We start from the raw sequence: 60948 nt of genomic DNA, 5'->3' as shown, positions 1-60948 counted from the left end.
ATCATCTCACCTTTCCCTAATACCAGGAAATAAAAGATAGGACTAGGTTAATTATGAGTCACATATGCTAGAAAATAAAAAAAATGTTGAATTAAAGTTGAAAGAGAAGAGACTAAAAACCTTCCTAGGTTGAATCTCTCCTACGAGGCCTGTCGAGTCCTCTGCACCCTCTAGGAGCCCCAAAAGATTTGAAATCATAGCCTCCTTCAATACATTGGAGTTCTAGTCTCTCAAAAGTGTTATTGCAAAGACATAGAGCTCCTACATTAAGACTTCTGATGATCTCTAATGGTTTCTAGTCCTCGGGGCATGAGGCACTGCCCAAATGGGCCGGTGAATCTATGAATCTAGTAGGAAATCCAGCCTAACTTTGCTAATTACCCAAACAAATCCTTAGGGAATGATAGGTGTTAGGTGCGGCCTGAGGATGCAGATTACCTCACTAGTTCTGGTTTTCACAAGAACAACAAGAACCAAAGCAAAAATGATACCTACCCTAGATCTTTAAAGAAGAAAAAAATAATTCTTTAGATCGTCTCCCTCAATTGGCTCTTCCTATTTCTCAACTGTTGGTGATAGGGCATTTAGGAGGAGTTTGGGGCATCAAGGAGCATGGAAAGGGAGGGGGAGCGAGAGAGCAATATGCTTGAGGCGGAAACTAGAGGAGGAGACCAGGAGCCAAAGAACACGAAGGTCTCTAGCGACAGGTGGTGGAGGTCGTTCTTCTGAGTAGTTTAATTTCATCTCTACACTCTAGCAATAGTAGAAGGACCAAGTGTTTGAAGAAGCATCTTCGCTCCCTGATTCTATGAGCATTGACCCGGTCTATCCAAAGCCTAGACTTCAACTTAGGTAGGGAGGAGTTGGTATAGGTCAAAATTCCCTTGAGCTAGGGAATAGCTACTTGGAAAAAAAAGAAGGCTAGACCACATCCAGACCAACAATTATAATTTGAAGGGCAATAAACCAAAAGAGGTGTAGACCGATACAATAAGGATGCAAGCCGATATACTAAAAGTGCGGGTTGATACAACAAAGGTGCAAACCGAGTAACTGCGGCATAAATTGAGGACTTTTATGAAGCAGAAGCCAAGTATTGCCTAACCAGAAAGTTAGTGCTATTCAAAATATGGGAGTAATGAAAGGGAGGTGATTGGCATGCATTATAGTCCATGTAATACACAAGAAGAGTAGTCGACCTAGCTATTATCTTGATTAGCTCATTAGATTGCCATCTCTCCAACTATCTCTCAGTTTTGTTGGCCCAAGCCCTTATTGGTTGAGGAGAAACTGATTCAAATCAAAGTCATTGATGTTTAAGTAGAATCCAGGGATGATCAATAACTTCATCGTTTATGACCATCGATGCGATGCATGCCATCCTATTTTTCGCTGAATGATGGAACTTTGCTTTTTTTTTTTTTCCTTTGAAGATTGACAAATCAAATGACATTCTTTTATAATTTTTTTGCAATTCTATATGGTAAATATCTTTCTTCCACAACTGCTTGGAGTAAGAAAGAAGGGAGCCACCTTACTTATTTCTAATGATACCACTAATGCTAGAAAGAAAGAGATTTTTTTCTCTATCCTGTCCTCTCACTAATGATACCATTAATGATACCAAGGGGAAGATTGTGTCCTTTTCCTTTAGTAGCTCTTTGCGTTTCCCAAAGATAGCGATATAAAACTTTTTTTTTTTTTTTGATGTTTCCGAATGTGTTCAAATATCGTTGCAGTGACTGCCAATAGTGATACAAACTAACATGAGCTCTGATTAAAATCAGGACACCAACCTTCAGGTCAAAAACAGATTGACTATGATGATCAAACTCATGTAGTTCTTATCAAGGGCATAAGGGATTTTGAGCTTGATCAAGCATGCATCTCATGAAGTTTGGCTTGAAATTATTTTTCAGCATTTGATATGAATTTTAGTTCATTTATTATTTATTTGAATCTAATTTGAGCTTAAGTCTGAACCAAGCAAAACTAATGCCCAATTATTTGAACCAGCCTATTTCAATCAGCTCGATAACCTTAAATTGAACTGAAACCAGCTCGAGCTCTTATCAAGTTTTGTTGAAGCTTGAACTAATGCCCAGTTGATTCAAGCAATTCCAAGGAACTTGATTTTATGAAAAAAATTATCAAACTGCCAAAATAGGTCCACTATATATATTTCTTGTACTATATAACAAACATAATTTCAACTGAGCCTGATCAAACTGGATTTATTTGTCGCCCTGCTTGAAATTAATTTCAAGCCTATAAATCGGGTTTAAGCATAAAAGCTCAATTCAATTACATTAGAACTCAGCCATCTTCAAGTTATTTTGAGCAGAGCTCAAGCTGCTCATATTGATCTACAACCAAGTCCTCATCCATTGTAGATTTGAACATAAAATTCTTAGCCCAAACTTGACCTTAATACAGATCATGCCATGTGTCGTTCCCAATAAATTTGAGCAGATGTCACTACATATCCCAAAGTGCCATCACGCAGTTGATCCTGATACTTTAAGACCAATATTTAACTTAGTTTGGCTTGAAAATATTTAATTTATTTATGAAACCAGGGCTAAAGTGAGAATGTTGAAATGGACATATGCTAGTACAAAAAAAGATAGAATAAAAAAAATAAAGTCACTCATGAAAAGGTAGAGACAGCATCAATTAAGGACCAATTGAAAGAAGGATGACTCCGACAGTTTGGGCATGTACAACATATAAAAAGAAATGCATCCCAAAGAAGTGATTTGATACATGTAGAAGAAAAAAAGGGATTAGAGTAGACTGAAAATCATGTAGAATAAAGTAGTAAGAAAGGACTAAATATTGGTCCATCTTTCAGAAAGTGTGGCTCTAAATAGAGCATAATGGAGGAAAACGATTCATGTAGCCGACCCCAAGTAGTTTGAGATCAAGACTTAGTTGAGTTGAATTGCATCTAGATCCCATGGCCAACCTGTTGATTCTAATTTTGTTCATGAGACTGAACTTGGAGTGGGTTGGGCTAGCATGAAAACCAAGTTTAAATGACTAATTTGCACTAGCAACAGTGCAGAATGAAACTCAGGAAAATACTACTTCAAGGACCTACCATGCAACATTAAGATATATTTAGTAGGAACTATTATGTTTAACTAAGATCAGGGTCACCTTTAAGTAGAAAAGACAATGATCACCTAATTATTGTGGACAAGTTGCCTAACCATGGTGTTGCCTTTGCTTTTTTGTACCCTTTTTTCCCCTCTGAAAAGCCCTTCCATGCTTATATAACAATCAACAAGGTTCGCCGTACCGGTACCGAACCCTGTACCGGTGCCGCATTAGTATAGGCGTACCGAGTGTCGGTACGGTACTGTACGCTCGGTACCGACCGTACCGACATTGGTGTACCGATACCGGTACCCATCGGTACGGGTACGGTACGCTCGGTACCGACCGGTACCGACCGGTACAGCGAACCTTGACAATCAACATGTTTCCCACCCAATAAATAACTTCCCAGGAAAAGCACCAGCCAAATCGATTCAAAAATTTAGTTTCCACACAAATGATGGAAACAAGAATGCCCAGAAGTTACTCGCTTTTGGCATCTTGTTTCCCTTTTCCGTCTAGCAAATATTCTTAAAAATCACTTCCTGTTTCCTGCTTTCATTTTGCTTGGTACAACTGAGTCTCTCAATCAAAACTCTTCCATGAAGGTCCTGCAAAACGAAGTTTAGGCTCCTGAACGCTTGCTGCACGAGCATCTTTCAGCAAGTCGCATGGGATGGTTGGATCTGTTTGACCCAGACTTAACCTAATATGTGTGCAACTAGGTGCGAGTGGATCCAATAATATTTTGGCCTTTTGGGTCTGCTTTACCAGGCTTAACCTAATAAGGATCTGGAAGTACTACTTGGATGCATGTTTGACCCAAATGGATACAACAATGCTAGAGAATTATATTTGATCTACATTGGGTCCACTCAAAGACTCTGCAGATTAAGGACTGCATAAACAATTACTAAATGAAATCCTATAGAAATATTAAAATTATCATTCGTTACAAATATTATACACCTAACATATCAAGTCCATGGACTCTAAGCAATAGCAGGGCTTCTCCTAGAGAGTGCTCTGAACAGAGTTCAATCTGTCTTTGTCCTTCCTCTTCCTTCATTCTTCAAAATCTTTGATTGGTCGCATCATTTTGTATCAAAGGCAACTACCTGAACTTTTGTTTATAAGATCACAACATTCTAAAGACCAGTCATAGCACAATAAAAGGATCATTGCAACTTCCGATCAGATGATGGAAATTAAAATCTATAACGGAAATTAAAATCTATACTATGCTTGGCGACCTGAAGAAAGACACTTGACCAGTCAGAGAACATCTGCTCAGAAAAATAACAGAAAATGTCAAGAAGATGATCATCCATAATTGAGTACAAGGATTGATGGTTTCTCAATTCATATTTCTCTTTAGGCCAACCACTTCCATCTCATACTGCTTGTCCATTTGGTAAGATGCTATAAGAAAGCAATGTTGAAAGGGCAAAGGCATTATTCCTTGTGCCTTCTACATAGCTTCTTCAAGGAAACCCATAGCAAAATATACAGAACAAGAGTCGGCCTACCCATGAGACGGATGGTAGAATAAAAATCTTAATTTTCAGTGCTTATTCTCACAACTCTGTGGTTGAATATCTTCTCTCTTCAACAGCAACAAAGATTATAACATGTATCCTTATGAGCAATCACCTATACGTTTCTAGCCATGCTCAATTGTCCTATAAATTACCTAAAACCTCCAACATGCCAAAGCTTGATTACAAGGGAAGGATCAAGAGAAAGCCCTTTTAGAATTCAATTTCTGTCAGGCTAATCAAAATATGCCTATTATGTATTCTCTATGTTCCACATGTCCGATATTGACTTGTATTGACATGATTCTGGTGCTCATTGCAAACATAATTTTGGCTCTAAGAATCTTCCAGTTGTTTCAATCACAGAACCAAAATCTAGAAATATAATGCATTGGACATCTTTACAAACACTGAATTTAGCTTCAAATTACCTTTTCTAACTGATCAAAGGCTAAAGAAATGTTAATGGAAGTTACAAAATCAACACAAAACATGATATTAAGATCATATCAATAATAAATCATGAATACCAAATTATAGCCATGCGAAGCAGAATAAATCAATGTAATTATACACAAAATCAAAAATTAGCAAGCATGCCTAATTGAAGGAATGAACCTCAAAAGAATGATTTTTAGAGACACATGATGAAAGCCTTGAAAAGGTCCATGGGGAACATGTATAGGTGAGAGGATGTCCCCAAATATTACCCACAATATTCAGAATATGTTGTTAAAATATCACATCTATTTCTCATACAGATAAAAACATATGACATCTTATAAAGTTTTCCCTAAGAAATTGGCAATGACTTCATTTAGACTGTGTCGTTCATCATTATCCAAATGGATCAGTCTCTGACTGAAACTTCAAACTTCAATATTTTTATTTCTCTTTCGTGTGAATAGACCACTCATCAAACTTCTGTATTAAAACTTTCAGTTGCAAATTATAACAATCTTGATCATTTTTTGCCTCATAACATTTCAAAAGTATATGAGTTGGAATTCAACTATCATTTAAAAGTTACAAGAGAACAAGGATAATGTTTTTCAAAATGCTGCAACATAAGACTTCAAAAGTGGGCACTATTTCAGTTAGCTCGTCCCTCTAGCCCTTTCAAAAGAATAGTTTCAAAAACCTTTTGGAGAACTTGCTTTTTCCTTTTGCCAGATATTAAATCAAGCGCCGAACATGAAATGTGGAGTGTTGACCATTGCTATATTTCTTTGAATGAGTTTTGGTAACATAATTCATGAATTCAGTCCCTTTCAAAATTTTCCTATGAGAGACCAATTTTTAATACTTTGATCAATTCACTTTGTATAAGATATAAGAGTGGATTCCTTGTCAAAAATGCTAATATTTCATGTAAGCGAGAAAACAAAAGTCCCCGTCAGCACAAAGTATGAGAACAGCAATGACAAAATGCAAATCTTTGCCACCCAAAATGGTAAAGAATGCATACCCTCCTACATCATTCTATGATGTGCTAAAGCCATATGTATGACAAGATATTTTTCAACAACAGCTTCTACTATGGGAAATTGGAGATCTTCATGTGAAGTTTGAGTGGCCACCTTAATGTTTCTGTTTTCATCTTTTTTCTCCTTTCTCTTTCTTGATTGCAGGACAAAGAATTGCACAAAATATGTTTTACTAAGGAAAAGAACTAGACTGAGTATCCATTGACTTATCAGCAAGTGCATATGATTTTCACTAAGCATTTCAAAGACAAAATAAAATAAGTGAAAGAGCACAGTGAACCTAAGTACCTGTGATGAAACCTTGAGTAATATGCTATGACTGCCAGGACAAGTTTACGTCCTTGGTTCTTGAGGCAAAAATGAAGATACGGTCCACACTCGACAGCCTCTCTATGTCCATATGTACCCAAATGGCTGTTATCGTCTCAACACTGTAGGAAAATCCAAGTCTATCTGATCTCATGCCCACCATGTCAGTGGGAATCTTAGCAAAATTTACTTTCCTTGAACATTCATAAATCCATCCATGACAAGATTTAGCCTCTACGAGAGTTTTCATCATCATCATCATCATCATCATAGCAAGAGAGTGAAAATAATCATCTCTGGTCAAAATTGCTGCTCTGAAAAGTGAAGATCAGATATGCTGCTCCTGGTTTACATCACCACCTAGAATTCTAATTCGCATCCATATCATCATCCAAATCCACACACTGTGCATTAAGACTGCAGACAATAGACTCAGGATAACGAACCTTGACTGCATCATGGCCAAAACGATTGCTTAAAAGGCCAATCTCTGTCTCCTCATTGTCACTGTCAATGCTGTTTGGAGTCATTCTGTTCTGGTAACTCCTACGTCCAAGAAGAAACACATTGAAATAATAGCTCACTAGATTTTTCCTCCCCTTAAATGGAAAACATCGATAAAGCTGGTCCCAAAAATTCTTTGCCAGACACAGTGGATTCAGGCGCACAATGTCTTTGAACTTCCTTTCCTCTTCCTCTGTCCATGAAAGTGAAACTTCCTCACCCATGCGATTGAATCTCCAAGCATAGAAAACTGGACCCAACTCACATTTCAATTGGAGTCTTTTCTCTGCCACGTGAAATCTGACGCACTCTACAGAACCTGGACGTTCACAAAGACAAGTATCTTTCCTTCCTTCTCCAATAGGATTTTGGCTGAATGACAACCTCCTCTCTTGATTTTCTGGAGGCCAGATCCGTGTCCCCAACCATTTCAAGGTCTCAGGATCACAAGAAGTTTCATAAGGCTTGCCAGTCCAATCTGGCACATTTGCTTGAAAGGACGGGTCTACAGGGACCCGCTGCTTCTGTAGTCGGTCTATGGATAGCAAGTCAGCTATTGCGTCAAGCATCAAGCTGGGATTTCGAAGTCTTCGTTTGATATCATTATTCTCCCCTCCTACAGCCACAAAACCCTTCTCATCCATGTCATCGTCAGGATTTGTGGATGTGTCAGAAGAAAAGCCTGGAGTATATTGCTTGTTTACAGCTTGAAGCCTCTGGCTGCAGTTTATTTTCTCTCTGCTCTGGGAATTGTCATCAATAGAATCCTCATAAAAGGAAGGATGTACCTTCTGCCCTTTCTGCAAGACCAAATTGGAATTTACATAAATGAGCATTAAGCATTTTTAGAAGAAACCCTGTAAGAGAATTATTAATAAAAAACTAAAAGCAAATTGCAATATCTTTAATGGAAGAATACTATGCTCAAATATGTAACTATTAGAATAATCTAAACAGAGCCAATTCCTCTCATATTTTGGCACTGTGTGTTTCTCCCCGTGTTTACATCAGTCTGCATCTACAGTACAGCAAGGATACTAGAGCACATATTTTTTATAAGCTTTAAGGCAGATATGCTTTCATGATTTGTTAACATAGATTAACTCTGCAATCAATCATTACAAAAGAAAGATTAACCTAAAAGAGGTTAATAAAAGCTTATAGAACCACCAGTAGTTGGGCACTCATAAAAAATTTAACCAAATAGCAGCTGCCAAGGTAGCTGACTTAAGTTACAAAAAAATTAGTAGGACAACATGTCCACCAACAGCAGAATTTGAAGTTTTAGTCAAGGTTTATGGTTTATAACTTTGGCATGTATCAGATAACATCAGACGGTACATAACATTTTCTGCCCTCATGTGTGGTTTGAGATCTTTTAGCATCTTGATTTGAACTGTATTAATATACATAAGCAGTAACTTTATGTTGTCTTACAAGATACTGTGATACTTGGTGGAACAGATACTGTGATACTTGGTATTACAGTTTAATTAAGTATGTTATGCCAAAGCTGTAAAGGCCACCCTAGAAGAATTATTCCAACCAAACTTTCCCTAAAACCCCTTGGTGCAAAACTCCGTGATGACCACAGTAGGATATTAGGAGTATCTCCAGATAATTGCCCAAAACCTTAAGAAGCTGCTACTTATTCTCAAGAGATACATTTCCAAATATGACCATCTATCAATGTAATTATAAAAGTAACAAATTTAGGCTGTATTCTATACTTTTACCCATTAATCCAAGAACAAGCTTTAGACATTAGAGTCACTAAGTTGGAAGCTTAGTTACTTGAATTCAAGTTAATATGTCTGTGTGCATTTTATAAAAATACTCATGAAGAAACATGGTAAACAATTCGAAAGGCTACAATATCTGAAGAATTACTCGAACGAGATGATGAATGTTACTAACTGTGACATCTCCTCATAGAGAAGGGTTGGGAGTGCAGGGTTTGTTTCTGTGGATGAAGTGCCCTTTTGCAGCAGACACCGTAGATTTTTTTTCTACTTTTTATGTTCACCACCCTCAATGTTCCATACATGGTTCCAAAGTCTGTATCATTGCCATATTGATTGTCGATTTTCTTAAACCAAGCAATTTCAATGGTCATGGCTTGTACAAGGTTGGTTTTCAATCTCGAGGCATTTACCTCTGTAGTCTATCTCCACCTTATGCGACTTCAATTTACTTTGAGAACAATATACCCCTTAACTTTAGGATCAAAATATAATAAATATTTAATATGGATCAAGTGGTAACACCAAGTCTAAGTGTTTAAACCAAGGTTCGCAATCTCAAATGCTAGACCCCATACTAGTACCATCTTGGTACAGTGTTAATACGCAGAGTATGGGAAAGGTTGGCAAACCAATACTCAGTATCTCCTGGCATGCCGTGTACCAATTTGGTACCGGTATGATACTCCTGGTACACAATGTTATGAACTAGTATGGCATACCATGGGTTAAACAATATTATAGTTTTCCTTGTTACATGTTTAATTTTTTTCAAGCATCATTAAATTTTTAACTAAATTATACAAAATGGATATTCCTAGACTAGAACAAATGCACTCCTACTATATGTAATGTTGTATGATACCTCACAAATAATATTAAACTTCGGCAATGAAACAACCATAAATGGTGTTAAGAGAGATTAAGATAAACTATCTATTTCGCTATCTCATGCTCACTGAAGGGTATATGTATAGCTTGGCCACAACTAACTTTTTGAAACTCCAGCTGACTTTCTAAAACTCCTAACTTAAAGCCAATAGAACTCTTCTATTGCAAGACAAACCCATAATGGCTTTGCAATCCTATACTAAATATCTATAAGACATAACCTTTTTCAATTAAAAGTTAAAAAACCCATGTAATTCCAATTGAACGACTGATAGCTTCCTACGACCATAACCATTATCATCAGGCCTTATCCCAACTATCATATATGTTCTTATGAATCCTCATTCCCAATCAATAGCTTTCTGCTCCCATGACTTAAACAAATTTTAACTGACCCCAACTTTCACCACCCACATTGGAGGATCATCAAGTACATTTGCTATGAAAAATTCTTTGATGATCTCATGATTGGTATACTACCAATACTGGAGCCAAAGTAATCATCATGAAGTTCAAACATGTTAGCTACATGGGCCTGTTGGCTGCATCAGAGCTCTTGATACATGACTTCATGATGGATATTCTTGTTTAGATCATTGTCAAGAGAGCTTCAGAGCTTACATACTTATCGGGTTAATCTTACCAAGTTTAGTCCAACCTATCAGCTCTAGAAGCCACAATATGTCCCTTGTGTTAGGTCATCTTTGTTAGTTTATGAGTCTGGTTGCTTCTCACCTGTATGAAGCAACTGGACACTATAAAAGACCACATTTAACGAAGTACCAAATGCTACCTTGAAAAGCATTGAACTTATATGCATCCTGATGCAAAATGTTACAGCATCAAATAGTCATTTACTTCAAGGAACAAAAGTTTTTACTTTAGCATGTAATGTACAATCCACAGGTATAACACACCCTTATGGTGTTGTCGGAGGTCCTTAAGGAGAAACATAAAATGCATGGACCAATGAGATCCTCTTCTCCAAGAAACAAGGCCCTCCCTCCAAGAGTTTCTCTAGACCCTACACTTAGATTTAGACCTTAAGATCACAGTTTCATGAACAAAACTTGTGTTAATTCCTAATTGTTGCCACCAACTATTTGGTTCATGAATGCAGTGTTCTTCACTCTACTCCCAGTTAACTATAACCACCAAGCATTGCCCTCAGAATTTTTAGTATTGAGTCACAGAACCTAGGACAACGTGTACCTTAGTGACCTGGTACAATACCAGTATGGTATGCGGGTTAGGTACAGAGCCGTATAGACACATGGTACAGCTTTTGTGCCAACTTCAGCAGTCTACCACATGTCTGAACAGGGGCATACCATACCAACCCTACCTGTACTAATAAATTATTGGTATGGGATTTGATATCAATACTAGAAACCTTGGTTAGCCTAACTATTTTGGGTCAACTTTTTGAATTTTGCTCACCAAAAACTTCTATTTAGCACTTCCTCTTGTATTATTTTAAAGCTTTACCATATCCTACCCTCGTAACTTTCATCCATGTTATGTCAGGTCTTCCTCCCCCTCTTCCAATATCCAACAAAGATTAAAGTAACACTTGTAATTAAGGCCTCATATTATGTGGCCATGTTATCCAAACTAATTCTCCGCCATCTGGTCGTTAATTATTGCGACTCCTATAGCTCCTCTACTATACATAATTCTCCGTGCACACTTCAATTTTATCACTTTTTGCTACGTTCAACATGTTTCCCTAGACCATTATTATCACTCAACATCAAGCCATACCACATTGTCGAACTTATTATTGCTCTAAAGTTTTTTCTTTGATTTGACAAAGTATGTTTTGATCACATAATACCCTAGAATCACCTTTTCCCTTCAGTTAATCAATCTTAATTATATTATGTCCCATATGATAATATAATTGTTGCTGCTTCAAAAATAATATAAACAAATTACACTAATATGGAAGTACTGTCAAAGCAATCAAGGGCAAAATAACATAAATAGTGGCAATAAGTAAGTGGTTTAACTACGAATTGAAAGATATAGAAGAGGTTAAAGCAGAATACAAAAGGATATTTACAAAGAGTGGATACTCTTTCTCATAAATGGAATTGACACTTGTCGCTTTTCAAGGTCCATTCTTCTGAGACTTAGAATAAGGACTAAGATATTTGAGATATGTCTACAACATCATATTGCAGATTTTGCATGGGTTTGACACCAACTACAGTCTCCGTAATGTTTAATTTATTAAATTATTTTAATCAAAACTTGAGTGCAAGGGGAGCTTTATAGGCTCATAGCACCATAACATTCTTAAAAGGCATAGTAAGAAATCATGCAAAAAAAGTTCATAGTTGGTCTTGATCAACTTCTGAATATGACAATTGGATGCTAAAACGTTTGAAATCAAAGCCTATCTGGATACTTTAAGCATATAAGTTTGACTCAAAACACTATCTAAATAAAAATTAAGAAATATAACTTTTTAAATAGACTCTAGAATGAGATAATTTGCTTGACTTTGTCAAATCCGTTGACACTATCGACTTGTGAACTCAAGACTCAAATTGTTAAACCAAGGGACGCCTGTGTTGGTAGAGTTGGCTATTTAAAGCACATACCTTTTAAGCTTCGATTTCAAAATCATCATCTGCATAAAATTTGAAACTTATTCACCTCTTAGGTTTTAGATTGGTTTTCAAGTATTTCCTGGATATGGTTATTTCAATCTGGCATCATGCATTAGCTATTGTTCAACTTCACGCTAGTAGGAATTTTTCTTTCACAATTTCAAGATGCTGCTGTGATGGTTTTAGAGAATGGTTTAACTTATAGGCCTGGGAACTAGTGCATGAATGCTCCTCTTAGTTCATTATTCCTTGTAAGTTAGAATTCCCCTATCTGCAGACCTCTATTATATCCAAATTGATTTATCCCTTCTATCTTTGCATCTCAAGCACTTAAAATTAACACGGGCTTGCTATTTTATGTTTGCATGGAACTCCTACAGATGCCATAAGAGACCTAGAGTAGTATATATAATTCTACAGAAAGCAAAGGGTTGTACAACAATGTAGCATTGAATACATGGCATAACTCGATCTAGTAAAGCATTGAGAGCTAAAGTCTGCAATTGCATAGCGGATAAATACGAAGCAAACAAAATACCTGCATGAGAGGACCATTAGAGCTCATGCACCGGATCTTTTTGATAAACATTGCCTGCCTGGCCAGAAGCACCTGTGCATATAGTTTATTCAATGCATGAGCTTCCTTACTTTTTGCACGATCCTTCAAGAATAACTTTTCTATCGAAGGATCGCCAGGATCTTTTGCCAACTTTTTCAACCAGTTCAGCATCCCCACAAGAGTCTCCCGCTTCCGTTTAAGATGAGAGAACCTACCATTCACTACACCCATGTCCTCAACCAACATACCACCATTATCACACACACTACCACCAAGCAGCACTCTGCACTCGTTCCCTCTAGCTGGTGTCAAGAACTGATCTTTCTTCGAATTTGAAGGTGGCGCAGAGAGAAATTCTTCCTTCTGATCAGGAACTTCACACAGAAGACCTCTGACCATGGCCTTCGATTTCTTCACTGAATTCTTCTCTGAAACTATCCAAATCCACTGGTCTAGAGCATCAAGATACTTGATATAGATCAACTTCAACAAAGAGACAACTCTGGGGTCCAACCCGATCGCCTCCGACACCGCTGCCCACTGCTGACTCTTCGTCACCGATCTGTATCCGCCCTTCTCGTGCACAACCGAAAAGAGCTCGAACAAATCCACCGGCCGTCCATCTCCGAGCGTCGCCGGCAGCGGCCGGATCTCGCACCTCCGGTAGATCTCCTTCAAGAAAACAGATAGCATCTGATAGAAGAGGGTGCCGCGCTTCTCCCTGCTAAGCTCTTTCACGGGGAAATCGAGATGCCTGCAGAAGCCGACGCTCTGGAGCTTGCGGAGGATCTCCACGACGTCCAGGGAGAGAGATTCCGAGGAGAGGGACCAGCCGGCCATAGAGAAATAAAAGTTTATGAGGCCTCCGAATTCGAATTAGTGGAGAGGGTTTTGGCCGCCGGCGGGCGGCGAGGGGGCGGCGGAGGAGAGCAAGTTACGGCGGTGGCGGCGCTCGGCCAGTAGAGCCGCCCATCTCGTTGCGCGCTTTCTACCGCCCGGCCGGGGCTGAAAACAGAATATTGAACAAGAGAGGGGGGCAATGTGGGGGTTTTAATACGGGAGGAGGAAAATTGGCTCCACAGGCTGCAGGGGCTTGAGATTCTTGGAATATGAGGGAGGTAAGAAAATAAAAATGTAAGAGCAAGAGGAGGAAGGGCTGGGTTGGCTCTTTTGTTCTTTTTTATCCGAGCCCCCCGAAAGGGAGGGCCTCTTTTAGGTCTTGTGAAACCAAGGGAAGTTTGGTATTGAGGGTGCTAGGGTTTTTTAAATTCAATGGTTTTGTGGCTTAGCTGTGGGATGGGTGCCCAAAAGCACAAACCCTAATTTTAGGAGTGGAATAGGTTCGGTGCATCTCGTCTGTTGAGGGGTTATAGTTGCAATCTTCATCTATTGCGTAGAGTTGTGCTGGATCTATACAAATGTGTTAGCAGAATCAAGGAACTACATTTTTTTTTTGATGAAATAGAGGAGATATCAAACCGAGAATTAAAATCGAATGAATGCAGGTCCATAGGCATCCGTTTTAAGCAAGTGATCCAACTGGCTTGGAATCGGAGCATTCCTTTTCCTACATCTATTAGCCAACCTACAACTTGAAGCCAGCCAATCTGCCACTTGATTATCTTTCTGCAAATATGAGTAGCCTTAAAAGCCCATCGAGCTACCTTCATATGCACAATATTTCTCTATGGCAAATTAAAGAGCCTACTTTAGTAAGAGCAAAATTGTAACACATAGAGAGAAAAGAAAAGTTAAGAATTCATACCGAACACATGCAATGCATGTTAAAATATAAATTAATAAAATAAAAGTTGTGAATGAGAATAAGAGAGATAAAATATATGAATTCGAGAAAAAGCATAGATATTTAAATAATTTATCTTTAAATTTTAATAGGAAGCCAATGGATTGGGAACGTGAATAACAGATGGGTAGAGATTTTTCAAAATAATAACTTGTTTAGGATTGCAAGCAAAAACTCTATAGATGAGAAATACTATAAAAACAAATAAAGGTGATAAATATATGTATGTGTGTATGTATATCATATTTTCTAATCATATACTTCGGAAATATCCATTAAGACATAAACTAAAGGCATTCTAGTCAAAAAAACTTGACAAATGGAAATATATCTCTTTCATTTAATAATATAGTATAGATATAAAGCACAAAAAAAATCTATCAACAAGTTATCACAGGCTTTTTTTTGGTAAAACAGTTATCATGAATTTAATTGAAGAAAACCTTGCCATCTAAGCTACTCTATGAGAGACTCCTATTAACTAAACTTCTTTTTTTTTTTAAAAAAAAAAAAGTAAATCACCACTATCAAACTATAGGCTTCGATCAATTTTAGATATGTAGAAAGTTTAAAAATTATAAAAAATTATGAGATATCGATCATAAATCTCAAAAAGGTCTTTCTAATGAGTCCAAGATCATCAAAATTCGATATTTCGAACAAAAGTCATGCTTCTTGAAGATTGTTGATTCTAGTAGACTGCAATAGACTTCAACCACTTGATCTAGCATATATTGATCAAACACTCAAAATAGAATGACCCAACCTTATGCAATGTTATAATTATGTTCTAATTTTTTATTTTCAAAAAATACAATTCTAAAATTCTAAAAATTCTCCAGAAAAACAAAATTCTATCATAAATTTTTCAACTAATACACTAATATAATTTTGATGATTCTTTGCAAGTAAGGTTTACTCAATTTTAACCTTTGATTCTACTTTCTTATCTTCACTGTGCATTTGCACATGCACTTTTACAAGTTATATCAAATTTTTGTTTTAAGGATAGCAATTGTCAAATGAAAATCTGAAGCCATTTTATGTAATTTGTAAAGTTTAAACTGCCTATGAACAAAAAAAAAAAAATCATACATCATGGACATCCTTTATATACATGGTATTAGATCTTTAAAACTATCATTTTGGGATAACTTACTAAAACTTATGATTTTTTATTCATAAGTAGTTTAGAAATTGTGTATCATATTTAATATTTTTTTTCTGGAACATTCATTTTGGAATTTGGCATTACGTGTAAATTCTTTTCTTGGCACCTTATGTGTGTTGTATAACTCTAACCCTCTAAGAAAAGAACATATATGCTATGCACATGATCTAATAAATACACCCAAGTATTTGACTTACGCATTTTTTGTTTCGCTTTGTCAAGAGTAACATTCTTAAAAGCAAAGATATCAACTATTTTGATTGGTGAGTGAGAATACGATGAAATGAGATCTTAGTTTATCTCCGCCAAGATGGACGGTAGAAAATTTTGCAAATATCCAAAATCTTTTAACATCTTGGCTATTTTTCGAAATTGAGATATCAAAATCTTGGATGAAATTGTATATCCAAGTATACTAACTTAACTACGGCATCAATTTTGAATTTATTTATTAACAATTTTATTTATGGAACAAAAAGATGGAGATTTTCAAGTACCAATCGGTGCAATTTATGTCGTGCTAGCTGATATCTAAAAAGCTTTTGATTTATATTAGCCATAAAAATAAAAACAAAGATGTTTTAAAGAGTAGTGCTACTGGTCTCTAATCTTATATCAAACTTTAAGCCCTTTATAATTGGTGCACCATGTATTCAGAGGAGATTTTGGCACAATTTACGAGGTCAACGTGATTCACATGTGGTGTACTAGTGCACGGCACCAAGCTTTCTATAACACGTGGTCTTGAAGCTTTTCTTGGTACCAAGATTGGACCCCATAGTATTTTTGCTTTTTATACATGGTATTAGACAGTATGCATTACCAATAGAAATCATGATGTGTAAATTGAGGCTTATCTCAATGGTCGTACCATTCTACCTAACAAGTAGAGGTTTTGAATTTGAATCTTAGAATGAGCATCCTCTGGTATTGGGTCCATTTTCCTAGTAACCAAAGATTGTAGGTTTAATTCTTGGATGGTGCAATCCCAAAAATTTAGATTTGGTTAACTATAGTGGAGATGGATCCCTTCACCTTTCTCTCAGAAAAATACTAAGGCCCCATTTTGCAGAGCTTTTGGTGGGCCAGAAAATATTTTTTGACCCTCCAAAAATACTTTTGGATAGAATAGGGGTATTTAGTAAAAAAATCAAAAAGTTGTTTTAGCTTTACCAGAAAGCTAAAACAACTTTTTGGAAGAAATGGAGCTTCTTTAGAAAAGCACTTTTAGTATATATCGAAAAGTTGTTTGGAGTTATAAATTTTTTTTTTTGAACCAAAATATCCATGATAAAATATAATAATTACAGAAAATATTTTTTTATATTACAAAATTCTATAGGAATAAGGAACCCTAATTGGCAAAGTCCCAACAAGGAACCTTAATCGGCTTAATAGATTCCCGTGAACAAGGTATTCCTTTTTTCTTTCTATTTTTTGTATCCATCATTTTGAATTTTGTTTTAGAAAAAAAAAATTAGCTTTCTTCTCCATTTCTTTTGAAACAATCCATGATGGAGTCGTCCCTCTCTTCCATCGATCTCTTTTCTCCTTCGAAAGCTCTCTCTTCATCTTTTTTTCCCTCTTTCTCCTCATCCTCCATCACCTACGCTCTTTCCCGTCTATCTCTCTCTATAAATGCCGACCTCCCAGCGTGGACCGCAGCATCACGGTCCACCTCTCAGTGTGGTCGGCATCAGAGAGGATAGAGAGGGTGATAGAGGACCGCGGCATCACAATCCGTGCATCAAAGAGATATGGACTGCTGCATCACGGTCCATGCATCAAAGATGATCGAGAGGGATAGAGAGGGATAGAGCAGTGATAGAGGACCACGACATTATGGTCCACCTCTCAACATGGACTGCGACATCGCAATCCATCCACTCTCTCTTCTGATTGATCTCGCAGTCCACGGTACACCACAAGATCAATCCTATTATAGAGAGATGATCTCTCTCTGTAACAGCATGGTCACTATGAAATATTAATTTGACATCTCAGTAAAGTTGATAGTTCATGTATATAATATTAATTTAATTGACATCTTTAGAATTTTGTAGTAAATTGTTACTTTTAGTGGTTCCTATGGAATCTATGCGATAAGTTTACCTATTAATTATATTGTTGAATTCATAAGTAATTTTATTTATATATAAGAAATGGATATCTAAGTAAGCTATATATGTACATAAGCTATATGTATGTAAATTGTACATATTTAGATATGCTTTACAAGGTACTTTATGATTATGGATGAAATTATGACTTATGATTGAGAAAATATTTCATGTCTTTATTGTTGTATTGTAAGAAAAACAAATGTCTAAGAAGAGCCAACATATCCTTGCTAGTCCATCAACCCATGATGAGAAGAAGAAGAATGCCATTTGGAATGACAAATTGATGGAGGAGTTTTTTGATATATGTATTGGTGAAGTTGAAGCTGTTAATCGCCCAGGAATATATTTCAATAGGCTAGGATAGGCCAATATAATTAAAATTTTTAATGAGAATACTGGAAATCAATATGACTACAAAAAATTTAAAAATAAGTGGAAAAATCTGAAAGCAAATTGGAGCATTTGGATAAAATTGGTGGAAAAGGAAACAGGGCTTGGATGGGATCCTGTTGGAAATATAATAGACACACCAAATGCATGGTGGAAAAAAAAAATTGAAGGTACATGTGGCACTAGTTTGATGTTTGTAAGATTTTTTATACTAACTTATGAACTACTATTGACAATTATATATATTCTTAACTTGCAGGAGATTTCTGATGCAGCTAAGTTCCGAGAACGTGGTCTGCAATATGCCATGAAGTTGGATAGGTTATTTAGAGATACTAGTGCCACTGAGGAGGGGGCCTGAGCACCAGCTTTACCGGTGCAGGAGGATGTTGAGGGCACAATTGGAGTAGATGAGAGGTTGGATGGGGTTAATTTTGATGCGTTTGAGGGCTTAGGTAACTCAGATGAGGACCCTAATCTAATTGCATATAAAATTGATGACCTTCCCACTGATATGAATAATGTTAATCCTACCCTTGCATATGAGAGGAAAGAAGAGAGTTAGCCCTACTTTGTATGATAAGAAAGGCAACAAGGTAAGGTGTGTTGCATAACTATCTCAGTAGTTGAGTCATCTTATTGATGCACTAGAGAAGAGGAGTACAATGTCATCCAAAATTATTGATAAACCTAGATATAGTATCAATGAGGTGATGGGCCTATTGCGTGCGATGCCTGAGATTATAGCACAACCTGCACTATCTCTGATTGCTGCTGAAGTGCTCCTTAAAAGAGAATATCGAGAGATGTTTGTGGCCCTCTAAGATACCTATCTTCAGATTCAATGGCTCAAGCGAATGTCAAACCTACAGAAGTAGTTGTTGATGTATTATTATGGCGATATGTTTTGTAGTTTTAATTATGAACTTCTATTGCAAAATTATGGTGGACTATATATATTTGTGTTATATCTTGGATAATGTATCGTGGATACTATTGATTTTATGGATATTATAGATGATATGTGTTAGTATTTTTTATATTGTTTGTGTTATTTGTGTTATATGTTTATATATTATTCGTTTTATTTATTATGGATGTTTTATTTTTTGCATAATATTTTTTTCTACAGGCATGGGTAGCATTGACAATAGTTCTGAGGAAAATATTCTAACAAAGATGAGATAGTTGATGATGATAATTTTTATGTTCTACTAAATATTACACAAAATATATTGAAAAGGAGCCTTGTAGGACCTCCTATCAAAATGGATCTAAGTTTGTATCAAAGATTTTACATGGCAATCTAGATAGATGCCAACAATAATTTCGAATGAAAAATATGTATTTATTGATCTGTGCATCAAATTGAAAGTTAGATATGGTTTAAAAGCTTTTAGATATATTCGTGTTGAGGAGTTGGTGTCTATGTTTTTGATGTTTCTAAGACATGGGTTTGGGAATAGGATGGTTCAAGAAAGATTTCAACATTCTGGAGAAACAATTAGTAGATATTTCACCCATGTTTTAAATGTCGTTTTAAGAATGTCCACGGATATTATTAACTCGGTTGATAAAGAGTACAAAAATATTCAAAATAAAATCTATAATGATAGTCGTTGGTGGCCTGATTTTAAGGATTGCATTGGAGCAATTGATAACACCCATATAGCAATAAAAATTTCTCCGTCCAAACAAGTACCATATATTGGTCGAAAACGGATTCCTACACAAAATGTTATGGTCTGTTGTGATTTTGACATGTGTTTCACTTTTGTTTGTGCTGGATAGGAGGGTATTGCTCATGATACTCGTATTTTTTTAAATGCTATACGCAAAGAAGAGCTCCAATTTCCACACCCACCTAGAGACTTGCATTTTAATTAAATATATTATAATATAGACATATGCATATTGATTAAATATATTATGATCGTTGGTATACTTTTTTAACTTTCATGCATAAGGGTAAAATACTAACTTATACATATATATATATATATATATATATATATATATATATATATGTAGGTAAATATTATTTGGTGGATGCAGGATATCCTCACATGCCAGAATATATGGGGCCTTACAAAGGCGAGAGGTATCATTTACTAGATTTTCGACGTGGAAGTCAACTAAGTAGTATGCATGAAATCTTTAATCATGCACATTCCTCCCTGAGATGCACTATTGAGAGTACATTTGGATGTTGGAAAAGTAGATAGAGAATATTGAGTATCATGCCCAATTTTTCTTATCATAAACAAGTCCAAATTGTGGTGGCTTCTATGGCTAGTCATAATTTTATTAGAAATCATGCAATCAAAGATTTTGAGTTTCAGCCTTATGATGATAATGAGGATCTACTCCCTTCTGATTGTTTAGAGATTAATGAACCGTAAAAAAAACTGAGTCCAGAGCAAAGCCAAATAATAGGTAACCGTGAGACAGATATTCTGCGTGATCGTATTGCTTCTCAACTTATAGCTCGTTGACTTCTTTTCTTTATGAAATTGTTGAGGAACTTGTTGTTTTATTTTGTATTTAAACAAACATGAATGTTGCTTCTTGTATTTGTCATCATTGTGTGAGTGTGATGCCCTCTATTCTCTCAAAAGTATAAATCAAGATCTTGTCAGAAATGAAAACCTTGGCCAAAAAAGTAAAAGAGAACTAGCTATTCATAATTTCAAAGCTCATGTCAATCACTTGATAAAGCCCACAGCTAGCCTCTCATGGCTGGACCCAAGGATAACAATGTCTATAAGGATAGTTTCACCCAATTCTACCGATCCCAGATCCAACCAACTAATATAACCCACTAAGTCCAATGTCATGCATAGATGAAACACCCCAAACCCCTCAGTAGGTCCACTCGAGTTTTTTTTTTTTTTTTTTTCTCTCTCTCTCAAAATAACCTCTCAATTCTTAAAAGTCATCAAGACACCAATCCTAAATAAACATATAATCTTTTTCCTAAAATGAGGAGTTATGGAAGCCTAGTCATATATTAGAGAAAGGTTGGAACCGAACCCAATTCTCTTATTTTAATACCAGGCCAAATTAACAAGTTAAGGAAATTTAAACTATTTGATCAATATCCAATAGCTTTAATTACTATCTTTTTTCAATAAACAATGGATTTGGTAAGTATCATAACCAATGAAAAAAAGAAAATAAATATGAAATAAACAATCTATAATTGATGCTCAAAATATGCGATATCTCTAACCTCGACTTATCTTAAGTCAAACTCAAGTTAGGTTGGCTTAGTATGAGGTTGGCTAAGTTGGTCAAATTAATCATGTTAGGTTAGGTTATATAGGTAATATAAGATTAAGGAGAGTAGTGCACTTACATGACTCCATAACTCAATAGAAATGACTGGTTGGGTTAGGTTGGGACTAAGCTTAGATTGCATATAGGCCCCGTTTGGGAGAGCTTTTGGAGGGCCAAAAAATACTTTCTAGCCCTCCAAAAGTATTTTTAGATGAAATATGGGTGTTTGGTAAAAATTTTAGAAAGTTGTTTTAGCTTTCTTAGAAAGCTAAAAACAGCTTTTTGGGAGAAGTTAAAATTTGGAGCTTTCCAGAAAAGCACTTTTAGGTTCTATTGGAAAGTTATTTTTTTGACCAAAATATCCACAATAAAATATAACAATTACACAAAATATTCCTTTATAATTCTAAAAATCTGCAGGAGGGTGCAAAATTAATTTACACTAATAATTATAATATTTTATACCTTTATTATTGTATTATACTATAAATATAATATTATATTACATTATATCATAATACATTAATATGTTATGTTAAATAATTTAATATTATGTTATATTATGAAAAATTAATTTACGCTAATAATTAAAATATTTTATACCTTTGTTATTGTATTATACTATAAATATCATATTATATTACTTTATATCATAATACATCGATATGTTATGTTAATAATTTAATATTATATCAAATTATTATACTATAGTATACAATATTATATTACTATATTATGATAATATTACATTACATCATAGTAATATCATACTATATCATATATTTATGTATTAATATATATTATATTTTATTATGCTCTGTTGTATAATACTATGCAATATCTTTTATGATCATTTTGTTATACCAAAAGTACTTTCTCGGTTTGTTTACCAAATACATGTTAAAGTGCCACAGCACTTTAAAAATGTAGTTATCAAACAGCAAAAAGCATTTTATAAAATCTTTACTTCAGAAAGCTCTACTTTCCAAAACTCGACTTCTCAAAGCTATACTACCAACAGCTCCTCCAAATGGGGCCTTAGGCTTAAACTTAACCCAAGCCAATTGGATTATATTAAGATTGTTAAGCCCAAGCCCAACTCGAATTTACAAAATATCAGCCCAACCTTACTGAACAACACCACTATCTGGCCCAATTGAATCCAACCCTTCTTTTTGTCTTCTTTCTTTCTTTTCACCCTTCACTGATATGGTCAAACTGCCACTCTCCATACTCAACCCTAGGGCCATGCAGAGACTGATGGGCCACATGATGTATTTGGGCCTTATTTTGTGCCCTTCCCCTCTCCCCTCCCCCCACCCCCCCCAAAAAAAAAAAAAATCGAAAGGGTTTTAAAAAAAATGTAATCTCAACATTTTTTTTGTTTTTGTTGATAAAAGGTATGATCAAATGCTCTTGCCTGCGAACTCATATATGTGTACCAAAATTTTGACATAATGTCATACCAAAGGAAATTCTTTTCAATTTTGCATTATAATTAACTCAGCATCTTCTTCTTCTTCTGGTTCTTCTCACACTTCAAAGTTATTATCTTACCAGCTACCACCGGTCTCGGTACTCACCCTTAGGGCGAAGTAGTGATTGATGGACTACTTTGATATGTTTGAGTCTTGTTTTCTCCCAAAAGTCGAAAAATAATTTTAAACCCTAAATCTGAAATTTTTTTTAATAAAAGTGGGATCAAATGTTCTTGCTTAAAAACTCACATATTCCTGCTATGTATATCAAAGTCTTGACATAATTTTGTGCAAAAGTGGAAATTTTTTTCAACCATGCATTATAGTTGACTCAAAGCATCAATAAGTTCTCTGGGCATGGAGAAAGATAGATTTGCACCACTTTCTAAAGTAGATGTTGTGTGTTCAATTTTTTATTATATAGTTTCAAATTTTTTATACGCATGTTAAGAACTAAACAACTAGTTAAGCATGATTTTTTATTAAAACCAAAGTCAATGCAATCTGATAAAACTAAGCATACAAGTAGATGCAAGATGATGGATTGATAGTTCAAATCCGAGCCAAAGTGATGCTAGAATTATCTTGTTTTGTACTTTCATTGAAATATTTTTAATTAATGTTTTCACTTTACAGTGGATATAAAGAAGATATTTAAATGTCCAAATTAATCCCAAACTTAATTAGACTTTTATCATGACCATGGGTAAGAATCCTCTCTATTTGGGACCTGAAATGGCGAGGGCAAGTTCTCTCATCATGGTCATCCATGATTGGTTCAATGATCGTGATTGGAAGGCCACATACAAAACACTACCATATGAACAGAGTTGGGTCCACTCCAAATTATAGCCCTTGCACCCATCATAGATAACTGTGATAGGAGAATAGGCCCTCTCCAATTCAGAACAAATTAGAGAGGATCCTAAGTTTATAATCACTACTATGTATCTCTATATAGCTTCTGTTGCAAGTTTACTGCTTAGGACAAGTGAATTAGTATGGTTCATGATGATTCTTCAATTTTTTCTCTCTCTCTTTTTTTTAATCGGTACACAAGTTTGCCCCTCCTAAGTAGTAGTGACATATTTGATTAGAAAAATGAAGAAAGATTCAAAAGGGTAAATGTAGCTTTTTCAATTCCTTCTAGCATGCATGCATTACCTTTTGTTGGTTGTTTTTGTTTGGGTATTTCAAAATATCTCAAACTTTCCATATTTTTATGCATCTAGAACTGGCCATCGTATATATGTATTTGATGGGACTGTTACCATTGTATATCTAAATGGTCACTATCATTAGATTGGACAATCACTGCCATTAATCAAACTACCATAAAATATCTTTTATAAATACATCTTATCTTTTCTTATTTTCAAAATATACTCTCGTTCCTTTTTGGAAAGATCTTTTTATTTCTCTCTTCTCTCCTTGGCAAAAGAGCCCTCTACTTCTTTTTATTTTTTCTTGCAAAAAACCACTACATCTTCAGTCTTGAGGCAGGGGACAAACAAAAGCAATTCAATTAAACTTTTGTAGTTGGGAGCATATTCTTACAAAGATGTTGGTAATTAAATTCTAAAGAGAATATGTATTTAAACCGTTCATACCGAGTCGTTCATTCTAGAAAACATAAAATTTAACTTTAAGAACAATATGGTTAGCATATCTCGATAGCTAAGTTTTTCTGCTCAATTTATTTTTGTTTATTTATTTCAAATCACTTATTTATTTATGATTATTTGTGTTTATTATAAGGTTTTGCATCCATTATCTTAAAATTTCAACACCTTTGCCTTTATAACCATCATTATTTATGCATTATTTTGCCCCCGTCACTGCTCTTTGGCTGAAAAAAAGGATAGGAGATAAAGGAGAAGCAAGAAGATGAGGTTAGTAGGTGTACGCTTCTGAGCCTCCTATTTTCCAGTAGAATTAAGAGGGATATGAGTAGGGAGCATTGCGTAGCTTTCTCCTTAAGCAGCACGTATGCAGCGGCTTTCCTTTTTTTAAATATTTTTCCAAAATCTGGGGAGTTTTTCGCTTTTTGCAACGGAGGAACAATGATAGGGGGCTTTATGCAAATAGGTCCTTGCGAATTCCGACCCGGTTCACTCCAACGGCTTCCCCCGGGCTGTTTAAAACACCCGCCAAATTTGCTGGCACGGCGGTTGACAGTTAGTCGCCAATTAGGATAATGCTGGTGCAACGGTCACTCTCGTGTTCATTGTGCGATCCGGTTTTTTACTTCTTTTTCACGGAAAGAAAAAGGATTTTTTTTTATATATAAAAAAGTGAAAAACTCTGTGGATTTAACGGGCAAGTGGATAAAACCCGCTATGGGGTCTAATAATAAAATGTTTACAAAGCTCTACAAATTGAAGGCCTGTTTAGATGCCTCATTTTTATATCAATTCATTACTTGTGAATCTGATTTTTTACAAGTTGGGTTGGGTATAACTAGTTTATGATGAGGCATCGAAATGAGCCCTAAATATGTATTTTATATAATAATTTTATGAAAAAATATTATGATATATTGTAAAACATAAAAAATCGATAATTGTAAAAAATATTAAGATAATAAAAACAATAATGCTTTTATAAAAAATTTTAACCTATACGGTGCGGGGCGTACTTAAGATGATTAATTGTTAACTTTTTGCTCTCTCTTCTTTTTCTTTTTTTTTCAATACAAAATGGTGATTCCAGAACTCAAAGTCTTCTACCATTTTACCATATTTGTTAATTAATATATAATAAAAATTATACATATATATATATATATGTATATATATATATATATATATATATATATATATATATATATGTATATATGTATATATATATATTTGCTTAGCTAGCTTCTGATAGAAATTATTGAACGAAATAAATGCCTATTGTAATGGCCGTTATTAGCTATGACAATCAAAGGTAGTAGATAATAATGATAACTAATATTTTATTGTAATTTCAAATAATGGAGATTATAATGTTATAGTACTATTGCACCAACAATTGTACCTCTTGCTCAACCATTGCCCGCATCCAAAATAAAAGGCTCCTTCTTGCATTATATCATACGTAACAGGTATTTAAATTTAAATATTTCTCATGGCAACAAATAGCACTTTTCTCTTAAATAATAATATCAGAAAATAATAATTTGCTATAATTAATGCCCTCTCTCCTTTTCAGATTTTTTTTTTTTTGGTACACAAGGATGTGTTTTCCATGGTGGCCATGCACAACTAATTTAGCGCATAATTGTATCCAAAAGACACATGGAAAGACATGATGCATCTCAAAGTATTTTGAGCTTAACATTTTAACTCTATTACTAATTTTCCCTTTGCATAATATTGGAGAAAAAATGATGAGTCTAAATTTGAAATTTCCAACACTCCTATGCCACTGTTGGAGATTCATGCCTTTTTTTTTCCTTTTTATTCTTGAGAATAAATTAAACTGATGCCTCTCAAGGTTTGAGGTAACTATGAACCCTAATCCAACATTTCGAAAATATATATTCCACTAACTTTTGCTATGTGCATAATACATAACCCCCTACTATTATTTTTCTGTTAAATAAGCCAATAGATCTTGCTTACATCATCACTTTCTAGTCTATTTGAGTCTTAAAACATCTGAATCTATTTTAACCTTAGTTTTTTTTCAAGACTAACTTGGTCATTTAACCTTCTCCCAAATCAGCTAAGCTATTTTAGAACTTAAATAGGTTAGAGAGCGATGATGTCAGCAAGGTAATGCTAGCTTATTTAATAGAAAGGTAACGCTAGGAGTTATGTATTATGTATAGAGCAAAAGTTAGATAATAAAATGTATATTTCCGAAATGCCGGGTGGAAATCTGTAAATACTCCAAATCTCGAGAGGACCGGTGTAATTTATTTTTTAATATATATCAAGTTTTAAGCCAACTAATATTTTTTAAAATTTTTTAATTTAATTTAATTTAATTTAATTATCAAGTTTTAAGCCAACTGATATTTTTATATATTTTTTAAAAATAGAAGATGGCAGCGAAGCAGAAGTGTTAATGGAATTGGTGCAGTCACTAGCTATGGAGCACCGCAGGTAGCATTAAAGATATGAAATTTCCCAACCATCTTGATTTTTTTTTCTCAATATTGTATAAAGAGGATGTTAGTAACAGAATGAAAAAAAATTAATCAAGGTGTTTTGCAATGTCTTCTATCTTCCTGCATCTCAAGATGTCCCTCTCATTTTTAATGTAAAATTTGAAAACTTTATCTTCCAATTTATTTAGTCTACTAGCATGACCTGCATGACACAAGATATCTTCTTTATTTAGAAAATATATCATCTTTAAAATATTATTTTTTATTAATTGCATAGTTATTTAAAATATAATATAATTTTATAAATATACTGAACATTCATTTTATTAATAAATACTTTCATTAGAGTTTAAATAAATAGGAATATAACTGTATTTTACTAATATAAAAAGAATGATTAATATCATTAGACTTGAACAAAAGAATGATTAATGAAAATAATTATTAGCATAATTTTAGAGATGATGCAACAACTTGCATCATCCATAATATTTTTCTTTATTAGTGTGATTCTGTATGAACCTATATTATTTTTTTATTAGCATGATTTTGTTAGATTGTTAATGTGATCCTACACATCAGCCTATTTCTTTTTTTTGTATGGAGTCTGTACACAAATATATATATATATAACTTTCGATATATACCGAATATGGTGAAACAGAAAAATAAAATTATTTTTTTTCTCTTTTTTTTGCAAATATTTTAATAATAATGAATTAATATTTTACTATTTTTACTCTAATATCATCCCGGCAGTGGCATGGAATATTTATCATGAATTCTAGTGACTTTTATTTAAAATTTGTTGTTGAGATGATTGCCAACCCAATTTCGTCGGTAGCAGCTGGACGGATGGAAAATCCTTAAATCCATCATGATAGGGCCCAAATTGATTGGATCTACATGAAGCTCGTACTCAAATTTTCAGGCTTGGTCACGCCAACACCCGATCCAACCACCTGCATGGACCCACAGTCCTCGAGTCTAATAATTAGCTAACCCATTTGCATCTCTAACCACCTGTATGGATCAAGGTCAGGTCTCCATCACGGAGTTACATAATACACCGTCGCTGTTGACACAGCAACTTCAAGGATTTGTTTGCTTTGCGAGAAGGGATAATATATATATATATATATAGTTAATAAAATTTTTTAGAGAAATATCTTATATTTAATTAAAATTTAAAAAATAAGATGAAAAATAGTTTTTTAACAAAAATAAGATTTATATATTTTATGGAAAAGAAATATCTATATGGGATATAGAAAAGTCACATATCTATAGGCTGGGAGTTAGGCTTTTTTTTTTTTCAAAAAATGCTCTTAAGCTTTTAAATAAAATGAAATAAGATTTTGTTTTTTTATTAAGAGCATAATAGATATTTTACATATTTTTTTTAGAAAAAATAAATACTTAACTAAATATAATATGCTCTGAAATATACTATATTTTCATTAGGACTTTCTTACTAAAGAAACATAGGTCATTGCGAGCAAGGTCTATTTTGGACAAATCGTCCTATAAAACCATATCTGCTGAGGTTTCGAAGAAGAAACGCTTACCAAGGGGGCTCCGCTGTTATCCGCTACATTCAAAAGTGTCACGACCCCCGCCCCGTTCCCGGCGGGCCGCCGCGACGGTCCTAGGGTGCGGGTAGGCATAAGGCCACCAGCCACCACGTAGAACCCTACTACCTATCAATCATAAATAAATTCTGAAAATTTTGGCATGATGCATGCACAAAATGATCACCTTTCCTATGGTGACCTGTCAGGATTATCTCATTACATACAACAACGCTACCTGTCAGAGCAGCAATCACATAACCTGTCACATAACGAACCTGGACAATATATATCAATACATCATCACAGGCATATAACTCAACTATATAAAAATCTGGTTCCCATTCCATCCATGGTCAAACCCATATCCACAACAGGATCTATGACTGTAACTATACACTATATACAATAGAAGGTTTATAATACACCAAAAGGGTATAAACCTCTATCTACATTATACTATACTATACTATGGAGCGGCACAGCTAGCAGGCAACCACTAATCCTGCTCTTCTCTATACAATACCTGCCCTGCAATCAAAAACACCAAACTGGGGAGTGAGTATATAAATACTCAGTGAGTGGAGTAGAGAGTACTATGCACATGAGACAGAATATAATCATGGCTCGAGATGAAATCTCAAGATCAATAACAAGATGAACATGAACTCAACATAAAGAATATGGAGTAAATCATCAATATCACCACAATCAATATCAACTCATCTGAAGCATATATGGAATAATCAAGTCAACATATATGCTACTCATGAATATGTTCAACAGGTCATAGTACTGAATCATATAAATCAGGTGTCAATAGGCTGAATCATCAACAAGACAGCTATCGGGAGGTGGGTTTTACGCCCCAGGCGAACCAGCAACAACTCCCTACTGCCATATGCATACATCGAATATGACACCACACCAATATGTAAATCATCACTAGACAGCTGTCGGAAGGTGGGTTTTACGCCCCAGGCGAACCAGCAACAACTCCCTACTGTCACATGCATATGCAGGATAAGACACCATACCGATAACATAAATGCTAGACAGCTATCGGGAGGTGGGTTTTACGCCCCAGGCGAACCAGCAACAACTCCCTACTGTCACATGCATATGCAGGATAAGACACCACACTGATCATATAAATGCTGGCCAGTATCCAGAACAGAAATCCATCTCACATCTACATACTAAACGGCACCTCGCGGGAATTCTACATCCGCGGAAAGCCATACTGCACCTCGCGGGGTCTTACTATGCCCGGCGGCAAGCAGAATATAAGTCGTAGGACCGGCCGATCCTACGCCTAGGGCCGTGTCCCCCCTAGGAAGGGACTGGGCTCCGCCCACCCAGAAGGCTACTATGTGCACAAAGGCCGATGTTCAACCCCATCGACTATAGGTGTCCTGCAGATACTGCCAAGCCATGCATAAATGCCATAATGCACCCTCCCAATACTCTACTAAAAAGGAGCATAATTAAGACTACCACTCACTCGACTCCGACCCAATCATAAACTAACATTAGGGTTGGGAGTGAGGGGTCAAGGGTGTGCAATGCAACTCAATATACCACTGAAATGGGCTCTACAAATCTTTGAAATAGAGGAAATGGAATCAATTTACAAAAGAAGTCATTTCACAATTCAGATCAAATTTAACTACTCATAAAGGAGTATAATCAAGCTACGACTCACAAGTCTTTAAAATAGAGGAAATGAAATCAATTTACAAAAGAAATCATTTCACAATTCGGAATCAATTTGATTACTCATCAACCCCTCGTAATTCCTCTCAATGTTCCCTCAAATGCATGTACAGAATAATCAAGCATGGAGAATCAAGATTATAGAGGAATCTACTACAATATCAATCAATATGCTCAAGTGGAATCAATTCACACTTGGCGACATTCATGAAAATGAATTAAGAATGCTCATAGTGCAAAGTACATGACTCCCACTCATCTGTCAATCTGGCACAGCCCTGATACGCCTCCAAAAATCTACAGCAGGCAGTGGGGAACTTCTTCCTCTTGTTCCCTAGCTTCTTGCCCAACTGTGACATGCATTTACAATACATTTAGTCTTGTATCAAGGGCTATAATCTACGTGCCAATTATAACATAGGAAACTTTAATTGATTCAACTTCCCTGTTCCCTAAATCTTTTCTTTTCTTTCTTCTTTTCCTTTTTAATTAATTAACTCACCATTTATGTGTATTAGGGACTCCTTTGCATGAGTACAAGGTCCCTTTTAGCTTGATCTAGGCTTAATACTCTATTATAGCATGAAATCCCTTATTTTCCACCCGGATGAACAGTAACCCGAACTGACAGTGGGTTACTTCATCCCGGTTTTGATCCACTTTCAGGACTCCAAATTTGATGAAATTTTTACCTAACATTCTACACTCATAGAGGATTCCAAAGAGATAACATGCATCATCATCGGAGGCCGTTTGATCCCCTAAATAATTCGCCGAAGTTGGGACTTCGACACAGTTTTTCCGTAGTGCCGGAAAAATTTGTTAAAATCCGATTCTTCCTCTTTTAACCACCTCTACAACCCTTATCCGACCCCTCTAGACTATATCCACCCTTTGTATAGCCTAATGTCATCAAAAGACTAGATAGGGACGGATATTTACCTTTTTCTTTTTGGAAATCGAGGTCCTTGCGTAGAGAAGAAGGAGATCTACGTTTTTCCCTCAGCTGGAAGTGCAACCGGGATCCCTTTCCTCCTTGAATCCCCTTCCTCTTCTTCTTTCTTCTTCTTCTTCTTCTCTTTTTCTTTCTTTCTGTGTTTCCACGCCTGAGACCTCCTCTCCCTCTCTGTCTCAATTCCCTCTTCTCAGCCAACCCACCGCCAGACAACCCCCATTTAAGTCAAATCAAAGCACTATTCACCTTTGTTTAATATTATTAAATTCCCATTTTGCCCCTAACACTTCAACATATCTGCTGTTATGCCATTAACTTTTGATTCCTTCCCATTTTACCCCTTATATCAATTTTAAAGGACTATTCTATTCCTTTTTATATAAAAAAAAATTTTGGGGTTATTACATCCTCCCCTCCTTATATAAAATTCGTCCTCGAATTTAAAAGAGTAAATTACCTGATTACTCAAAGGGGTGAGTGTATCTGCTTTTCATATTCTGCTCGGTGTGGTATTGGAAATCAAATCAATTAGAAGTGTTTTACCTTCTATCTCTACCACACAGGTAGGATACACATACTTCGCTTTTATACTATCCCCTACAGATGTACTAATAGCTAAGGGAATATGCATTAATATCTTATCCTTAGCTAACTTCTTAGCAAAATAAGGGGACACAAATGAATGGGTAGCTCCAGAATCAAACAACACTCTAGCTTTAATCTTATCAATGAGGAGCATACCTGTCATAGCTGCATTCGATGCCTGTGCCTCTTGTGGATTTACCGTGAACACCCTTCCTTGCCCTCTGCCTACTGGAGCTGATGGCTGAGATGGTCCAGCATTCTGCTGTGACACTGGTGTCTGACCTCTGCCTCTGCCTACAGGCCCCCTACTACTAGGCCTGTCCATCTGCACAGAAGGATAGGATTCCAAGGGCACAAACTGCTGGGTGACACCCTGCGGGCATTCTCTGACAAAATGACCCGGCTGTCCACATCTGTAGCACACTCCCTGACCCATTCTGCATATGCCAGGGTGCTGCTTCCCACATATGCCACACACTGGCCATGATTGGAATTTGGATTCAGTTCTGGCCATAGTGACCGGAGGACGAGGTACTGATGGTAGAAAAGTATCTTGTGATTGACCTCTTTCCCTCCACTTTCTCTTACGTGGGGCAGGTGGAGCTGAGCGTACAGACTGCTCCGTCGGGCCCTCCGAGAGATCTACTCCCTCAGATCTATCTTTACTGCTTTGCTCCTTCCCCACACTCATTTTTCTCTGTTCTCTTTCAGCTCTTTCCTCTTTGTTTCTGGTCTCCCACTGTTTTGCTTTATCAATCAGCCTAGACAAGGTGGGGACCTCTACTGCCAACACCGCATTATAAAGCGGAGAAATCAAACCTCGTCTGAACCTTTCTATCCTGGCAGCTTCAGTGGGGATGATGTAAGGAGCATACTTCCCCAATCTAGTGAACTCACGAGCGTACTCAGATACGCTCATTCCGAGCATCTGCTTCAGCCTCTCAAACTGAAGAGCCCGATTCTGCCTCTCAGCTGGAGACAAGAACTCATCCATCACTGCTTGCCTGAACTCTTCCCAGGTTGGAGGATTCCTACTGTACAATCTGTCCTCCATATGCCTCTGGTACCAGTCCCAGGCATCTTCCTTCATTGTAAGCCCTACAAGTTCTATAGCTCTTGCATTAGAACAGGGCAGTCTCCGTATCATCTTTTCAGTCTCCTCCAGAAATCTCTGAGGATCTTCACCTTCTTCCCCCTTAAACTCCGGGGTTCTGAGCCTCAGAAATTCCTGTACAGTAATCCCCTCATCATCTAGAGCCCGCCTGGCCAAACTTCTTGGCACAGGTACAGGAGGTGGGATGGATACTACTGACGGGGCAGGAGATTTCCCCCGAGCAATCTGCTCCCTCAGAGCCTGATTCTCCGCCAGTAACTGTTCCATCAATGCATCTCTACTTCCTACCTCTCCTTGATCATCAACCCTCCGTCTATCAGCAGGAGGAGATTTTTCTCTTTGGGGCTCGACATGTGCGGAACCTGCATCCAATGCTATATCTGGCTCCATTCTCCTTGGAAGTATTCTTTATATGTCTCTAAAAGAGTCAAAAAGAGAGGACAGTCGTTACACACTGAGTCATGATATATTTTACTGAGTTGTAAATAACTCATAAATTAATATACAGAAAAATCCTATGCTCCATAGTATAATCCTATACTTAATCCTGACTCACCCTATTGCTCTGACAGGACTCTTGTTTAACCTTTGCTCTGATACCACCTCTGTCACGACCCCCGCCCCGTTCCCGGCGGGCCGCCGCGACGGTCCTAGGGTGCGGGTAGGCATAAGGCCACCAGCCACCACGTAGAACCCTACTACCTATCAATCATAAATAAATTCTGAAAATTTTGGCATGATGCATGCACAAAATGATCACCTTTCCTATGGTGACCTGTCAGGATTATCTCATTACATACAACAACGCTACCTGTCAGAGCAGCAATCACATAACCTGTCACATAACGAACCTGGACAATATATATCAATACATCATCACAGGCATATAACTCAACTATATAAAAATCTGGTTCCCATTCCATCCATGGTCAAACCCATATCCACAACAGGATCTATGACTGTAACTATACACTATATACAATAGAAGGTTTATAATACACCAAAAGGGTATAAACCTCTATCTACATTATACTATACTATACTATGGAGCGGCACAGCTAGCAGGCAACCACTAATCCTGCTCTTCTCTATACAATACCTGCCCTGCAATCAAAAACACCAAACTGGGGAGTGAGTATATAAATACTCAGTGAGTGGAGTAGAGAGTACTATGCACATGAGACAGAATATAATCATGGCTCGAGATGAAATCTCAAGATCAATAACAAGATGAACATGAACTCAACATAAAGAATATGGAGTAAATCATCAATATCACCACAATCAATATCAACTCATCTGAAGCATATATGGAATAATCAAGTCAACATATATGCTACTCATGAATATGTTCAACAGGTCATAGTACTGAATCATATAAATCAGGTGTCAATAGGCTGAATCATCAACAAGACAGCTATCGGGAGGTGGGTTTTACGCCCCAGGCGAACCAGCAACAACTCCCTACTGCCATATGCATACATCGAATATGACACCACACCAATATGTAAATCATCACTAGACAGCTGTCGGAAGGTGGGTTTTACGCCCCAGGCGAACCAGCAACAACTCCCTACTGTCACATGCATATGCAGGATAAGACACCATACCGATAACATAAATGCTAGACAGCTATCGGGAGGTGGGTTTTACGCCCCAGGCGAACCAGCAACAACTCCCTACTGTCACATGCATATGCAGGATAAGACACCACACTGATCATATAAATGCTGGCCAGTATCCAGAACAGAAATCCATCTCACATCTACATACTAAACGGCACCTCGCGGGAATTCTACATCCGCGGAAAGCCATACTGCACCTCGCGGGGTCTTACTATGCCCGGCGGCAAGCAGAATATAAGTCGTAGGACCGGCCGATCCTACGCCTAGGGCCGTGTCCCCCCTAGGAAGGGACTGGGCTCCGCCCACCCAGAAGGCTACTATGTGCACAAAGGCCGATGTTCAACCCCATCGACTATAGGTGTCCTGCAGATACTGCCAAGCCATGCATAAATGCCATAATGCACCCTCCCAATACTCTACTAAAAAGGAGCATAATTAAGACTACCACTCACTCGACTCCGACCCAATCATAAACTAACATTAGGGTTGGGAGTGAGGGGTCAAGGGTGTGCAATGCAACTCAATATACCACTGAAATGGGCTCTACAAATCTTTGAAATAGAGGAAATGGAATCAATTTACAAAAGAAGTCATTTCACAATTCAGATCAAATTTAACTACTCATAAAGGAGTATAATCAAGCTACGACTCACAAGTCTTTAAAATAGAGGAAATGAAATCAATTTACAAAAGAAATCATTTCACAATTCGGAATCAATTTGATTACTCATCAACCCCTCGTAATTCCTCTCAATGTTCCCTCAAATGCATGTACAGAATAATCAAGCATGGAGAATCAAGATTATAGAGGAATCTACTACAATATCAATCAATATGCTCAAGTGGAATCAATTCACACTTGGCGACATTCATGAAAATGAATTAAGAATGCTCATAGTGCAAAGTACATGACTCCCACTCACCTGTCAATCTGGCACAGCCCTGATACGCCTCCAAAAATCTACAGCAGGCAGTGGGGAACTTCTTCCTCTTGTTCCCTAGCTTCTTGCCCAACTGTGACATGCATTTACAATACATTTAGTCTTGTATCAAGGGCTATAATCTACGTGCCAATTATAACATAGGAAACTTTAATTGATTCAACTTCCCTGTTCCCTAAATCTTTTCTTTTCTTTCTTCTTTTCCTTTTTAATTAATTAACTCACCATTTATGTGTATTAGGGACTCCTTTGCATGAGTACAAGGTCCCTTTTAGCTTGATCTAGGCTTAATACTCTATTATAGCATGAAATCCCTTATTTTCCACCCGGATGAACAGTAACCCGAACTGACAGTGGGTTACTTCATCCCGGTTTTGATCCACTTTCAGGACTCCAAATTTGATGAAATTTTTACCTAACATTCTACACTCATAGAGGATTCCAAAGAGATAACATGCATCATCATCGGAGGCCGTTTGACCCCCTAAATAATTCGCCGAAGTTGGGACTTCGACACAGTTTTTCCGTAGTGCCGGAAAAATTTGTTAAAATCCGATTCTTCCTCTTTTAACCACCTCTACAACCCTTATCCGACCCCTCTAGACTATATCCACCCTTTGTATAGCCTAATGTCATCAAAAGACTAGATAGGGACGGATATTTACCTTTTTCTTTTTGGAAATCGAGGTCCTTGCGTAGAGAAGAAGGAGATCTACGTTTTTCCCTTCAGCTGGAAGTGCAACCGGGATCCCTTTCCTCCTTGAATCCCCTTCCTCTTCTTCTTTCTTCTTCTTCTTCTTCTCTTTTTCTTTCTTTCTGTGTTTCCACGCCTGAGACCTCCTCTCCCTCTCTGTCTCAATTCCCTCTTCTCAGCCAACCCACCGCCAGACAACCCCCATTTAAGTCAAATCAAAGCACTATTCACCTTTGTTTAATATTATTAAATTCCCATTTTGCCCCTAACACTTCAACATATCTGCTGTTATACCATTAACTTTTGATTCCTTCCCATTTTACCCCTTATATCAATTTTAAAGGACTATTCTATTCCTTTTTATATAAAAAAAAATTTTGGGGTTATTACAAAAAGGATCTGAGATTCAACTAAATATGTAAAAATTATTTTTCAAGCATCAAGCATTAGTTTTATAGAAAAATATGTTAGTGAGTAAATAACAAAAATTATTTTATGCTACGGAAATATACATACTCATTAGCAAAATCATTTAAGTACATAACAAAATGTGTCTATATACTGGCCTCCCAACATATCACGTGGATGATGGCCTTTTCTCATTAAGAACTAAAGTAAATCCACACTTTAGTTTTGGCTAATTAATTTTTAAGCATAAACTACTAATACTAAACCACTCTCACCATTTAGATCTTAAATGACTCATCTTAATGTAAGAAAGATGATGTTTACCACAAACCAATAGTAATAATTTTTAATAAAAAATATGCACCACATGAGCGATACGCTACACTAATACCGTTTCGACATATAGTCAAGCATGCCACATCATCAAAACTTAAACGAGAAGAAAAATGAGAGCACTTAATTTTGTTACTCTTGATCACAGTGAGAAAATCTCAATCTATTCTCTGTTGCCCCTGTTCCACTTTTTCCACCACCACCTCTCTGATAACCTCAAAATCACCATCCTCAAGGCCACCTCCCACAACGAGATCATACTCCTCACCAAATCCTCTCTTATGGTCGAGCTCTCTTCCAAAACCCTAGCTTGCATCCTCTCGAGGCCTATCGTTGGCCGTTTCCATCTCTATATCCTCCGCTCTATGCTTGCTCTGATTGTAAGATTCATCTAGGCTCTAGCCACATATACAAGATTTAAGATTTCTCTCCACCACCATTTTTTAACCATAAAATTGAGGGGGACTAGCAATTGAGTCGTCCCATTTTCGGAAGCGTCAATTTAGGCAAAAAAAATTAAAAAATCGAGCAAAATCAGAAAATCCAACACTCTTCTTCATTTGTTTGATTTTCTGATTTCGCTCCATTATTTTATTTTATTTATTAAATTGATATAATCAAAAATTGGATGAAACGAATGCTGGCACCTTAAATTATACGGGTTTTTTTTTTTTGAAGGAAGGGCCGCAGGCGCCCCTCGACCGTTTCGGAAGTCGATTAGCGGCTTCCTAGAAGATTCTGCGCTTACGCCACGTGTCCGAGGTTGAGCTCCGCTTGGCCTACTACGTAAACTACCCCTGTACGCCGAGCTGCCACGAACCGACTAACTGACATGTCTACCTCTGATCCTCCACCCTTTAAACATTCCAAGGATGCCGATCATTTGATCGGACGGTGATGATTAAATATGTTACAGGCCGAAGACAGGGTATTATATTCGATTCGGTATCTGCCGAGGGCACGGACGCAATAGTCTTTCTACTGTTTTACTAAACTATCGGGGTAATTTGGTAACTGAGTCACTCCTCGACGATGGGTAGTTCTATATACACCCCCCCTATTGCTCAGCACACCCCCCAAAAACCAAAAAAAAAAATACCCAAACTAACCTTTAGTGTAATTACCATATTGCCCTTGAAATTTTCTCATACACCCCCCCTTCCTCCTCCTCCGTTTCGTTTTGAAAAGAAAAAAAAAAAAACACCCCTCAAACCCCCCTTAAACCCCCCTTAAACCCCTCCTCCCCCGTTCCCCCTTCTCCCTCTCGTCGCCGGCATTCTCCCGATCTCCGACCACCTCGCCGGCTTCTCCCGGAACCACCTCGCCGGCTTCTCCCGAAATTTTTTTTTTTCACGGTTCGTGCTCCGTTCGGCACTGGATCGCCGAACAAAAGGCTTCTGTTCGGCTGAACAGTGCCGGACAGAAGCCTTCTGTTCGGCAACCCTCAACCGAACAGATCTGTTCGGTTGAGGGTTGCCGAACAGAAGGCTTCTGTCCGGCACTGTTCAGCCGAACAGAAGCCTTTTGTTCGGCGATCCAGTGCCGAACGGAGCACGAACCGTGAAAAAAAAAAATTTCGGGAGAAGCCGGCGAGGTGGTTCCGGGAGAAGCCGGCGAGGTGGTCGGAGATCGGGAGAATGCCGGCGACGAGAGGGAGAAGGGGGAACGGGGGGGTTTTGGGCGTTGGCGAGGTGTTTTGGAGGGGAAGAGCGGGGTGGGGGGGTTTGGGGGGTGTAGAGAGCAATTTAGGTGAGGGGGTGGGGAGGGTGGGGGTAATTTAGGAATTTTTAATTTTTTAGGGGTGTCCTTAGCAAATGGGGGGGTGTAGAGAGTATTTAATTTTTTTTTAATTTTTGGGGGGTGTCCTGAGCAATAGGGGGGGTGTATATAGAACCACCCCTCGACGATTCGCCGAAGACTTAAATGAGGGTTTATGCAGCGATGGGAACCGCGGGGACCCTTCGTCTTGGATGCGGATTTCTTCTTCTAGGGTTTCGACCAAATGCATGGGGAAGCTGCGATCTATTGTTTAGGGCCTCGATTTCTGGAGCAATTTCCATCGTATTTGGTGATTGTTCGTTGCTTCCAGTTGTCGAATAGGGGAGAAGTCTCTGCTTGAGCTCTCATTCTTGTTGGGTTTCTTCCATTTCCGCTGTTTCTTGAATGTCTCTGCGAAATCCCTGGAATCTTGGGCTGTTTTTTGGTATTGATCTTCTTGGGGTTCTATGTTCCTTTAAAGGGCAGGCAGTTAGAAGCTTTTTTTGACGGTTACTTTATTTCCCTCTGGGATCTTGGGTTTCTCGGTTATGTTTCCTTTTGGGGGTTGTCTCATCTTTAAAATGCAGTAAATTTGGGTATCTTAAGGTGAACAATTGCTGAATTTTCGCCAGCTTTCAGTGTTCTTAGATTTATAGGTTTCTTGCCTTCTGATATTTAGTGTAATAGAAGCATAGCTTTCTGTGCTATTTGGTTGTTTTTCTGCTTCAATGCTTCAATTTTTACCTCCCTTAAGCTCTGCCTCGCAATTAGGTTTCTCCTCCATTTCTGAGCCGATTGCAGTGATTTGGGGGGGTTTTGGTGATGATTATTCTTCAGATATTTGATTCTTAATGATTTGATTAGGTTTTTGCCCTTTTTTGTTAAGATGAACCCAGAAAATGGAAGCTTTGCTAGGTGTGTAAGGCACCCGTCTCAGTTCTTCACTGGTTTCTGTTCACTTTGCTTGGTTGAAAGGTTATCAAGTGTTGGCTCTGCGGAACAGAGCTTGAAACCCTCAGATGGTTCCCAGTGTGAAATTGTTGAGGTCTCCATTGCTGTTCCTGGTGCTGATAAGGAGCCTAATGAGGTCAGAGTAAGGAAGACTCTCCTATCTTTATTTCAGTTGGATGATGCTGACAGTGTTGCTAGCAAGGAAAATCCATCAAAAGACCAGCTTGTGACAGAGAATTCAGCTGCTGGAAGTCTCGGGTCTTCGAAACATGGGTATGAATGCAAAACTGGTGTTTCCGATGACGTGAATAGTTCTAAGGATGTTCAGGTTGAGGTGAACCCTAGGATTTCAGAGAACAATTCTGATGCTGCCGGCAATCTTAGGGATAATGCTGGATTTGACAGGAGGGTCAAGTCCTTAGAAGATGGGAAGTTGAAAGGCAAAGGCGTGCCACTTTGGTTGAGTTTAATGCTGCCAAATAAGGGATTGAGATGGAGGAAGAGTAGCACATTCAAGAAGAACCAGCTGAATGACAGGAGCTTGAGTGATGGAGATGGGGATAAACAGCTGGATAGCAAGACTGACTTCCGGCATTCTTGTGACTGGAGGATGTCTCATGATTCCAGCAAGACCTCGCACTGGGAATTACCTAGACATTCATGGGATGGTTCAATGGTGAGCAAGGCACTAGCATGCTCATTCGCCTGCCTTGAAGAACGTGGAGGAGGTTGCAATAGGACAAAGAGAAGTTTACCTGAAGAAGATATCAGTTCAGACCATAAGCCAACTGCTGATAATTGTGTTATTAGCAAAACTGCTGATAGACCATTATCATCACAAAGTAGTTTGGGAAGCTTTTTCAAAGAACGGAGTTGCAAAGAATCTAATTCAGAAATCAAATTTTTGGATGTCAGCAGAAAAAAATCACACAGGTGGAGTAGAGTGTGGGATCGCAGTATGACAAGCCCTTTCAGGGATTTTGTAAAGAAACGCGAACATGTGTTGGAGAGGTCTCTGTCTGAGTCTTGGCAAGCCCGGAAGGACAAGACTATAGAAACTGCGGGATCTGTTGGTGGAGTACATTATAATGGGAATGGCCTCAATTCTGTTGGAACAAGCCAGAGCATAAACAGAATTATAAATGCTGCTAATGGTGATCTTCATAATTCTAGACCTGATTGGCAAAAGAAGAGGGCATATGAGCTTGGTCGAAGCCGGAGTGTCCATTACTCTTCCCCTGGGAACTTAGATAATGGACTTCTTCGCTTTTATTTGACTCCTTTAAGAAGCAGCAGAACTACAAGCAAGAGTAGGGCGAAAAATTCACATTCATTTGCCAGAGGCATATTTGGGTTTTACTGAAAGCAACAGCATTGTACTCAAAAGGATGCTACAAAAATGCCTTCAAAGCAGAGTTCCCCTTACGGCTTTACCCTCCTGCTTCTTTCTCCTTATCTCTGCGTTTCTTGAGGAGTGGTCCTACTACATGATGCAGTCCAAGTCCATTGCTCGCTGCGGAAAAGCATTTTGCGATTCTGAGTGCTCTTTATGACTCGGAAGATGAAAAAAGATGTGCCAGAATCTGCCTAGCTTGGTTGCAGTATTTTGTGTAAGTACAACTATGCTATTTTTCTTTTCTTTTATTTCATCAGATGTTAGCTAATGTACAGCATGCAGGTCTATATTGTGAACATTAGTGTAATCTATATTTGTTTCCTTGACAGATAATAATGAAATATTGCCATCAATCTAACTCTGTTGTTGGTAAATGTATCATAATTAGCTCCCTTAAAGGTGAATGGAGCTGATCTACTTGAATGTGTGTTTGAAAGTTATTGGTGAATATCAGTTTTTTAATTTTGATAAACATACTTCATTTTTTTTGCCATATAAGTTTAGATCAATCGCTTCTGATCCAACTTAGTGTTATGGAATATTGAAATAAGTTAGTTTGTGAAAAATAGCAGTATGTTTTACTAGAAGACATCCAGGAATCATGCAGATATTTCGTTGGACCAGCAACTTAGGAATTGTGCAATCATGATGACTAATAATTTTTTCTATACATTGTTGAGTCATCATTCTCTTACATAACACACAGAGCTTGTGCTTGTTTGGATTAATCATACTCTTGATTCTTTTGCTCTCGAATGCTAGGCTTCTTTCTATTGCTCTGTATCCTGTCCATGGATAAAAACAGACAAAGTGTTAAAGAGTACATATATGGTATGTTGTGAGACAATGATAACTTTGCAAGTTGAGGGAGCAGGATGAATTAAATTGGGAACATATTTTGAGGATGAAGACAGATATTCAAGCAATCTGATTTGACAGGAAGTTAATTCACAAACCAGACTTTTGATTGTGTGTAAAAACAGCAATATATTTCCATTTTTTGGTTGATGCATAATTATTATTCATATTTGTTCAAAGTTGACTTGTGGCTAGAATGTGTTATGTCCTCGAATGAAATAGCTTAAGGTCTTGAATGTGGATTCTGAACTTTTTCAAATTATAGATTTGGAGAAAGTTCATGAATTATGCTTAGCATGGTTAGTTTATATTGGACCTAGAATATGTCGTTGGATCTTATTTTGAAGTAAGTTTTTGTGATATTGGTTATGCAAAATCCTTTTTCTTTTCTCATGGCTTCTATTTTGCCTATATTCCATTGTTGATATCATCGTTATAGTCCTACCAATGATTGTCTCAATGATAGTGAGTAAAAGAGAAATCTAATCAAAGCTGAAACAAGAACATTAACATATTGCTCAGTGATAATTCCATATGGAAGAAAAAGAGAATGAAAAACTAAACCAACCTTTACATTTAGATTTCTTCATTTGCATAGATTGTGCCTACTTATAGAAGTGACTGCGGCAAAAATAATTATAGGTGTAATTTTTTTGTTCAAAATGGAACCTAGTCTAAGAGGATGAATTGTTGTATAAGAAAATCCATTTCCTATTGCTTATCTTGTCTGTTTAAGAGATGCGTTTGGTCCAACATTTTTTTGTTCATTAGATGTTCTGACATATTTTAATTTCACCTAAGCGCATTTCAGGGTAAGCAAAATGTGACTGGATAAGTTCTACCGCTTGCTATTTTCTAACCCTTTGTTGTTGAATGTGGATTCTGAACTTTTTCAAATTATAGATTTGGAGAAAGCTCATGAATTATGCTTAGCATGGTTAGTTTATATTGGACCTAGAATATGTCGATGGATCTTATTTTGAAGTAAGTTTTTGTGATATTGGTTATGCAAAATCCTTTTTCTTTTCTCATGGCTTCTATTTTGCCTATATTCCATTGTTGATATCATCGTTATAGTCCTACCAATGATTGTCTCAATGATAGTGAGTAAAAGAGAAATCTAATCAAAGCTGAAACAAGAACATTAACATATTGCTCAGTGATAATGCCATATGGAAGAAAAAGAGAATGAAAAACTAAACCAACCTTTACAATTAGATTTCTTCATTTGCATAGATTGTGCCTACTTATAGAAGTGACTGCGGAAAAAATAATTATAGGTGTAATTTTTTTGTTCAAAATGGAACCTAGTCTAAGAGGATGAATTGTTGTATAAGAAAATCCATTTCCTATTGCTTATCTTGTCTGTTTAAGAGATGCATTTGGTCCAACATTTTTTTGTTCATTAGATGTTCTGACATATTTTAATTTCACCTAAGCGCATTTCAGGGTAAGCAAAATGTGACTGGATAAGTTCTACCGCTTGCTATTTTCTAACCCTTTGTTGTTTAGTTCAAAATTTTGGAGAATTTGAAGGTGCCATCTTAAAGGATGAGTGAAAGCATTTGGCATGGTTTGAATATTCAATACTAAATGTTGCAAACAAATTGATAACGCAACAAAATCTTTTTAATGCTAGGTTTGAAAGATCAAATAGCATGCTTATGTTTTGGGTTGAAAACACTATATGGTGACCAACTCATTTCCTGTGGATTAACTAGATTTATTTGTAGTTATAATGGACATCATCTTGTGAAATTCAGACATGTTAAATGAACCATATAATACAAGCTCTCTACATACACATGCTGTTGTTGATAAACATATCTCATAAAACACACCAAACTATATTAAAAACTAAGAACAGTGATTATTCATCGATTATGGAAAAATTTAATCTTATAAAAGATGTGTTGCCAAAAAGCATGGGTGAAAGAAATATCATTATGCAACATTGCACATCATATGATAAGGATTGAAACTTTGAATGAAGCAGTACCAATATTATGCACACATAAGCACATGGATGTGTTTGTGTTGAAGTCTTACTCGCCAAGATATTAATGTGTGTACCCTGTCATAATGTCAAGAACAAAGCACATCATATAATATACTTGGTATAATATTGGAGGAAAGGAGAAGACAAAAGGAAAATACTTTGAATAGACATATTGGCTCAACTACAACTTTGAAAAATAATGAAAATTTTGAGTTACCAACTAACCAAAAGGAAACATGCGGGATTTCAATAATCACGAGATAAATTTGCAAAATTTGAGTTCTGCGGGCATAAAGAAATCTCTTCTTGTGCTAACGGTCCTTAAGTTAGACTTGGCATCCTACCGAAGCCTACATGAGAAAATTAGATTAGGGTTGAAATTTAGTGACCCATTAGGTTTTGGATCAACTCAAATCTAGTCTGATTTGAGTTGGTTAATTTTATATAAGTGTCCAAGATTGCTTGGGTTGGGGGGAAGAGGAGAGATGTCTCTCCATGCCTCTTTGTCAAAAACATCTACTTGATAAACCGCCATCTTTGGCCTTCTCCTTGTTCCCCATACGATGCATGTAAGAGAGCCCTTTTCTCGTATAAGACCGGAGTAGCACATTGAAAGAAAACTAGAAGTGGTAGCGAATCAAACTAGATGCAAATCCAACTAGAAGCTAAAATTGAATTCAAAAATCAACTAAAAGCTAGAACTTCTCTTCCTGCAGAAGTTTTGGCATCCCACCTCTAGTCTTCATAGGGCCTTGGTTGAGGAATTCTGGCTTCCCAGTATCTTCTTTTTGAACCATAGCGCACCATTGGCCTTGAACAACATCACACCACAAGAAATTGAGAAAACTCTCAAGGAAATGGCTTTATTAACTTCAATGATGAAAAAGAAAAACATAAATGTCCTATTTGTAGTATTCTAGGTCTCATACATTGAAGGAAATTCGTGGGGGTTCTCTAGTACTTGAGACTAAAACTCAATTAGCTAAGTTTCAACACAACTAGAACAAGAAATCTCTCCTCAAGAGCATTCTAGAAGCAAATTCCTTCCAAAGGTGACAATCACATTGTCGGATGCCTTCGGATGATAGTTATGATGCCATGGGATCATCCTAGATCCAATTTGTGTTGGATATGGACTAATTGTGAACCGATGATGAGGTAGTTCACCATCAGATGGTTCTGACAGTCCGTCAGATGTATTGATGCTATGGTTCCAGCAATTTTGGTATCCTTCTAAAACCATGCTTTTGGCCATAGTTTCAGGAGCCTAATTGCACCGACACCACTTTAATAATTTGACCATATCCTTCATCTGAGCTTTGCTTGAGGCGATTCAAGTGCCATTTAAAAGGTAGTTTGATGCCAGATGTCATAGAAGTGGTTTCACTTAAGAATTCAAACTATGCTAACTGCAGCGATGTTGTTTTTGGGTCTAATGTGCAGTGGTCTATTCCATTAGCTGCATGTTGTGCCAATTTGTTCAAAATTCTGCGTCCATTGGATACACTTGTAAGTCAAGTGCTACCTTGTACCCTTTTGTAAAGTCATGCTGAACATTGTGGGGCCATCTGGAGTGTCTCACATTGGTGTCTTCTCATGGAGATTTACCTTGTGTTTGTGTTGGAGAATTGTTACTTTGGGGGATTTTGTGCAAGATTGACTCGCAGTTGTTTTTAGGTGCATCTTCAACCTGAGTCATCATAATCCTAATGCACCCACATTCTCTCTTTATCCATTGCATGTGATTGCATTCGTAGTCTTTGCTTCCTTTGACATTTAACATTGCTCCTCCTTCTACCTTGATTTGATAATGACCGGTGAACTTTGATGGTTGTTTGAACCTTTGATGGCAGAGCAAGGAGGGGGAAGGCAATAAGGTGGAGGGAGAGGGAAGAGTTGTGGGTAGGGCCATGAAAGGGACTAGTGTTCTAGGAGATATGAAGAGAATAGAGGTGGATAGATGGGTGGTTTGATGCAATGTTTTGAAAACTGAACCAGCAGGCGACTTGGTGCCCTAGCCGGTTCACCGGTCAAACTGGTTTGACCGGTTGGTTCGGCCAACGACACCAGCATGCATACGCTGACGTCATAAATATATTTTTTATTTTCAAAAATTATGAAAAAAAATCAAAAAATAAGAAAAAATCTAAAAAATAGACAAAATTATCCAAAAAATATTTCATCTACACGGCGACGATCTCTTCAAAGATAATTTCATCTACCTGGCTAGCAGCCAAGAGTATATCCAAAAAGGATCGAAGCTTCTCCACCTAGCGATGTCCTCTTCGAGGTCTTAACACATCTTCATCTCCTCGAGTTCTAAGAAGCCTTTGGAAATCTCCAAATTCGTCCATTACAACTCTGACTACTCTCTCATTAGGAGAAACAAGATGCCATGGTGCTCTCTCGATCTCAACAAGTACAAGGTCTGCAAGATCAAGCTCACCATCGAGATTGCCCACAAGGCTGCTGATGCGGCCACCCAAACTGACAAGAAGAGGCAGTGGCGGTGCACAGTCATCGATCGGGATAACAACTGGACTGAGGAGTAAAACCTAATGATGGAGCTCGAGAGGCCAGAGATTTAAGGAGGGACGGTAGGGCAGAGCAATGGGGATTTAGATGAGGAGAGAAGGATAGGAACTAAGGGTTTTAATGGAGATGAGAATGGTCTTCAATGACATCCAGAGATGGACCAAACAACGTTGAAATAAAAAAGGCAACTCAGATCGGACCGGCCTGTTCAAACCGGTCCATTCGGTTCTACCAGTTTTTGCTGGTTTTTATCCACTCTCAAATTTCTAAACAACTCGGATTGGAGACCTATCTGGTCCTTGGTTGAATCAGTCGAACCTGCTGGTCTAGTTCGAGTTTCAAAACATTGGTATGATGTAGGGTGAGGAATGAGAGGGGTGGGAGGTTTGGTGAGGGTTTTGTTTTCAATATTAGGTGAATTTTTATTTCTTTTTTAAATATTTCTGCTTTTTTTGAGTTTTGAATGTGCTATATGGATTGATCTGGAGTCAATCCGAATTTATATAGGTTTAGTATGAGTTTGCATGTTCTTGATTTGATTAAATTAAATTTAGGTTCTTTTTAAATGGTTCTTAACCTTGCCTGAACCTAATTCAACCCATCTATGTTGCTGGTGCTGATTTTTTCTACCTACAACCACTTGGGGAAAAAATAGAGCATAGAGCTTTGAATATGCGTATGCAAAACAATTTCAAGAGAATGTTATGGCAAAATCCCAGCGTCGTGCAATAATTCATGTTCTTTTTCACTCAGTCTATGCTCCACTCCTCCTAAGCTCAAACTGCACCATGGTCTTGATGAAGCATGCACTATCGAACAAATATAACGCACCTAGGGATATTTTGTACTTGATGCATAGATAAGAAACTGTCAATAAACTTGATTTTTTTTGTTCTTAAGCATCTCAAATATTGTAAACATGGTCAATAATATGGATCTTTTGTTAAAAGGTCCTAAGAGGTCCATCATTGATTTTGCATCAGTAAGATTAAGGGTTCAATCCTATCATGAAATACCAGCTCAGCTCCCCCCTTCTGCCAGCAGAAAAAAAAGGGGGTGGGGGAGGGGGAGAGAGAGGGATAGAGAGGACTAATATTAAAACACATTTTTAATTGTTCAATCATTTAATAGTCTGTTTAAACAAGTATGATCATGTTAAACATTGCCAAGCTGCATTGACAACTAAGATGGTGCTGTCCCAATTTAATCACAATGAATTGTTACCCAACATGTTGTGTTCTTCTCACCCTAGCTATGACATTTGGTCAATTAGCTACTCCCTTCCTTCAAAAATTTCTACATCGACTACCATTTAAGTATATCCTTTCCATTCTTTGTGCCCATTCTACCTCCTTTTTCCTACTTATGAGACCATATGGATTATGATCAATCTCAATTCATGATCAAGTTTTGGTAGTACACTAAGAGAGTGCTTCTGACTTGCAGAAATTACCTACAACACGACTTCTAATAATGAGAAAAATGAATGATGCATCATTAAATCTTACTCAAAAGAAGATTTGTGTGCAATTTGTCAGAAAAGGTGCTATCGAAGGACTTTCTTGAGATGCCTAGTGCATTTACAGTACCTTCATCTGAAAACGAGCTCAGTACGAGCTGGTTTTATTTATACATTTGGCCTAGCAAATGTCCATCAAATGGTTGTGAGTGAATGATATGAAATCTGCTGTTTGGCTTTGGGATTGAAATAGATCAGAAACCAGGGTTACTATAGACTTTAAATCTATTTATTTTCGTCCCGTCCCCTTGTCTATAGATGTCACGACCCCCGCCCCGTTCCCGGCGGGCCGCCGCGACGGTCCTAGGGTGCGGGTAGGCATAAGGCCACCAGCCACCACGTAGAACCCTACTACCTATCAACCATCAATAAATTCTGAAAATTTTGGCATGATGCATGCACAAAATGATCACCTTTCCTATGGTGACCTGTCAGGATTATCTCAATACATACAACACACTACCTGTCAGAGCAGCAATCACATAACCTGTCACATAACGAACCTGGACAATATATATCAATACATCATCACAGGTATATAACTCAACTGTATAAAAATCTGGTTCCCATTCCATCCATGGTCAAACCCATATCCACAACAGGATCTATGACTGTAACTATACACTAAATACAACAAAAGGTTTATAATACACCAAAAGGGAATAAACCTCTATCTACATTATACTATACTATACTATGGAGCGGCACAGCTAGCAGGCAACCATTAATCCTGCTCCTCTCTATACAATACCTGTCCTGCAATCAAAAACACCAAACTGGGGAGTGAGTATATAAATACTCAGTGAGTGGAGTAGAGAGTACTATGCACATGAGACCAGATATAATCATGGCTCGAGGTGAAATCTCAAGATCAATAACAAGATGAATATGATCTCAACATAGAGAATATGGAGTAAATCATCAATATCACCACAATCAATATCAACTCATCTGAAGCATATATGGAATAATCAAGTAAACATATATGCTACTCATGAATATGCTCAACAGATCATAATGCTGGAACATACAAATCAGGTGTCAATATGCTGAAATCATCACTAGACAGCTATCGGGAGGTGGGTTTTACGCCCCAGGCGAACCAGCAACAACTCCCTACTGCCATATGCATATATCGAATATGACACCACACCAATATGTAAATCATCACTAGACAGCTGTCGGGAGGTGGGTTTTACGCCCCAGGCGAACCAGCAACAACTCCCCACTGTCACATGCATATGCAGGATAAGACACCATATCGATAATGTAAATGCTAGACAGCTATCGGAAGGTGGGTTTTACGCCCCAGGCGAACCAGCAACAACTCTCTACTGCCATATGCATACATCGAATATGACACCACACCAATATGTAAATCATCACTAGACAGCTGTCGGGAGGTGGGTTTTACGCCCCAGGCGAACCAGCAACAACTCCCTACTGTCACATGCATATGCAGGATAAGACACCATACCGATAACATAAATGCTAGACAGCTGTCGGGAGGTGGGTTTTACGCCCCAGGCGAACCAGCCTGTCACATGCATATGCAGGATAAGACACCATACCGATAACATAAATGCTAGACAGCTATCGGGAGGTGGGTTTTACGCCCCAGGCGAACCAGCAACAACTCCCTACTGTCACATGCATATGCAGGATAAGACACCACACTGATCATATAAATGCCGGCCAGTATCCAGAACAGAAATCCATCTCACATCTACATACTAAACGGCACCTCGCGGGAATTCTACATCCGCGGAAAGCCATACTGCACCTCGCGGGGTCTTACTATGCCCGGCGGCAAGCAGAATATAAGTCGTAGGACCGGCCGATCCTACGCCTAGGGCCGTGTCCCCCCCTAGGAAGGGACTGGGCTCCGCCCACCCAGAAGGCTACTATGTGCACAAAGGCCGATGTTCAACCCCATCGACTATAGGTGTCCTGCAGATACTGCCAAGCCATGCATAAATGCCATAATGCACCCTCCCAATACTCTACTAAAAAGGAGTATAATCAAGATTACCACTCACTCGATCATGACCCAATCATAAATTAACATCAGGGTTAGGAGTGAGGGTCAAGGAAGTGCAATACAACTCAATATACCACTAAAAAGGCTCTACAAATCTTTGAAATAGAGGAAATGAAATCAATTTACAAAAGAAGTCATTTCACAATTCAGAATCAATTTAATTACTCATCAACCCCTCGTAATTCCTCTCAATGCTCCCTCAAATGCATGTATAGAATAATCAAGCATGGAGAATCAAAATATAGAGGAATCTACTACAATATCAATCAATATGCTCAAGTGGAATCAATTCACACTTGGCGACATTTATGAAAATGAATAAGGAATGTGCTCATGGTGCAAAGTACAAACTCCCACTCACAAGTCTTTGAAATAGATGAAATGAAATCAATTTACAAAAGAAATCATTTCACAATTCGGAATCAATTTGATTACTCATCAACCCCTCGTAATTCCTCTCAATGTTCCCTCAAATGCATGTATAGAATAATCAAGCATAGAGAATCAAGATTATAGAGAAATCTACTACAATATCAATCAATATGCTCAAGTGGAATCAATTCACACTTGGCGACATTCATGAAAATGAATTAAGGATGCTCATGGTGCAAAGTACATGACTCCCACTCACCTGTCAATCTGGCACAGCCCTGATACGCCTCCAAAAATCTACAGCAGGCAGTGGAGAACTTCTTCCTCTTGTTCCCTAGCTTCTTGCCCAACTGTGACATGCATTTACAATACATTTAGTCTTGTATCAAGGGCTATAATTTACGTGCCAATTATAACATAGGGAACTTTAATTGATTCAACTCCCCTGTTCCCTAAATCTTTTCTTTTCTTTCTTCTTTTCCTTTTTAATTAATTAACTCACCATTTATGTGTATTAGGGACTCCTTTGCATGAGTACAAGGTCCCTTTTAGCTTGATCTAGGCTTAATACTCTATTATAGCATGAAATCCCCTATTTTCCACCCGGATGAACAGTAACCCGAACTGATAGTGGGTTACTTCATCCCGGTTTTGATCCACTTTCAGGACTCCAAATTTGATGAAATTTTTACCTAACATTCTACACTCATAGAGGATTCCAAAGAGATAACATGCATCATCATCGGAGGCCGTTTGACCCCCTAAATAATTCGCCGAAGTTGGGACTTCGACACAGTTTTTCCGTAGTGCCGGAAAAATTTGTCAAAATCCGATTCTTCCTCTTTTAACCGCCTCTACAACCCTTATCCGACCCCTCTAGACTATATCCACCCTTTGTATAGCCTAATGTCATCAAAAGACTAGATAGGGATGGATATTTACCTTTTTCTTTTTGGAAATCGAGGTCCTTGCGTAGAGGGGAAGGAGATCTACGTTTTTCCCTTCAGCTAGAAGTGCAACCGGGATCTCCTTCCTCTTTCTTTCTTCCTTTCCTTTCCTCTTCCTTTCTTCCTTTCCTTCTTCTTCTTCTCTTTTTCTTTCTCTCTGTGTCGTCTGAGAACCTTCCCCCTCTCCTCTCTGTTTCACTCCCGTGAGCCAGCTCAAACCCTCCAATTAAATCACATCAAGATACTATTCACCCCTTTTTTAATATTATTAAATTCCCATTTTGCCCCTAACACTTCCACATATCTACCGTTATGCCATTAACTTTTGATTCCTTCCAATTTTACCCTTACCACTTCAACGTATCTACAACTATGCCATTATCTTTTGATTCCTTCCAATTTTACCCTTATATCAATTTTAAAGGACTATTCTATCCCTTTTTATATAAAAAAATATTTTGGGGTTATTACATCCTCCCCCCCTTATATAAAATTCGTCCTCGAATTTAAAAGAGTAAATTACCTGTCATAGCTGCATTCGATGTTTGTGCCTCTTGTGGATTTACCGTGAACACCCTTCCTTGCCCTCTGCCTACTGGAGCTGATGGCTGAGATGGTCCAGCATTCTGCTGTGACACTGGTGTCTGACCTCTGCCTCTGCCTACAGGCTCCCTACTACTAGGCCTGTCCATCTGCACAGAAGGATAGGATGCCAAAGACACAAACTGCTGGGTGGCACCCTGCGGGCATTCTCTGACAAAATGACCCGGCTGTCCACATCTGTAGCACACTCCCTGACCCATTCTGCATCTGCCAGGGTGCTGCTTCCCACATATGCCACATACTGGCCATGATTGGAACTTGGATTCCGTTCTGGCCATAGTGACCGGAGGACGAGGTACTGATGGCAGAAAAGTATCTTGTGATTGACCTCTTTCCCTTCATTTCCTCTTACGTGGGGCAGGTGGAGCTGAGCGTACAGACTGCTCCGTCGGGCCCTCCGAGAGATCTACTCCCTCAGATCTATTTCTACTGCTTTGCCCTTTCCCCATACTCATTTTTCTCTGTTCTCTTTCAGCTCTTTCCTCTTTGTTTCTGGTCTCCCACTGTTTTGCTTTATTAATTAGCCTAGACAAGGTGGGGACCTCTACTGCCAGTACTACATTATAAAGCGGGGAAATCAGACCCCGCCTGAATCTTTCTATCCTGGCAGCTTCAGTGGGGATGATGTAAGGAGCATACTTCCCCAATCTAGTGAACTCACGAGCGTACTCAGATACGCTCATTTCGGGCATCTGCTTCAGCCTCTCAAACTGAAGAGCCCGATTCTCCCTCTCAGCCGGAGACAAGAACTCATCCATCACTGCTTGCCTGAACTCTTCCCAGGTTGGAGGATTCCTACTGTACAATCTGTCCTCCACTTGTCTCTGGTACCAGTCCCAGGCATCTTCCTTCATTGTAAGCCCTACAAGTTCTATAGCTCTTGCATCAGAACAGGGCAGTCCCCGTATCATCTTTTCAGTCTCCTCCAGAAATCTCTGAGGATCTTCACCTTCTTCCCCCTTAAACTCTGGGGTTCTGAGCCTCAGAAATTCTTGTACAGTAATCCCTTCATCATCTAGAGCTCGCCTGGCCAAACTTCTTGGCACAGGTACAGGAGGTGAGATGGATACTACTGACGGGGCAGGAGATTTCCCCCGAGCAATCTGCTCCCTCAGAGCCTGATTCTCCGCCAGTAACTGTTCCATCAATGCATCTCTACTTCCTACCTCTCCTTGATCATCAACCCTCCGTCTATCAGCAGGAGGAGATTTTTTTTTTCTTTAGGCTCGACATGTGCGGAACCCGCATCCAATGCTATATCTGGCTCCATCCTCCTTCCAGGACGAGCAGATCCTCTCCTTGGAGGTATTCTTTATATGTCTCTAAAAGAGTTAAAAAGAGAGGGCAGTCGTTACACACTGAGTCATAATATATTTTACTGAATTGTAAATGACTCATAAATTAACATACAGAAAAATCCTATGCTCCATAGTATAATCCTATACTTAATCCTGACTCATCCTATTGCTCTGACAGGACTCTTCTTAACCTTTGCTCTGATACCAAGCTTTGTCACGACCCCCGCCCCGTTCCCGGCGGGCCGCCGCGACGGTCCTAGGGTGCGGGTAGGCATAAGGCCACCAGCCACCACGTAGAACCCTACTACCTATCAACCATCAATAAATTCTGAAAATTTTGGCATGATGCATGCACAAAATGATCACCTTTCCTATGGTGACCTGTCAGGATTATCTCAATACATACAACACACTACCTGTCAGAGCAGCAATCACATAACCTGTCACATAACGAACCTGGACAATATATATCAATACATCATCACAGGTATATAACTCAACTGTATAAAAATCTGGTTCCCATTCCATCCATGGTCAAACCCATATCCACAACAGGATCTATGACTGTAACTATACACTAAATACAACAAAAGGTTTATAATACACCAAAAGGGAATAAACCTCTATCTACATTATACTATACTATACTATGGAGCGGCACAGCTAGCAGGCAACCATTAATCCTGCTCCTCTCTATACAATACCTGTCCTGCAATCAAAAACACCAAACTGGGGAGTGAGTATATAAATACTCAGTGAGTGGAGTAGAGAGTACTATGCACATGAGACCAGATATAATCATGGCTCGAGGTGAAATCTCAAGATCAATAACAAGATGAATATGATCTCAACATAGAGAATATGGAGTAAATCATCAATATCACCACAATCAATATCAACTCATCTGAAGCATATATGGAATAATCAAGTAAACATATATGCTACTCATGAATATGCTCAACAGATCATAATGCTGGAACATACAAATCAGGTGTCAATATGCTGAAATCATCACTAGACAGCTATCGGGAGGTGGGTTTTACGCCCCAGGCGAACCAGCAACAACTCCCTACTGCCATATGCATATATCGAATATGACACCACACCAATATGTAAATCATCACTAGACAGCTGTCGGGAGGTGGGTTTTACGCCCCAGGCGAACCAGCAACAACTCCCCACTGTCACATGCATATGCAGGATAAGACACCATATCGATAATGTAAATGCTAGACAGCTATCGGAAGGTGGGTTTTACGCCCCAGGCGAACCAGCAACAACTCTCTACTGCCATATGCATACATCGAATATGACACCACACCAATATGTAAATCATCACTAGACAGCTGTCGGGAGGTGGGTTTTACGCCCCAGGCGAACCAGCAACAACTCCCTACTGTCACATGCATATGCAGGATAAGACACCATACCGATAACATAAATGCTAGACAGCTGTCGGGAGGTGGGTTTTACGCCCCAGGCGAACCAGCAACAACTCCCTACTGTCACATGCATATGCAGGATAAGACACCATACCGATAACATAAATGCTAGACAGCTATCGGGAGGTGGGTTTTACGCCCCAGGCGAACCAGCAACAACTCCCTACTGTCACATGCATATGCAGGATAAGACACCACACTGATCATATAAATGCCGGCCAGTATCCAGAACAGAAATCCATCTCACATCTACATACTAAACGGCACCTCGCGGGAATTCTACATCCGCGGAAAGCCATACTGCACCTCGCGGGGTCTTACTATGCCCGGCGGCAAGCAGAATATAAGTCGTAGGACCGGCCGATCCTACGCCTAGGGCCGTGTCCCCCCTAGGAAGGGACTGGGCTCCGCCCACCCAGAAGGCTACTATGTGCACAAAGGCCGATGTTCAACCCCATCGACTATAGGTGTCCTGCAGATACTGCCAAGCCATGCATAAATGCCATAATGCACCCTCCCAATACTCTACTAAAAAGGAGTATAATCAAGATTACCACTCACTCGATCATGACCCAATCATAAATTAACATCAGGGTTAGGAGTGAGGGTCAAGGAAGTGCAATACAACTCAATATACCACTAAAAAGGCTCTACAAATCTTTGAAATAGAGGAAATGAAATCAATTTACAAAAGAAGTCATTTCACAATTCAGAATCAATTTAATTATTCATCAACCCCTCGTAATTCCTCTCAATGCTCCCTCAAATGCATGTATAGAATAATCAAGCATGGAGAATCAAAATATAGAGGAATCTACTACAATATCAATCAATATGCTCAAGTGGAATCAATTCACACTTGGCGACATTTATGAAAATGAATAAGGAATGTGCTCATGGTGCAAAGTACAAACTCCCACTCACAAGTCTTTGAAATAGATGAAATGAAATCAATTTACAAAAGAAATCATTTCACAATTCGGAATCAATTTGATTACTCATCAACCCCTCGTAATTCCTCTCAATGTTCCCTCAAATGCATGTATAGAATAATCAAGCATAGAGAATCAAGATTATAGAGAAATCTACTACAATATCAATCAATATGCTCAAGTGGAATCAATTCACACTTGGCGACATTCATGAAAATGAATTAAGGATGCTCATGGTGCAAAGTACATGACTCCCACTCACCTGTCAATCTGGCACAGCCCTGATACGCCTCCAAAAATCTACAGCAGGCAGTGGAGAACTTCTTCCTCTTGTTCCCTAGCTTCTTGCCCAACTGTGACATGCATTTACAATACATTTAGTCTTGTATCAAGGGCTATAATTTACGTGCCAATTATAACATAGGGAACTTTAATTGATTCAACTCCCCTGTTCCCTAAATCTTTTCTTTTCTTTCTTCTTTTCCTTTTTAATTAATTAACTCACCATTTATGTGTATTAGGGACTCCTTTGCATGAGTACAAGGTCCCTTTTAGCTTGATCTAGGCTTAATACTCTATTATAGCATGAAATCCCCTATTTTCCACCCGGATGAACAGTAACCCGAACTGATAGTGGGTTACTTCATCCCGGTTTTGATCCACTTTCAGGACTCCAAATTTGATGAAATTTTTACCTAACATTCTACACTCATAGAGGATTCCAAAGAGATAACATGCATCATCATCGGAGGCCGTTTGACCCCCTAAATAATTCGCCGAAGTTGGGACTTCGACACAGTTTTTCCGTAGTGCCGGAAAATTTTGTCAAAATCCGATTCTTCCTCTTTTAACCGCCTCTACAACCCTTATCCGACCCCTCTAGACTATATCCACCCTTTGTATAGCCTAATGTCATCAAAAGACTAGATAGGGATGGATATTTACCTTTTTCTTTGTGGAAATCGAGGTCCTTGCGTAGAGGAGAAGGAGATCTACGTTTTTCCCTTCAGCTAGAAGTGCAACCGGGATCTCCTTCCTCTTTCTTTCTTCCTTTCCTTTCCTCTTCCTTTCTTCCTTTCCTTCTTCTTCTTCTCTTTTTCTTTCTCTCTGTGTCGTCTGAGAACCTTCCCCCTCTCCTCTCTGTTTCACTCCCGTGAGCCAGCTCAAACCCTCCAATTAAATCACATCAAGATACTATTCACCCCTTTTTTAATATTATTAAATTCCCATTTTGCCCCTAACACTTCCACATATCTACCGTTATGCCATTAACTTTTGATTCCTTCCAATTTTACCCTTACCACTTCAACGTATCTACAACTATGCCATTATCTTTTGATTCCTTCCAATTTTACCCTTATATCAATTTTAAAGGACTATTCTATCCCTTTTTATATAAAAAAATATTTTGGGGTTATTACAATAGAATACCTTTCTAAAGCTACACTGCTGGGGAGAAGTGATGGACAAGTCAAACTCCTCAAGGAAAATGCTTGTTCAATGGGACCTGGTCATTGTGGACAAGGAAATGCTTTTAGAGGGTGCTGAGGAAAGGCTCTTCCCACACAATCTTTATAATATGAAAGTATTCTTAAATTGGATTATTTTTCTAGATCCATTGGCAGTGTTTCCAAGATTACATTAGATGGGTACAGTAACTGAATGGGATTTATTCAATATATGTTTTAGCTAGTCAAAACATATTGCAGTATACCAGATTAGATCTATTAGGACGGTTTCTAAGATGATTACCTAGGTTAGTCCCCAAAACTCAAGGAAGCTAAAATAATTGCTGTTTTTTCCTCCTTTCTCATCCTTTAAATTTGTGGCACAGTGCATATTGTACCAGTGCAGCTTTTCGTTTATGCTTTACATCATCATTTTGCACTTTATGCCATCTTTAAACTAATCACAGGAGGTGAGTGTCAGTCATGTTTGTAACATTAGCAAGGCTTTGGAGTCTTCAAGACTTTTGTATCTTTATGATCTTTTGAATTATCTCTCGATTTTTTTTACTTAAATCCTCTCCATGGCTTTCAACATGTCATGGCTTTGGGAATGTGATTATCTAGGGGATTGGATCCTCTCAGATATAGCAGGAAAAAGGGATTATTCTTGACATTTGAGGACTTCAAAGAAGGGACCAGAAGGGGGAAGAGGAAAAACATGACAGTGCCAAGATACCCGAATTAGAAAATAAAAGAAACATAAATTAACCTCAATAAGAATAGGGTTAATTTGAAGGGCCATTTAGGTCTCTGGGGCCTCTAATTAATGCCTATTCCAAGTCAAGTTTGGTAAAGCTAATGGGTGCTGATGGAAAGGCTGTTGTCTGAAACTCAAACTGAGTCAGTTCTAAGCACATGTTTACATGAGATGCAAAAAAATTTCAGGGATGTGTGCAGCAACTCTTTTTTTCAGTCATCCCTTAAAACGCATTATTGGTGTGACAGCCTCCCAATAAACTGTTATTCTCCATCAGTGGACTGTTATTTAGCAATCTGTTGAGCAGTAAAAGGGTGAACCACTGTTACAATATTTTCATTATTTTATCGCTAATGTTATGATGATCATCATTACGGAGAAAAAGGACAAATCAACAAAAATGAAGGTGTTTTTTGACTACTTCCCTCTGCATTGGATAAAATATTATTCTTCTAATTAAGATCAATTTATGCTCTTTTATGTGTGAGAATACTGGCATGAGTTGTATGTATGGCACTAATCTTTTTATTATTTCTTTATGCAGTCGAATGGGAACCTGTAGGTATTTCCTGATACCAGAAATTATGTTATAAGTAGGGATGGCTCGGCCGATATAAGGGCAGGACTTCAACCAAGATGAGTATATTTCAAATCAGTAGCTGCACACCGGGGGTCCAAACCATCTTGATTACAGAGGCATTAACATTTGTAGATGCGCAATAACGTTCCTTCTTTATGATGGGATCTACTAAGCACTGGCATTGCCCTGGGGTCTGTGAATGTCAACGTAGTCCTAAAGTCTCAAATTCACCAACCTCTTCCCATCCCTCCCTTCCTCATGGACCCATTGCGTAAAAGTTTCCAATTCATAATAAAATTTGACACCAACTTATTATTCTAACAGTGTAAAAGTAGGTCTTCTAATTCACCTTTTAATTGTCCTTTGCGCCCAATAAGCCAAAAAGATAACCGGTTAAATGGAATAATTTATACTGTTCCTTGGATTTCTGTCCTTGCTCGACTATGGGTTTTACCCGATCCATTCAGACGGTGGGGATGGATCTTTATTTGTAAATCTGCCGTGGATCCAAAATGAATGCAGGTAATGATAATGCATCGTCTGAACTTGATCTAATTATATATAAGCTTTGATAATTGTAATGACTATAATAATGACTATAATTAATCATGTAAAAGATTACAAGATATATATTTAGTTATTCATTTTCTAGTTAATTGTTTTTCTTAGTTTAAGGATATTTGACATCTTAAAGAACTTTGTTGTTTATTATTGAAAATTTGATTTGTTATATTTTATATCTTCAATCGTTATTTTGTTTAAAGTTATATGAGGAATTGAAGTTTAATTTTATGTCTTTTTAATTATTTGTTTGATTTTTTCTTTTTTGTTCAAGAAAAAAGGGAAGGGGGAGGAAGGGACAAGCCCACCCCACGTAACAGCCTCCATTGGGCCTTCATCCTGCCAGGAGAATGTTCGATGCGGGTAAAAATGGCCGTGTGTTGGGCACCTTGGTCGGTTTTACTCATACTCTCCCCATCTATGGGCCGGCTCGGTGATCTCTCTGGATTCCGACACGAATCCTTCGTGTGAGTACGTCATATCTGGCACCACCGAAGCTACCAGCGGACCAGTAGCCCTTCCAAACCTCGTGTCTGAGTAAGAAGCATCCAATTTCCTCAATTTAATCGATGCCCGCGCATTTCGAACTCGGAACCACTTGGTTGGAAGTAAGGCTTCGTTCCGCGGAGCTACCACTTCAATGGCTTATTATTTGTTTGATTTGCATTAAAAAAAACTTATAATTTTATTTGTTTTGGCCCATTCCAACTCGGTGTGCCTGATCCGTCCTGTCTCGAGGCTGGCAGGGGAGGGTGTAGGTATGTGGTTCCAAATTACGGGATGCATATAGATAATGACTTGCTAGATTTATATCCCGTTGCCATTGCTACCGTATGCTTCAAAAATTAAAATAGGTAACTGAGAAATAGGAATAAACGAGTCACATTTCTCACTTCAAATCTTGCATGTATGTGTGATGGGTGCTTGGTCTTGTTGGGGGAATAAGATTTTTCCCCCAGGTGACACAAATGCCCCCAAGAAGCCGCACAATCGCCGACCCTGAACAGCCAAAGTCGGCGTCCGACCTCGGAACGCCCGACCTCAAGACATCCGACCTCGAGACTTCCGACCTAGAAAAATTCTGATGCTCAAGGTCTATCTTTGTCAGCCACCTACTACGGCCGTACTCCTCTGAGGTCCAACTGAGGACCATATCCTGCCGCTGCTTCAGCATTTATTGCGCATGGCTACTGTAAACCTCCAGTTCACTCAACAATCAATGCGGATCTCCGGCTTACTCCACAATTAATGCGGATCTCCGGCCTACTCTGCAATTAATGCGGATCTCCGGCTTACTCCACAATTAATGCGTATGGCTCCTGTCATCTACGGACTCTCAGCTCTCCACGGCAAGTTAGCCCAGCAGAGTCTGGTCAACCATGATAAGTCTCTGATCTCGACCATACCTCCGACACCAATGCAATGATTCGCCTGGTAGCGTACTGGTTCGGGTCGTACGACGCCCTCACCGCCGACATCAGCACAATGATTCGCCTGACCGTGCGCCGACCCGAGCCACATGCCGAGCCGTACTATGGTCTCGCCCTGTTACATCGCAGGTAAACCGACCCCCACCTATAAAAGGGAGCCTTGGCTTCTCAGGAGGGGATTGGGGGGAAATTCCGTGCCCTACAAACACTGTTTATCTCCTCTCTACACACTTTGCCCCCTCCCTGACTTGAGCGTCGGAGGGCCGGCGCTGGAAAACCCGGCCACCGGCTTGCCTGCAGGCACCCCAGACGGCGGACGCTGCCCGCTGACGGATCGCCGCCCCGCTGTGAGGACCCCCTGCTCCCTCTCTCCGGCCACCCCAAACGGAGGACGCCGCCCGCCGACTGGTCGCCGCCCCGCAGTGGTGACCTGCAGCTCCCTCTCCCTCGACCGAAGATTGCCCCCGGGTCCAATTTCCAGC

The 60948-nt window shown here is 38.3% G+C and overlaps 3 protein-coding genes and 1 pseudogene across 4 annotated transcripts; 2 read left to right on the top strand and 2 right to left on the bottom strand.

Annotated features, from left to right (window-relative positions):
- Positions 1-3933: 3933 nt before the first annotated feature.
- Positions 3934-14089, bottom strand: LOC103710364 (AT-rich interactive domain-containing protein 2-like). Of its 2 annotated transcripts, XR_604613.6 has the most exons (3): positions 12730-14036; positions 6416-7740; positions 3934-4220 (listed from the first exon to the last, which is right to left on the bottom strand). XR_604613.6 is itself a non-coding variant. In XM_008796048.6 (2 exons), exons 1-2 carry the CDS (start codon positions 13588-13590, stop codon positions 6805-6807), a joined length of 1797 nt encoding a protein of 598 aa, XP_008794270.4. In that variant the 5' UTR covers positions 13591-14089; the 3' UTR covers positions 3934-6804. The 2 variants fall into 2 exon arrangements, 1 of the variants encoding a protein (XP_008794270.4); XM_008796048.6 differs by having other exon boundaries at positions 3934-7740; positions 12730-14089.
- A 5694-nt stretch (positions 14090-19783) lies between these two features.
- On the top strand, positions 19784-20463 carry LOC148703189 (uncharacterized; annotated as a pseudogene).
- An 11000-nt stretch (positions 20464-31463) lies between these two features.
- Positions 31464-57102, bottom strand: LOC149753383 (uncharacterized). Its single transcript, XM_089923961.1, has 2 exons — positions 53261-57102; positions 31464-33400 (listed from the first exon to the last, which is right to left on the bottom strand). The coding sequence occupies exons 1-2, from the start codon at positions 53286-53288 to the stop codon at positions 31830-31832; spliced, it is 1599 nt and encodes a 532-aa protein (XP_089780087.1). The 5' UTR covers positions 53289-57102; the 3' UTR covers positions 31464-31829.
- On the top strand, positions 38943-58796 carry LOC120110855 (uncharacterized). Its single transcript, XM_039126729.3, has 2 exons — positions 38943-41358; positions 58440-58796. Exon 1 carries the CDS (start codon positions 39684-39686, stop codon positions 41109-41111), a length of 1428 nt encoding a protein of 475 aa, XP_038982657.2. The 5' UTR covers positions 38943-39683; the 3' UTR covers positions 41112-41358; positions 58440-58796.
- Positions 58797-60948: the final 2152 nt, after the last annotated feature.

The sequence above is a fragment of the Phoenix dactylifera genome, chromosome 6 (assembly GCF_051530095.1).
Source record: "Phoenix dactylifera cultivar Ajwa chromosome 6, Ajwa_hap1_PhDact_Kaust_v1.1, whole genome shotgun sequence".
Taxonomy (NCBI): domain Eukaryota; kingdom Viridiplantae; phylum Streptophyta; class Magnoliopsida; order Arecales; family Arecaceae; genus Phoenix; species Phoenix dactylifera.
The sequence above is the reverse complement of the archived record's forward strand: the minus strand, read 5'-3'. Positions and strand labels throughout refer to the sequence as shown.

What these genes read in the sequence shown, in the direction of transcription:
- LOC103710364 (XM_008796048.6), bottom strand. Translation starts at nt 13,590, where the DNA reads ATGGCCGGCTGGTCCCTCTCCTCGGAATCTCTCTCCCTGGACGTCGTG. An exon ending in CTAATGGTCCTCTCATGCAG is followed by an intron (nt 7,741 to 12,729) that starts GTATTTTGTTTG and finishes TTGGTCTTGCAG; the next exon opens with AAAGGGCAGAAGGTACATCC.
- LOC120110855 (XM_039126729.3), top strand. Translation starts at nt 39,684, where the DNA reads ATGAACCCAGAAAATGGAAGCTTTGCTAGGTGTGTAAGGCACCCGTCT.
- LOC149753383 (XM_089923961.1), bottom strand. Translation starts at nt 53,288, where the DNA reads ATGGAGCCAGATATAGCATTGGATGCGG. An exon ending in AGATATAGCATTGGATGCGG is followed by an intron (nt 33,401 to 53,260) that starts GTTCCGCACATG and finishes CATTGGATGCAG; the next exon opens with GTTCCGCACATGTCGAGCCC.